Source organism: Chiloscyllium plagiosum, unplaced genomic scaffold, assembly GCF_037043375.1.
Source record: "Chiloscyllium plagiosum isolate Xiang-an unplaced genomic scaffold, Cpla_swu_hap1 HiC_scaffold_30, whole genome shotgun sequence".
In the NCBI taxonomy this organism is placed as follows: Eukaryota; Metazoa; Chordata; class Chondrichthyes; order Orectolobiformes; family Hemiscylliidae; genus Chiloscyllium; species Chiloscyllium plagiosum.
This window is the reverse complement of record NW_028270168.1, coordinates 19,013,015-19,085,103: the sequence shown is the minus strand read 5'-3', so window position 1 is coordinate 19,085,103 and position 72,089 is coordinate 19,013,015. Positions and strand designations below refer to the sequence as shown.

Here is a 72,089-nt window from a genome sequence, read left to right as displayed (position 1 = left end):
CCTATTTAACCACCCTGTCTACCTGTGATGCAAATTCCAAAGAAGTATGTACTGGAACCCCTAGGTCTCCCATTTCTACAACACTATCCAGGACCCAACCATTGACTTTTAAAGTCCTGTCCTCTTTTACATTACTGCAATGCAATACTTTGCATTTTTCCAAATTAAACTCCATTTGCTACTCCTCAGCCCATTCACCCAATTGATCAAGATCTCTGTAATCTTAGAAAACCTTCTTCACTCTCCATATGTGTTGAGTAAAATCCCTTTTCAGCAACAGTCCATTCAATACACTGTCACACGGATCACTGCTCTATCTTCTCTGTCAGTGAAAATGAGAAACTTTATTAAAGGGGCTAAAAATCCATTGACCTTTATAGCAGTTTATTATCTCATTAGATGCTGAGAGAGCATGGCTGGCAGGGGTGGAGGTCATTGTAACTTCATTGTGAATTGTTGCTGGGATTTCACTACTACCAACAATCTGTTAATTAGAATCAAAAAGCAGTGGTTTCCAGGAAAAAGAGAGGGAAATGGGTTTTAGTGGTGATTCAGGAATCAATCACAATCAGCAAATGATGAAGGACATTTAAATGAATATTCCCTCATAATGTGAACTAATGTTTTTGTTGGAGGATTGATTAAGTTTTGTGGCTGATATTTTGTGTGGTGTCAATCATTACAAAAGTCCAAACTAAGATTCTGAATCTCCTACAACAATGACTATTCTCCAAAAGGACTGTCAGATGTGCCATCTTTTTGGCTGAGAATTAAATAGAGTCTACCATCTGCTCTCTCAGGGAAAGATACATGGCACACTTTCAAAGAACAGAGTGAGTTCTCTCCAGTGTCCTGGACAATATTTATCTTCAGCAAACCTAAAGGAAAGCAGATAATCCGGTCATTATCAATTTGCTGTTTCTGTAGCTTATTGTGTGAAACTCGTTTGCTGAATTTTCTAAAGTTTTCTACTTTAGAAAAGTGACTACATTTTTAAAAAATCTTTCACCAGTTGCAAAGTGCTTTGTGAAGTCCTGAGGTGGTGAGTGGTACTATATAAATGCAAGTGTTTGATTCCCATACATCTCCATCACTGTGAAATTTCCCTCTCCCATTATCTGCTTCCATTCTTGACTAATTAATGAAGGTTGATTGATTGATATGATTACTGAATCATGCAACAGCCATGAAAACTGAAAGTGAACTGGACTGGTCTTGATGCTGGCTTGTCCAACAATTGGCATGTTTCTACACTTCATCACTAAATGTGATTTGTACATAAGGAAAAACAAATTAAGCAAAATTAAAAGACAGTACCAAGTGCTCCTATTTGAATTGAATTTAATTGAATTTATTGTCACATGTATCAAGGCACAGTGAAAAGCTTTGTCTTGTGAGCAATACAGGCAGATCACAGAGTTAAGTAAATAATAGGTAAACAGCGGCAAAAACAATAACACTGGTATGCTATTAAGTTTAAAGGATGTAAAACGATTGTAGGAAATAGGAAACTTAGGTCTGCATGCAGGAGCTCACAAGGAGTTTACCATTTCCAGCGCCATCTTGCAAAGAGACAGAGAATTTCTATGACTATTTTTACAAGGAACTTTTATCTGTTCTGTCCCCAACAAAAGCCCAAACCAAATCTGAAACACAAACGCCAACACTATTGTTGAAGCCAAATTGTTGGGAAAGTGTTGGAGTGTGTGAGGGGGGAGGAGGTGAGAGGGTCACTGTTAGAAATGACACATCAAAACTCGTGTCCAGAATAAACAATGAAAGATAGAAAGAGAGATGCAGAGGCAGACTGTCGGATAGAGTTACAGATAGCAACAAAGAGATAGTGAGAATAAGAGACAAAGATAGAGACATTGAAGAATATGTCAATTACTGAGAGACTGAGATGAGCAGCAGAATAAACAGAAATAGAAAAACACAGTAAACTGTGTAAATTCATTTCATTTGGAAGTTGCTCAGAAATTGATATATATAGTGGACAATAAATGTGCACTGTCCTTTCATTATCGGTCAGCTCAATATGCAATAACATTCAAAATTGATGTGATCACAGTGTGACCAACAGCAGTATTCTTGGTGACTCCTCAGTGAAGGATTCTGGGCTGGATTGTAGTTAAATTCTGGTTAGGTCTGTCCCTCTCTATTCTCAGTCACAAACCTTTTTTAGCTAATTCAATTCTCACATGAATCTGGTCTCATGGAGCTAATATCAGTGGGGCAAGCTGTGGAAAATCTCTGAACTGGAATATTTCAGCTGGAATCCTATAGGCAGTGGCATGACATATCAGAGAGGAATTATGTCTGTAGGATAATCATTTAAAAATTCCATTATTCATTTCTTCACAATGCTTCCACTGCACTACAATTGTTAACAGGGATAAATAAAGCTTCATTGTACCAGGTAGCTCAGGATATAGCACAATATCATCAGTATTCTGCCTGCATGCTAGTTTCTATGATCGCCTAATTGGGTCCCACTACTGAGTGTAACTGGGGTAAAGTTGACACTATCAAGATGCCCAGCAACCAACAATACAACAAGGTGACAGGGCAGGGAACATCAACCATCACGTTCATTTGGCAGTTATTAAACCTCACAAGGAAATTAGAATGAATCCATAGTGTAAATGTGAATTTAAACCACAAATGCAGCACAATTTTGAATGTGTGTGTGAATGTTTCTGTCCATGCACCACAAGTACTAAGTTGGTGCTATGCAAAGTTAGCAAAGTGACGTCTTGCAACAAATGTGGGCTAACCAACTGCTTCAACTGAAAACCCCATCTTGTTTCAGTAAAACATGCCCCAATAAGTGTCAAAAACATTTTGAAATTTCCTGAGAAACTCAGCAAGTATAGGAGCATCAGTGGAGAGAAAGCAGAGTTAATGTTGAATCCTTTTTCAGAACTGCTATGTTTCACTGTTGATGTGATTGTGTGTGTCCTTGTGTCAGTGTTGGTTTCTATGTGTGCATTCTTTCTTTCTGTGTTTCTTCATTTCTCTATTGTTTGTGAATGTGTTCTACAGCCCTGGGTGTGTGAGAGTTCACTTATTTCTGAACGTGAGTTCATGTATGTCCCTGACTATGACAAGAGTGTTTGTGTATCCCTGCCTGTGATAATGTTTATTTGTATACCTGCCCCTCATCAGGATGGGATCTGGCAAGGTGTTAAAGAGACTTGGTCTGAAATCTGGATGATGGCGAAGTGTGGAAAGAAGGTGTAAACCAATCAGTAGGTGACAGAAGCTTTCTTGCACCTCTTAATGCCCAGTTGCTGGATGGTATACTGAGAACTCATGTCTGCATTGTCAGCAAATCACAAAACCTTGACCCATAGTCTTAGATTGGAACTGCACAATCAATCTTGTCCACCTACCTCAGTCTCAACCCTGAGCAGCTTACTGCTAAAGAATAGTACTTGATAGCACTGTTGATAGAACCTTCTATCATTTTCTAATGATTGAGAGTAGACTGACAGGCTGGTTATTGGCTGGATTGAATTTTAACTACTTCTTGTGGACAGGACTTGTCTGAGCAATTGTTCACATTGCTAGGTAGATGCCAATCTTGTAGTTGTACTGGAACAGCTTAGTTAGGAGCATGGCAAGTTCTAAAGCTCAACTCTTCAGTACTATTGCCCAATGTGGTAAATTGCCCAGGAATGTCCTGTATATAAAAAGCAGGACAAATCCAACCCAGCCAAATACCATCCCATCAGTCTACTTTTGATCACCTGTAAAGTGATGGAAGATGTCATCGACAGTGCTATCAATAACTTGCTCAGTGACACCCAGTTTGGGTTCCACCAGGGGCACATGGACAAAACAGCTGAAGTCCAGAGGTGAGGTGAGAGTGATAGCCCTTGACATCAAGGCTATATTTAAACAGGTGTGGCATCAAGGGCCCTTAACAAAACTGAAATTAGTGGGTAATGGGGAAAACTCTCCAGTGTTTGGAGTCATACCTGACACATAGAAGATGGTTGTGGTTGTTGAAGGTCAGTCATCTCACCTCTAGGATATCTCTGCAGAAGCTCCTCAGGGTAGTGTCCTAGGCCGAACCATCTTCAGCTGCTTCATCAATTACCTTCCCTCCATTGTAAGGTCAAAAGTGGGAATGTTTGTCGATGATTGCACAATGTTCAGCACCATTTGCAACTCCTCAGATACTGAAGCAGTCCATGTTCAAATGGACTGGACAATATCCAGGCTTGGGCTGACAAGTGCCAAGTAATATTCACGCCATACAAATGCCATCACCAATAAGAGACAATCCAACCACCATCACTTGACATTCAATCATGTTACCAGATATTTAATGTTACCATCAATGAATCCACCATTGTCAATATCCTGGGGATTACCATTGACCAGAAACTCAACTGGTCTTGCCATATAAACACAGTGATTACAACAGCAGTTCAGAGGTCAGGAATACTGTGGCGAGTAACTCGCTTCCTGATTCCTCAAAACGTGTTTATCATCTACAAGACACAAGTCAGGAGTATGATGGAATACCTCCCACTTGCCTGGATGGGTGCAGCACCAACAACACTCAAAAAGCTTTACAGAGTCCAGGACAAATCAGCCCATTTGTTTGGCACGACATCCACAAGTATCCAGTCCCTTGACCACGGATGCTCAGTAGCAGGTGTGTACCATCTACAACATGCACTACAGAACTTCACCAAAGATCCTCAGACAGCACATTCTAAACCCATGACCACTTCCATCTAGAAGGACAAGGGCACTTGATACATAGGAATACCACTGCCTTCAAGTTCCCCTCCAAGTCACTCACCACCCTGACTTGGAAATATATTGCCGTTCCTTGACTGTTGCTGGGTCAATATCCTAGAATCCCACCCCTAATGGCATTGTGGGTCAATCCACAGCAGGTAGACTGCAGCCGTTCAAGAAAGCAGCTCACCGCTACCTTCTTAAGGGCAACTAGGGATGGGCAATAAATGTTGACCAGCCAGTAATGCCCACATCCCACAGAAATGAAGAGTAAATAGAGCATTGTCAGAATATGATGGGTGCTCTTCATCTTTGTGAAATCTCATGACATTAGCCATTCTTTGATATCGCGTAGAATGAATCCAATTGACAGAAGACTGGCGTTTGTGATATTGGGCACCTCCAGTGGCTGCTAAGATGGGTCATTCACTTGGCACTTCTGACTAAAGATTGTGGCAAATGCTGGTGTCGCTCCCGACATACTCTCTTGCATTCTTTGTTGAATCAGAGTTGATCTCCTGACTTGGTGGAAACAGATGAGTGGGGGATTTGTTGGGTCATGATGTTACAGACCGTGTTTCATTACAATTCTGTTGCTGCTGAATGGTCCACTGTATCTCAAAGACACCCAGTTCTGAGTTGTTAAATCTTCAAAGTCTGTCATATTTAGCCTGGTGTTAGTATCACGCAACATGATAGAACGTATCAATATGAAGTAAAGATTTTGTCTCCACAAGGACTGTGCTGTCATCATTCTTGCCAACACTGTTGTAGACCAGTGCATCTGTAATTGGTAGATTTGTGAGCATGAGATGATGTGGGTTTATCCCTCTTGCTGTTGCCCCATTACCTGCTGCAAGCTCATTCTCACAGTTGTGTCCCTTAGGACTCAGGCGGCTCGGTCCTAGTGATGGATTCACTCTCAGTGCTTCTTCTAAATGGTGATCTTCATAAAGGGGTACAGATTCATCAGCTGGGTTGGTGGTGTGGCAGGTGGCAATCAGCAGGAGGTTTCCATGCCCATGGTTGATCTGATGCCATAAGATTTCATAAGGTCCAGTATCAATGTTGAGGACTCTCAGGGCAACACCATTCCAACTGAACACCTCTGTGCCACTACTTCTAATGGGTCAGTCCTGCCAATGGGACAGGTTGTACCCAGAAATGGTGATGGTGGCATCCAGAACATTGTCTGTGAGGTACTATTCTGAGTGTATGACTATATCAAGCTAATCTGTGGGACAGCTTTCCTAATTTTAAGACAAGTCCCCAAATGTAAATAAGGAGGGTTTTGCAGGATTAAGATAGCCATGTATGCTGTTGTCAATGCTGGTGCCTAAGTCAGTGCTGGATGGTCTGTTGCTTTATTCCTGATTGACTTTTATGTAGAAATTTGATGCAATTGAATAGCTTGCTCACCTATTTCAGAAAGCATTTAAGAGTCAACCACATTACTGTCGGTCTGGAGTCACATGTAGGCCAGAGTTTACAGTAAGTGTTTTCTTATACGGGAAATGTTTAGGATCTAGAATGTACAACCTGAAAGTGTGGGGGAAGCAGATTAAATTGAAGTCTTCAGAAGAAAGTTGGATAATTATCTGGAGAACAAAATGTAACGGCCACAGGAAAAGGCAAGGGAATAGGGCAGCCTAAGTTATTCTTGCAGAGAACCAGCACAGACATGACAGGCTGAATAGCCTCCTTCTGAGCTGTAAGAGTCCACAATTCAATAGAAACAACTTGATTTAGCACTTAGCCTCTGATTTAGAAGATTGGGCTTTCAAACCTCACTCAAGAAACCTGAGAACATAATCACATCTGATATCTCAAAGTCATGCCAAGTACTGTGATATCCTTTCAACTAGTTATTAGCTAAACACTTATATCCTTCTCACTACGGCTTAAGTGAATGTTTAAGGGTCAATTTGAGCATCAGGCATTAGAAACAGGAGAAAGCAATTTAGCCCCTGAGCTTTTTTAACTGTTAAATTAGATTAAGTCTGATCCATTTTACAACTACATGTTATTAACTTTGTTCCAAATTAATTCATGTACTTAACCAACAAAAATTTATCCTTCACAGACTAAAAAACTTCAATTAACCCTTTTCATCCCCTTCCCCCATTGTCCACTGTCTTTGGGGCAACAGAGTTGCAGATTTCTGCCTGTCTTTCAGTGAAGATGTGTTCCTGATTTCACCTCAGAATGGCCTGGCTCTATTTTAGATTTTAGCCTAATGCTCTGGATTTTCCTTACAATACGACAATTCTCTCGATTCAATTTTACCTTTTTCTTGGCTAAGTGTCAGTTTCGTTGAGTTCATGCAGAGTTTCCTCGAGGCCTAACAAGTTGGCTTGATGCGTCTTGAAAAAACCTACCTCATTAAATATCTAACAGTCCCCTATGACACCCTCTAGCCCCATTCTACCCCTTGCTATGTCCACAATAACTTGCCACTGCTGGAATGCACCAGCAACCCTGGCCTGTTGCCATTGCTAAAAGCTTGTTGTACACCCAGATCCTAAGAGGTAAACCTGAAATGGCTCTACACGATTCCTGACATTTAGTCTGGCCGTGGCAGCGAAGGAAAAATTGGGTGCAGGGATTTGGAGGTCCTGATGGACTACGTGATGCAAAGCTGTAACACCCTCTTGTCCAAGCACCAGCACAGGAAGCCACACTATCAGACTGTGCCAGCCTCCTCTGAGATAACCAACCATGTCATTGCAGTCTCAACCATCCGGAAGAATGCCCAGCACTGTAGGAAGAAGGTCACCAGCCTTTTCCACTCCACCAATGTAACTGCCAACATCTTCTCTCCCATATTAGGAGAAAGTGAGGACCGCAGATGCTGGAGAGTCAGAGTTGAAAAGCATAGCACTGGAAAAGCACAGTAAGTCAGGCACAATCCGAGGAGCAGAACAGTCAATGTTTTGGGCATGAGCCCTTCATCAGGATGCTGCCTGACCTGCTGTGCTTTTCCAGTGTCACATTTTTCAACTCTGACTCTCCACCATCTGCAGTCCTCACTTTCTCCTAATATGGAAGAGAAGACCCTGATCATCTCAAGTTGCTGACTGACTGTGTCCAAGCCGTGGATTGGTACCAGAGGCTGCCCTGTGTTACAGAGCCAGGACCCCCTGAGCGAACGCTATCCCATTTGAATTAACTGAAGCCCGCTGACAACCGTGACAAGCTTCCTGGCTTTGTGTCTGCACTAAATATCACAGAAATACAACAGTACTGTGTGTTTGGTATCTCTGGCTGAGGGGCAAGGCAGCAAAAAGGCAAGGGAGGGATACTGTGAGTGTTCAGGTAAGCTCATAATGATTGTGTGGTCAGAGAGGAAGCAAACAGCCCAAATATTGGCCCAATTCAGTCCATGAGCATGGTGTGTGTCCCTGAGCACACAGTGTTCTTGCCGCAGCATTACAATGACAGTTGCTCATGTAGAAATGTTCTGTAAGTGCTATGAGAGTTCCTAGAGACTGACACATGTCAGATGCCAGTGGAGTAGCATGTGATCACTGCTAATGGAGCATGCCCTGAGATATTAATGTCACTGTCCAACATGGAGGTCCTTTGGAGCAAGCAGCAAGCTAAAGTTACCAGGTACCTGCTCTGACCTCCACGTTGAGAACTCTCAGCTAGTGGCAAAAGTTACAATAGAAAGTTGAATAAGGTGAGATCTGCAGGAAATAAGGTTGTTAACTAAATAGGCAGCTCTCCACTGCCTAGTGAGAATCTCACTTCAACACCAGCAGCTTATTTAAAAGACATGATGAGTTGTTCCTAACATTGAGATAGGCCTGGCTGCACTTCTCACACAACTCTACTGCATTTCTCATCATAGCCCACACTGTTCAAGCCCCTATATGGTTCCACTCTCTGTATGTACACTATCCAATTCCTTTACCATTGTAAGTACATCACTCTGAAGAAGAGCATGTAATTCTCCGAACTAAAAAAAAGAACAATTGGTCATTCATCTGTGTTGTGACTGTTTTTAGCAAAGCTCTCAGCTATTAAGTGTCAGTTGGTCACTCATACCTCTGAGTTTGAAGATAATGGATTCAATTGTCATCTGAAGACGTGAGTACTGAGAGAATATTGAACTATCAGAGGTACCGGGGTTAGTATGTATCTATCCACACAGTCCAATAAGTCTGAATTGATTGCTGGCCTCCACATTTTGTTGTAGTTTACTTAGAACTAATATAGCCAACATTAACTAGCAACTGGTATCTCTGATTTTATTCAAAATGTAATCCATCTTCTCAGTAACTGAAAACAAAAAGACAAATGGGTTCTAAACATGACAAACATATGAAAATAATAGTGTTTACTGAGTCTCTGGCTCTGAGTTTCCTGCTCAGTGCTGGAGCCAAATTGTTGGGTAGGTGTTGGAAGTATGCAAGAGGCAGGAAGTGGTGGATCATTGTTTAAAATAGCACATCAGAGTATGTGCCCAGAATAAACAATGAGACAGACAGAGGCAGAGGAAGACAGAACAAGAGATATTTAAAGAGATAGAAAGAAAACCACACAGATTTAAAAATAGAGGAAAAGAAAGAGGTGCAGAAGAAAAGAGAAGCAATGAGATTTTAAAAAGTCTCAGAGGCACAAGAGAAAGGCAGAGAGGTTATTAGAGAATAAAAGACTGAAAGACAATATGCAACTTGTATACATGCAATTTAACTTGAAAAATCAGTCAACATTCACAGAATCACAGACGTGTGAGTGTGCAGAAAGTGGCCATTTGACACATCATTACTGCACCAGCGTGATGACAATGCTAATCTCTTACCTTTTCCCTATATCCCTGCACTCCATTTCAATCCAAATCATCAACCAATGCTCTCTTGGTTGCCTCAGGATTGACACAGGAATTGACACAGGAAGCAAACATGGGATTTTCAAACCCCTCTACCAGTCAGCGTAATGTAGCATAACACTCAGAGCTGACATGATCACAATGTAAATAACATTAATTTGGCACGTGGTTCCTTAATCACCAACTCTGAAATGGATCATGGATAAATCCGAGATGGATCTGTTCTTCGAAATCACAATTTTCAGTCACAAATCCATTCCATTTAACTCAATCCTCTCATGAATACAATATCATGAAGACAACAGTGTGTGAATATGTGTATGTGGTTGTTTGTCAGTCCATGTGTGTGTGTGCATGGGTGTGTGTGTGCTTGTGTGTTGTAGGTCCCTCTGAGACCTCAGTAAAGCTGCCTACAGCAGGCTGTGGGCTGGCTGGGTGTGAAAAGGGCTCGGTCTAAGCTCTAGGTAATGGTGAAGTATGGGGAGAAGGTGTAAACCCATCAGTAGGTGACACCAGGCCTTTTGCCCCTCCCAGTCACTGGTTACTGTAGGAGCAGAGGTTACTGTGGGAGCAACAACCAGTCCTTTCCTTGTATTGAGAACGCAAGTTAGCACTTTTTATGATCGGAGAGGTCCTGCAGAGGCTGTGATCAAAACCATTCAATAAAATCAAAATTAATCTGCCTCAATACTTAAAGGTATCACAGGATATATTCAGGGAAATAAGGCAGCAAGGTTATCAAAGAACATTTGACGTTGAACCATGTGTTAAAAAAAGTTAGGACAGGTGGCCACATTCATGGTCAGAGAGACATATTTTACAGAGCTCCTTAGATAAAGAAGTAGAGATACTGAGGTTTAGAGAAAGGTTGGAGAAACTCAGCAAGTCCAACAGCATTTGTGGAAAGAGAAATAGAGTTAATGTTTCGAGTCAAATATTACTTGTAGAATTAACTCTGATTGTTAGTTTACTGGAGCCAACAGCACATCTAGAGACCATTGATCACTGGCTTCAGATAAATTTATACTGAATTAGACCTGATTAATCCTGATTCATATAAAGATTTCTCAGCACACAGCCAATTCCTAGACAATTCCGTTGTGTGTACATTCTGGTTTAAAGATAAGATTTCACTCCAAGAGGGAAATCTGATCTAATTAATAATGCAAGCTGGATCCAATATTTTGCTGTTCATCTCCAAACACTTCCTGTCCCTTACCCCTGTAGAAATATCAGAGTGATTTATAGACAATTGGTTGTTGGAAAGAGCAAAGAAAGATACACAACGAAAGATTTTATATTTCCATAGAGTGTTATCCTACCTTTGGACATTTCACATGCAGGTAAAAACAATGACTGCAGATGCTCGAAACCAGATTCTGGATTAGTGGTGCTGGAAGAGCACAGCAGTTCAGGCAGCATCAGAGAAGCAGTAAAATCAACGTTTCGGGCAAAAGCCCTTCATCAGGATGCTGCCTGAACTGCTGTGCTCTTCCATTTCACATGCAGTCAACCACTCCTGAGTAGCAATCACAACAATTGTCCACAACAAAGTTCCACAACGTAGCCAGATTACCTCTGCCAGGCTTTTCCTTTTCAAAGTCCTTGAGCGTGTTGTTACCTCAAAACTCAATGTCCAACCTTTCTGCAATTTCATTTTGAAACTCCTCTGATCAGTGTTTCACCCTCTTACTGAACCAATCCGTATCAAAGTCACAGCCTTTCCTCATGCAACTGTGCAAGATGTATTCCTCATTTTAAGGAATGTTGCCATCATTTGTTGCCCACTTGTTAATGCCCTTGAGGAGGTGATGGTGGTAAACTGCTCTTTGAACCCTGCAGCCCATGTGATGAAGGTGCCCCGACAGTACTGTACTGTTAAAGGGAGAGTTCCAGAGTCAAGACTGTGCATAGCTTAAAGATGTACTTCCATAAGTTACGCTTCTTTGTACATTTATGTGGTAGAGCTCATGGGTTTGGGAGATCCTGTCAAATGAGCCTTGGTCAGTTACTATAGATGGTGCACACTGCATTTGAGAAGAGGAGTACATTTTTAAGGAGGGTGTCAGTCCATTGGGTTGCTTTGTACTGGATGATATCAGCATTCTAGTTGCTGGAACTGCACTTAGGCAACTGAAGAAGATTCCATCACATTCCCAACTTATCCTTCATCATTCTTTTCAACCTGTTTGCAGCCATTAATATGGTTGACCACAAAACACTCTCCAAAGCTTCCCCTCCAAAGTTCAGTTAAGATGGGTTTGACCTTGACTAGTTCCATTTTCATCTATCCACTTGTAGCCAGAGAATCACCAGCCTTAGCTTCTTCTCTGTATTTGTTCCATTATCTTTGGATCTATCCACCAGCCCCATCTGGTGTTCCCCTACCAGTTGTCCATGGGCAATTTCACCTGAAATACTGCTAACACTGAGTTTTCTCTCATCATTACCTTTCCAGATCTTTTAACATGTTGCACTGCCTACTGCCAACCAGTGTTGGGTGATCAGAGATTTCTCCCAGAACCAAATCCGTTGCTTTCAGTCCCATCATAAACCCTGTCCCCCAACTATGAACTCCATACCTCTCCCTGGCAATTTTGAAAACCAGAACCTGAGGGTTGGCAATAATATGGTGTCATATCCGTCTCCATGGAAACCACTTAACCCCAGCGTGATTACCTGCTGCACATTTCCACTCAAATCTATTGTTCTCCCAATGTTCTCCCTCCCAGTTGCAACCCCCCACCCCCAACAGCTCTCACCCTCAATGGGCGGCACAGTGGCTCAGTGGCTAGCACTGCTGCCTCACAGCACCAGGGACCTGGGTTCGAGTCCCACCTCGGGTGACTGTGTGGAGTTTGCACATTCTCCCCTTGTCTGCCTGAGTTTCCTCCCACAGTCCAAAAATGTGTGGGTTAGGGTGGATTGGCCGTGCTAAATTACCCAAAGTGTTAGTCAGGGGTAAATATAGGGGAGGGGAATGGGTCTGGGTGGGTTACTCTTTGGAGGGTCGGTGTGGACTTGTTGGGCCGAAGGGCTTGTTTCCACACCTAATCTAATCTAACCCGTTTTTGGAAACATCAACTCATCCAAAACACTGCTTCTCTAACTGCACCGAGTGCAGGTCCTACAGCACATTGTTGCTTGGAGTATTGGGTGAGACAGGATAGAGAGCTTTGCTGTGTATTCGACCTATGCTGTACCTGGCTCGGGGAATGTTTGATGGGGATGTGGCTGCACAGGCTGGAAGGGTCACAGATTTTCAAAAGAACCCAATGATCAATCCCCCTGCAGTGGGATTGGAGGGGAGGGGGGGGGGCAAACGGTTTCCAAAAGTTTCCTCTCCCTCCTCCTGAGACTCCGGTTAATGCACAGGCTTCAATTCGCGTTTGTAAATAATGAGTGCAGACAAAACCAGTGAAAGCATTGGCTATTCGCCGGAAAAAAATATTTACGTAAATGGAACAACTATCCAACAGAATATTTGCGGAGGGTGGCTAAGCAGCTTAACGGACAGGGTGTATGTGTGTGTGTGTCTCTCTCTCTCTGAGGGTGAGGCTATCAAGGACTGGATTTTCTCTCGATTCTAACACTTGCTGTATGGTAATCACCCTATTCCTTGCAACAGTCCCGAGTAGTGACACGAGATATGGAGATAGCACACACACCTCCGACTGAAACAATATGGGTGATGTCTCCAGTTCCCTTCTCTAGAGTAGCCCAGGAGTCTGACCAGATCCAAGCATCGGGAATATCAGGGAAACCGTTCACTCTGTTCATAACTTTCTGTGTGTGTGTGTGTATGTGTGTCTGTGTAGGTGTAGAGAGGAGATTTGAAAACAAACACATTCCTAACTGGCTGAGATATATTAGCACATAAACACGTGTCTGTTGGCAGCCAAATTGTTGAGCAAGGTGTCAGAGAGTATGTGGGACTGACTGTCAAATATGACACTTCCCCAGCTTGTGTCCCTCCCCAAACGGGCTTGTCCTACCCAGTGTGTCAGTGAGAGAGATAGTTCTTCACTCACATTCCCCAATCTATCTCCCTCTAAAGGATTGATACCTATTCGAGTTTAGAAGACTGTGATTGAACTCCATGAGATGGTGGAGGAAGGAGGGAGTAGACTGGACAGAGTATGTACAGGAAGGATGTGGCCTTTTTTGGGGGGTGACTAGAACTGGGAAACACAGTTTATAATTAAGGGGTTTCTTTTTTAAACTGGCGAACAGGAGATTATTTTTCTCTGAGCGGGTGAGTGTGAATTCTGGGAGAGTGGTTGAAGCTGGGTCATCACAATTATTCAAGGCGGAGTTAGATAGCTTTTTACAGTCAAGGGAATACAGAGTAGGGGAGAGGGGTACATGTAGACAGGACAGTGGAGCTAAGACCCCAACCATAATCTTACTAAATGGTGCAGCATGCTTGAAGGGCTCCTCTTTAATCCTGTGATTTTATGTGTTGCTGTGAGCTGCCCGTCTGAGAATCTGACAGATTGCACCACACCTTTCTGCCCAGCATCATACAATAACACATGTTTATGTAACATTCCTGATGTCCTCAGGGCAATCAAACAAAATCTGACACTTAACCCCTTGCAGAAGTTTCAGGACTAATACCCAAAAGCATTATCCAAGACGTTAGTTTTAAAGGACAATTGATAAGAAGAGGGAAAGGTTGAGGAAGAGGATATTCCAGAGGATGGAAATTAAGCAGGGAAGGGCCTGGTCATAATGTTTGGCTGATTAAACCCAAGATGTGCAGAAGACCAGAACTGGAGAGGGAAAGGGTTGTAAGGCTGGAAGAGCTGGCAGAAGTCCTCAGGAATGGGTTGATGGAAGGGTTTGAAGACAAGGATAAGAGGTTTAAAATGGAGACGTCGCTGGACCAGAAGATCGCCTTTCTAACACCTCTTTCTTTGGTTAGGCCTAACACTTTGATTAAATACCTTATGATATTTCCCATGTTAATGACACTGTGTAAATGTAAAGTTAAAAATCACACAACACCAGGTTATAGTCCATCAGGTTTAATTGGGAGCACTAGCTTTTGGAGCGCTGCTCCTTCATCAGGTGGTTGTAATGAAGGAGCAGTGCTCCAAAAGCTAGTGCTTCCAAATAGGGTGGATGTTGGGACATTGTTTCCCCTTGTTGATCAGTCTAGGAGAAGAAGGTATAATCTTAGAAAAAGGAGTCACCCATTTAAGACCAAGATGAGAAGGAATCTTTTCTGTGATAGGATAATGAATCTGCAGAATTCTTTACCACAGGGGGCTATCAAGGCTGGGGCATTAAGAATATTCAGAAAGATAGATTTTTAATTTGTGCGGGATCAAGGGTTGTGGGGAAAAGCAGGAAAATGGAGTTGAGAATGATCAAATCAGCCACGATCTCATTCAATAGTGGAACAGACTAACGATGGTTTGAATAACCTACCTGTGTTCCTATGGCTCATGATCTTATGAATCTCAAGGTCATCGGGCAAAACCAGAAGGAAAGTTCTGAGGAAGCGCAGTATGTCCATCACCACCTGGATTCGCCTTCCTACACTTCTGCATCTTTCTATCTCCCTCCCCTCCCACTTAAGACATTCAATAAAACTGAATTTATTGACCAAGCTTTTTGTCATCAGACTTAACAATTCTGTTTATTTCCACACATGCCTTGGTGTCACACTTTGATTTGTAATTCCCCTGTGAAACAACTTGGAATGTTTCATTACATTGAAGGTTTTAATCAACTTCCAAATGTCTATATTACAGAGGAAGAAGTGCTAGATGACTTGAAACGCATAAAGGTGGATAAATCCCCAGGACATGATCAGGTGCACCCTATAACTCTGTGGGAACTAGAGAAGTGATTGTTGGGCCTCTTGCTGAGATATTTGTATCATCAATAGTCACAGGTGAGGTGCCAGAAGACTGGAGGTTGGCAAACGTGGTGCCACTGTTTAAGAAGGGTAGTAAGGACAAGCCAGGGAACTACAGACCAGTGAGCCTGACCTCAGTGGTGGGCAAGTTGTTGGAGTGAATCCTAAGGGATAGGATGTACATGTATTTGGAAAGGCAAGGACTGATTAGGGATAGTCAACATGGCTTTGTGCGTGGGAAATCATGTCTCACAGACTTGGTTGAGATTTTTGAAGAAGTAACAGAAGATTGATGAGGGCAGAGCGGTAAATGTGATCTATATGGACTTCAGTAAGGTGTTCAACAAGGTTTCCCATGGGAGACTGGTTAGCAAGGTTAGATCTCATGGAATACAGGGAGAACTAGCCATTTGGATACAGAACTGGCTCAAAGGTAGAAGACAGAGGTTGATGGAGGGTTGTTTTCCAGTCTGCAGGCCTGTGACCAGTGGGGTGCCGCAAGGATCAGTGCTGGGTCCTCTACTTTTTGTCATTTGTGTAAATGATTTGGATGCGAGCATCAGAGGTACAGTTAGTAAGTTTGCAAATGACACCAAAATTGGAGGTGTAGTGGACAGCAAAGAGGTTACCTCAGATTAGAACAGGATCTTGACCAGATGGGCCAATGGGCTGAGAAGTGGCAGATGGAGTTTAATTCAGATAAATGTGAGGTGCTGCATTTTGGAATAGCAAATCTTAGCAGACTTATACACTTAATGGTAAGGTCTAGGGTGTGTTGCTGAACAAAGAGACCTTGGAGTGCAGGTTCATAGCTCCTTGAAGGTGGAGTCGCAGGTAGATAGGATAGTGAAGAAGGCGTTTGGGATGCTTTCTTTCACTGGTCAGAGTATTGAGTACAGGAGTTGGGAGGTCATGTTGCGGCTGTACAGGACATTGGTTCGGCCACTGTTGGAATATTGTGTGCAATTCTGGTCTCCTTCCTATTAGAAGGATGTTGTGAAACTTGAAAGGATTCAAAAAAGATTTACAAGGATGTTGCCAGGGTTTGAGGATTTGAGCTATAGGGAGAGGCTAAACAGGCTGGAGCTGTTTTCCCTGGAGCGTCAGAGGCTGAGGGGTGACCATATAGAGGTTTACAAAATTATGTGAGGCGTGGATAGGATAAACAGACAAAGTCTTTTCCTTGGGGTCATGGAGTCCAGAACTAGAGGGCATAGGTTTAGGGTGAGAGGGGAAAGAAATAAAAGAGACCTAAGGGGCAATTTTCTCACACAGAGGGTTGCCAAAGAATAAAGGACAAGAATACAATCAATAACTCATTTACTGTTACATCAGAGATCTATTATAGTAACAGTGAACATATCCTGAACTGCCAATAGATGAAGTTAAACCATGGGAGTGACTTAATAGGCCTACATTTTATTTTATGTTTAAAGTGTTTTTAATACAATCAGAAAATATTGAAAATATATGAAGAGATCTAATCATTTTGAATTGTCTTTTTTATGGGATGTATGGTTAAATAATAAGATACAGGAAAAGGACAATTCAAAGTGATTTGAATGAGCTGTCAGAGGAAGTGGTGGAGGCTGGTACAATTGCAACATTTAAAAGGCCTTTGGATGGGTATATGCATAGGAAGGGTTTGGAGGGATATGGGCCAGATGCTGGCAGGTGGGTCTAGACTGGGTTGGGATATCTGGTCTGCATGGACGAGTTGGACTAAAGGGTCTGTTTCCATGCTGTACATCTCTATGACTCTAAATGTAAATTGTTGTTTGGTGAGAGCAGTTGATGTTTTGAGTATCAAACCCTTGCCCTTTCCTATTTCATGTGAATTACTTTCACATTTATTTGGGTTTTTGACAAGCCACAAAGTTGGCAGTCAGTATTTTTGGTGTAACAGATTAAGAGGATTTATTCATATTTAAAGAAATACTTAACAACCAGGCAATTGTTTTGTCCACATGCCATTATGCTCTGGAGCAGCTTGGACATAGGTCAATGTTCGTTAAGGAGTGGTCTGACTTCTTTCTTCCATCTTTGTTATTCTCTGAAACTGTACGACTAAGTATTGGACACTTCCAGAGAAAGCCATTCGTAATACAGTTAATGTGGTCAATACACCATTCACACTTAGATCAATACATTCTCTATACATCATTCACAGTTACATCAACAGACCATCAATACACAATCAATAGTTACATCCTGAATTATAATTAACAAAGTCTAAGGTATCCAGACCAATTGAAAGCCTAAATTATTCTTGGTCACACTTTTGGTAATTCAATTACCATCAACATTTATCAATACAATCAAAAATGTGAAATATCAAATCACTTTGAATTGTCCTTTTCCTGTATCTTATTATTTAACCATACATCCCACAGAAAAAAGACCATTCAAAATGATTAGATCTCTTCATATACTTTAAATATTTTTGATTGTATTAAAAATACCTTTAAACATAAAATAAAACATAGGCCTATTAAGTCACTCTCATGGCTTAACTTCATCTATTGCAGTTCAGGATATGTTCACCGTTACTATAATAGATCTCTGATGCAACAGTAAATGAGTTATTGATTGTATTCTTGTTCTTTATTCTTTGGCAACCCTGCAGAGTCGAAGATGACTTGCTTCAACTCCAGTTCAGTGATTTCCAAGTCCGGCATGTAATCTGCAGACTAGATTCTTCCACATGTGCTAAGTGGAGCTTGAAGGGGTTGGGAAGATTAGGATGTTCAATTCCCCTGCATCTCAATTGCACCTCTGTATGATCCTGATGAAGTCTCTCAGTGTGTTTCACTTCTTCTGAAATGAACATCCTCCATTTTGAGGAAGGTTCATCGGACCCAAAACGTTAACTATGATTTCTCTTCACAGATTCTGCTAAGCTTTTCCAGCAAATTCTGGTTTTGTTTCTGATTTAGAGCATCCACAGTTTTTTTGGTTTTTATCCTCCATTTTGATCAGTTACAGACCAGGCTCGCTCATGAATCGATGGTTATGTCTGACCTCTTTAGAGATACTATATGGGCATTTTTCTCTGCTTAACTCCTCAGAGTTTCCTGTTGTGACTGAGCTCTGAAAAACAAAAGAAAAATACTGCAGATGCTGGAAATCTGAAACAAGCACATAGAATGCTGGAGAAACTCAGCAGGTCTGGTCACATCTGGAGAAAGAAATTGAGTTAAAGTTTCAAGTCCAGTATGACTCTTCTTCAGGAATGTAGCTGAATTTCTCCAGCATTATCTGTGTATATTTCAGTTACTTCAGCAGGCTAGTGTCAGATATACCAATGACCCACCCACCCAGGGCTGGTTTTGAGTGATTAGTTTCTTGGCATTGGGCAAATTGGCTTGGTAGAGTACCCTGTGTGAGGCCTCTTTCTTGCCACTAGAACTGGAAAGTCTTGTAAAGGCACTGCAGGTGGTAATTCTCCAATGATTTTAGATGCTGCTGTAGGTTTCCCAAGTCTCCAAAGAAGGTAGAAACTCATTGCTTCCCAGTTAACCATGACCTTAGTCTTGGGTTTGGGGTGTTGCTCAAAGGTTGAGCTGGCACATTGGAGCCGATGATGAATTTTATCATCATGTCTACCTTTGTTGAGAGGCAAAAAATACAGAAATTGATCTGAGAGAGGAGGGATTTGGTTATGGATTGGAGGCAGGATTGGTTGAACAGTTTTCCATCTATTCTGTGGACTGGGATTTTGGATTAGTCTCTGTACCTATGCCTGAGTTTATAGTGATATGTGACACCTATGTCTCTCTGCTACTCTGGGTAATTTGCTGGAAGAGAGGTGCAGTTTTGCAGCAAGGAGAATGAAGAACTGTTAGTGCAATGACAAACATTGACCTCGGATGTTACTGAGCTCGGGTCTGTGTCAGTTCCATTAGGGACGATCACAATTTGCATGCCAATATGGAGTAGTCATAGAGTCATAGAGATGTACAGCACAGAAACAGACCCTTCGGTCCAACCCGTCCATCCCAACCCAATCTAGTCCCACCTGCCAGCACCCAGCCCATATCCCTCCAAACCCTTCCTATTCATATACCCATCCAAATGCCTCTTAAATGTTGCAATTGTACCAGCCTCGGTGGAGGATAGTGACAAATTTCTGCAGGCAGCCACATTTCAGGAGGATACTCCAGCAGCCTTCAAGGTGGTCAGAGTCAAAGGCTTTTGTAAGTTCAACAAAGGCCATGTACAGTTGTAGATGCTACTCCTTACAATTACCTTGATTTTGGTGTTCCTTTATTGTAATGTCCCTTTATTGTCATGTGATCCCAGAAGAGTTCCTCAGCCACTGCTGGGTGATGGTTGAGGGGATTCCTTGCAACAATTTTCTCATCAAGGTGATTCCTTTGCAGCTACCACAAATCAGACAGGTTTCTCTTGTTGAGTACATTGAATGTTATCATCATTGACTGTCCCTTGACTTAAGGAATGACCTCTACTCAGGATTGTGAGCTTCTGTCATCAATCTTTGTATTACTAAACAGGCTGATTCCTATCTGCAGATCTTGGGACAGGATATCCCGCCAGGTTGAACAATCTGGGGTGCTTGGTGTTTGGTGTTTGGACTCAGAACACGATTTTGCCATTTTGATCAATCAGTATCAAACTTCTTGAAGTCATTAATTTTAATGCTGCTGTGCTTCAAAGAGATTGTTCGAGTGTCCTCAAAATGTTTTCGTTGCTTCCCCACCCCCTCCCCCACCCTGAAACACTGGCCATGTGAGAATGAGAACACAAGACCTGGCAGGAAGATGCTTTATGTCACCTGGACACAGAACCCATTCCATTGTGGTTGGTTCTACAAGCATTAAATTTAACCTGATTGCTTGTAGACCTGACTTCATGAAGGATTCCAGCATTTGATTAATGCCCTTCCACTGAATCTGGAAGATGGGGTGGATGCATTGCTGATAGGATTTCTCGAGCGCTCTTATATAGCATGGTTTACACAATCCAGGTCCCACTGCAGTTATGGGAGTGTGGTGGGAACAGTTGTGTCGCTCAGTAGAATTTTTATTGACTTGTAGAGGTCTTTGTACTGATTGTAGGAATTATGGTGTAAACAGTGAGATTTAAAATGAATTACCTTTGCCAAATATGGTAGGAGAAATCGTGGATCTGGGAGCTAAACAGGGATTACAAAACAGTTCTCTGAAAAGTCCAGTTGACAGAGGCATCATTCAGACTCCTGGGCCTGTCTGGTTCAGACCGATTCCTCCCTTCATTCCTTACCATTTTTGTCTACTTTCTTTTCCTTCTTCTTCATTTCCCTGTCGGCAGCAGTGGACAAGGTGATATCACAAAGGACAGGGTCAGAAGTCACACGACACCAGGTGATAGTCCAACAGGTTTATTTGAAATCACAAGCTTTCCGAGTGCAGCCCCTTGCACCTGACGAAGGAGCAGCGCTCCAAAAGCTTGTGATTTCAAATAAACCTGTCGGACTATAACCTGGTGTTGTGTGACTTCTGACCCTGTCCATGCCAGTCCAACGGCAGCACCTCCACACCACCGTAAAGGAGAGCTGATGATGTGGGATTCTGGGTGAGGCAACAGCCTGGCAACAGAGCAGGGGACTCTTGGTAGTGGTAGGCCCAGAGCCAGGGTCTCCTGGTTATCGGTTGGTGCTGGCAGCAGCTGCTGGTTGCGGTAGGCCCAGAGCAGGGACTCCTGGTTACCGGTGTTGTGGTGGCAGCTCCTGGTTGGGGTAGGCCCAGAGCAAGGACTCCTGGTTATCAGTGTGGTGGTGACAGCACCTCCTGGTTGTGGTATGCCCAGAGCTGGGGGTCTCCTGGTTATCAGCAAAGCAGCAGAGCCTAGGCCTCCTGTTTGTAGGGCACATGTGGGTCTAGCACAGGACCCTGCACTGGTAGCCTGTTGGTGAGGTGAGCCCAGTGATGAAAAGATAGCGCCTAAAGAGTGGTGACTCCGACGTTGCTGGGTCTGGGCGTAGGGGACAGAGAGGAGACAGCACCGGTGTTGGCCGGCCCAGGGCTCAGTACTCATGGTGGGGATGGCAGAACAATAATGGACTCTTTCAGCTTTATATTTTCATTCCTTTTATTCTTAAAATATTCAAATGGCACCAGATTGTGATAACAGTTGAAGCATTTCACTTTAATTTACCAAGTTGTTCATTGTAGAGTACAAGTGACAATAAGGCATTCATTCATTCATTCATTAAGTTTTACAGAATACAAAAGAATCAGGACAGACCAGAATAGTGGCTCCAGGCAATAAAAGCTACACGTCCTTCATATCCTATCAGATGGTTACAAGCATAATTCTGTTACTGAAACCTTCCCTTAATTTGTTTTTAAATCATAGATTCCCTCCAGTGTGGAAACAGGCCATTCGGCCCAACAAGTCCACACCAACTCTCCAGAGAGTAACCCACCCAGATCCATTCCCCTACTACTCCACATTTACTCCTAACTAATGCACCTAACCCACACATCCCTGAACACTATGGAACAAGTTAGTGTGACCAATTCACCTAACCTGCATATCTTTGGATTGCGGCAGGAAAGTGGAGCATCCAGAGGAAACCCACACAGACATGCCAAGAATGTGCAAACTCCACACAGACAGTTGCTCGAGGTTGGAATCAAACCCAGGACCCTGGCGCTGTAAGGCAGCAGTGCTAACCACTGAGCCACCATGCCACACTGTGTTGCATAAATCTGTCAAGTCTGAGTTTTATCAAGAACCCGAATAAAGTAATTCAAGTAAATTGTCAGAATCTTATTGTTTCACTACCATCTATGACAAAAGAAGATGATTTGATCATTATTGCTTTCCTCTTTCTGTGCAGAAATCAATTGTCAGGTTTCCTACATTATAACAGGGACTCCACTTCAAAAAGTCCTTCAGTAACAATGGGCTGTATTGGACATCCCAGTAACTCATGTATAAATGCAAGGCTGTCCTTTTTTCACATCAGGAGCCTCAGTGACTTGTGATGCCAAATATGTAAAAGACACTTGCTAGACCTCAGCTGAAGTGTTGTGTACAGTTGTAGGCACCGCATTATAGGAGAGATGTGAATGGAGAGGGTGAATTACAGGAATGGTTCCAGGAATGAGAAGCTTCAATATGAGAATAGTGGGATTGTTCTCCGTGATCAGAAGAGAGGAGATCAGGCTGGACAGTGTAGATAGAGTAAAGCTGTTTCTGCTTGTATGAGGAACGAGAATGAGAGAACATAGAGTTGTTGCCCAGGTTAGAGGGTTTGAGCTATAGGGAGAGGCTGAATAGGCTAGACATACTTTCCCTGGAGCATCAGATGCTGAAGGGTGACATTATTCAGGTTTATAAAATCATGAGGGGCATGGATAGAGTGAATAGACAAGGTCATTTCCCCAGGATGGGGTAGTCCAAAATTAGAATATGTAGGTTTAAGATGAATGGGGTAAGATTTAAAGGGATCTAAGAGACAACTTCTTCACACAGAGGGTGGTACGTGTATGGAATGAGCTGCCAGAGAAAGTGGTGGAGGCTGGTACAATTGCAGCATTTAAAAGGCATTTGGATGGGTATATGAATAGGAAGAGTTTAGAGGGATATGGGCCAAATGCTGGCAAATGGGACTAGATTTACTTAGGATATCTGGTCAGCATGGACGAGTTGGACCAAAGGGTCTGTTTCTGTGCTGTACATCTCTGTGAGTCTGGAACACAATAAAGCAGCAATGTATCAGACAATCCCACTGTTCATTGAAAACTTCATCTTCAACACACTGAGCTTTTCCAGCAATTTCTGTTTTTGTTTCTGATTTACAGCATCCATAGTACTTTTCATGAAGATTTCATGTTTGTGACTTTGGGAGCTTTGGATAGAGCCCAGCTTTGATTCCCCATACCCCCCACCCTTCCCCAAGCCCCAAAAAAGCCTGACAGAGGCCAGCTCCTGCTAACCCTCAGACTGCTCAGTGCCCAGCCTAGTCTCCCTGAGCCTGGGAGGGGGCAGGCAGCAGCCCCGCTGGTTGTGAGGTGTTGGGAGATTAACAGCTTCTCATTGCTGCCTGTTAATGATGGACGGGGTGGGAAAGTATGCCAGGAGGGTGACAGACTGGAGCCAGCCCCCTCTCTCTCTGCTGACTGCACTCTGTTTTGCCTGACACTGTCCCTGCTGCTTCCTGCAGGGGTGGGGGGGGGGGGGGCCTGGAGCTGCGACCCAAGGCCAGCATTTGGCCCCCTCCCCACAATGTTGACACAACCACTGACTTTATCGCAGGGGCAAGACCCCCAGCTGGCAGCCTATCCCTTTCCACAGTGAGTCTGCGGGGAGGCCAGGCTCTGGATAAAAAGGACAGGGAAGCAGACAGGGTCATTCCGATTCCCACCTGATCCCAGGAAAGGAGCAGCAGCAGCGGTAGCGGCTGGGGAAATCAGCACCACATCCAGCATTGATCCCAGGCATCAATCCCAGATGGAGGGGAATACAGTGTCAGGAGCCCGGAGCCGGCTGTGCTGCTGCCTGCACGATCCCAGTGCTCAGCAGCCAGGAGGGCTGAGGTAGGATTCCCAGCGCCACCGACAGGGAAACCGGGAGCGTTTTAGTTTCGGGGTGCTAGCATCGAGCGAACTGCAGATGAAATGGGGGCTCAGCGCTGAGTTTAACACTCTAACCCAAAGTTACCCACTGCAAGCTTCCTGTTTCTCTCTCTGAGCTGTGGGTGGTGTCTGGGAGCAGTGCTATATATACATTGTATATATACACATATAGACACAGTCTGTTCAGTGAGATGTAATAATTACTCGGGATCCCCACGTCTTCCCGGAGTCCTCACTCAAGAGAGTTTCGTGTCCAAGTTTCTGATGACACCAAGTTGACAGGGCGCCCTGAGAGAGACAGTGAGCAGAATTTAAAAAAAATGGCAGGCGGCGTTCAGTGTATGGAAGCATAAAATAACAACAAATCAGGTATTTTCTTTAATGGCTAGAGACCATTGGAGGAGCAGAGAGGGTTGGGCGTGTTACACATTACTGTAAACTCGAGCACTGGTACAGAAAGTAATCAAAAGTAATAAAGATGATCCTTATCTCAAGAGGATGATGTACAAAAGGGGGCAAGTGATGCTGCAGGGACCCATTCCGAGTCGTGGGGGTAGCAGCTCAGTTGCCCTTGAAAGAGTTTATCCAAATTCACCAGAATTACGCCAGGCTTTCCTGGGTTACGTTGAGAGGTCAGGTTTCATAGCCTTGCGTCGTATTTTCCTTAGCTTAATGCGGTTGAAGGGTGACCCGATCAAAGGATTTTACAAAATGTGAACCACTATGGGAGTCCAGAACAATCTTAAAACCAGAGTTGTTATTCAGGAGGGAAATCAAAAAGGACTGTCTGGAATCCTCACTCTCAAAAAGTTGGGGGGAGAGGTCCACTGGAGTTTCTGTGGGGATGGTATCAAAGGATATGGAGCAAGACCAGGTAAATGGAGCTGAGGTGCAGAATAGTGACAAACTATCTGAGTGAGAGAATAGTCTCTATGGGCTCAGTGGCCTACTAATGTTTATCTCTCCTGTAAGTGTCATTACCCAAGGTACATGCAGAGACATATCCAGCGGGAATCAATTAAGAATAACAAACAGGAAAGCTGGCTGATTTCCCTCTTGAGTACTAAATCCAGTGCTAGCACTTCCAAATGGAAAACATTCCAACTCCAGACAGAGATTTAAGCCATGAAACCCCTATTAACTACTCTGGTTACCTCAGCTCTTACCAACTGAACCATCAGTGAACTGAAGTTACAAAGCAGTTTGACTCTGGTGATATGATAGAGAATAGTCTGTCATGGGACAAATGCTGTTTGCTATACCAGTGACGTGTTACAGCCCCAATAGACAGAGTTATGCTCATTGGGGATCAGCAACAAACCATTGTTTACATGAGGAGCCAATCTCCAGCTGGTGTCTGTGTACAGCAACAGCTTCCTGGGAGGAAGCATTGCGCCTGCCCTGTTGATGTGTGCAACTTATGGATATGAAGGGAATAGTCAATGTAGTCTATAGCCTTCTCAAACCTGAGGATGACTTAAAGCAATTTACATCCAAAGAAGTAGTGTTGGCATGCAATCATTTCATTTCTGTAACGTAGGAGATTAATTTGTGTTGCAGACGTTTCGTCCCCTGTCTAGGTGACATCCTCAGTGCTTGGGAACGCTTCTGTGATGTTTCCTCCGGCATTTATAGTGGTTTGTCTCTGCCGCTTCCGGTTGTCAGTTCCAGCTGTCCGTTGCAGTGGTCGGTATATTGGGTTCAGGTCGATGTGCTTATTGATTGAATCTGCAGATGAGTGCCATGCCTCTAGGAATTCCCTGGCTGTTCTCTGTTTGGCTTGTCCTATAATAGTAGTGTTGTCCCAGTCGAATTCATGTTGCTTGTCATCTGCGTGTGTGGCTACTAAGGATAGCTGGTCGTGTCATCTCGTGGCTAGTTGGTGTTCATGGATGCGGATCATTAGCTGTCTTCCTGTTTGTCCTGTTTGTACAAATTCCCATGCAAGGACTGCACAAAACACTACATAGGACAAACAGGAAGACAGCTAACGATCCGCATCCATGAACACCAACTAGCCATGAAACGACACGACCAGCTACCCTGAGTAGCCACACACGCAGATGACAAGCAACATGAGTTCAACTGGGACAACACTACTATTATAGGACAAGCCAAACAGAGAACAGCCAGGGAATTCCTAGAGGCATGGCACTCATCCACAGATTCAATCAATAAGCACATCGATCTGGACCCAATATACCGACTACTGCAACGGACAGCTGGAACTGACAACCGGAAGCGGCAGAGACAAACCACTATAAATGCAGGAGGAAACATCACAGAAGCGCTTCACAGGAGGCTTCCAAACACTGAGGATTTCACCTAGACAGGGGACGAAACGTCTGCAACACAAATTCCCAACTCGGCGAACAGAACCACAACAACGAGCACCCGAGCTACAAATCTTCTCACAAACTTTGTAGGAGATTAAATTAAGCATGGCGTGCTCCAGACACAGGAATGTGAGAATGAAGAGATATTCAGTCTCTGTGTTGTTGGTTAATATTCAGGACACCAGGAAGAACTCTCCAGCTTCTTTGCAAAATGATAACATCTCACCTAAACAACAGCACCTCTGCATAGACTTCCCTTAATCTTCCCACTTGGTGAGCCAGACTGGGTTATAGACTTGAACCTATGAGTTCAAGTCAAAGGCTAGAGTGCAACCCACTGAGCGACAGACAAAGGTTAGGGGTAGCTCAGACTCAGAACGTGTTGATAATTTAGGAGCCCAGCCACGCAAGCTTTCTCTAACAGATAGTTGAAGGGGAAGATGGTGGTGCTAGGTTCAATTCCCAACACGGCAGATGGTGGAATTTCATTTCAGTTAATAAATTTGCAATTATAAAGTTTGTCTCATGATATTGATAAGGACAGATTTAATTGATTGTTGTTTAAAACCCACCCATTTCACTAATGTCCATTAGGCAGTCTGCCATCCTCCCTCTTATATATGACTCTGGACCTACCAAAATGTGGTTGACTCTTAACTGCCCTTTGAAATACCTGAGCAAGCCCTTTAGTTCAAGAACAAATTGGGACAGGAAACAAATGCCAGTATTGCCAATGAAGCCCCACATCCCGCGAGAGCATAAAGAGGTAATAAGGAAGACAACACTGAAGTAGAGTTTACAAGCTTCTGATTGTCCTGATTTCTCCAAACTTGCTGTCCCTGCTTCCTTAACCCAGTTGGTTGTGTTTCTATTAACAGTGCCGGCAGTGTTTGGAGACCATGGTTAGTCACACCCAAAGATATTGCAAGGGAACAACAAAGACAGATGATAACAGTAAGTTTGGTTCAACAATTCTCTCTCTCTCTCCATTAACCAGTGTGTTGCTGTCACAACTCTGGGTTTAACACTGGCCTCTTCCAATGTTTTGTCTTTTTGTTTGTTGAGAAAGTGAGGTCTGCAGATGCTGGAGATCAGAGCTGAAAATGTGTTGCTGGAACAGAGCAGCAGGTCAGGCAGCATCCAGGGAACAGGAGAATCGACGTTTCAGGCATAAGCCCTTCTTCAGGAATGGGTTTCCTGAAGAAGGGCTTATGCCCGAAACGTCGATTCTCCTGTTCCCTGGATGCTGCCTGACCTGCTATGCTGTTCCAGCAACACATTTTCCTTTCTGTTTGTTGTTCAATTATAACTTCCAACCCTCAAATGCCTCACCCTCCAGTGATAATTCTTCATAATGAATAGTGAACATTGGTGGATTCTTGGCCAGAAAGGGTCTCACGGCTGAGTCAGACTCTGCTGTCAGCTGATGGGCCTGGTGATGAAGAGTGGGAGTCCTCATGTTGTTCACACTGCAGTTCACAGTGACCAGCACTAACTAGAAGCCCTGGCTATGCTGCTACGCAGTAGGTAGTGGCTGTGAGAAAGGTACTCTTTCCTCCTTCAATACCCATTGCTAGCTCTACTCAAATCCCAAACACACATGAGTTTTTAGATTAGATTACTTACAGTGTGGAAACAGGCCCTTCGGCCCAACAAGTCCACACCGACCCGCCGAAGCGCAACCCACCCATTCCCCTACATTTACCCCTTTTACCTAACACTACGGGCAATTTAGCATGGCCAATTCACCTGACCTGCACATCTTTGGACTGTGGGAGGAAACCGGAGCACCTGGAGGAAACCCACGCAGACACGGGGAGAATGTGCAAACTCCACACAGTCAGTCGCCTGAGTCGGGAATTGAACCCGGGTCTCTGGCGCTGTGAGGCAGCAGTGCTAACCACTGTGCCACCGTGCCGCCCAACAGGAACTCTCATGTGGGCATCTCCTTATAACACAGCTCATAAACTCAGGGAGAATGGCTGTGTGCTGCTCAGTATGGGTATGTGATGCCCTGTGTGAGTGTGCAATAACTTGTATCTTGCCCCAGATTGATATCTTCACTGTATTAGAACCTTAGGTGTCTCTAAGACTATGAAGTGAAGACGAAGAATGTGGTTCTGAAAAAGAATCATATTCGCCTTAAAGAGTCACTGTTTCTGTCCTCACAGATGCCGCCAGATTTGCTGAGTGTTTCCAGCACTTATTGTTTTTAGTGTAAAGAATGTGGTATTTATTCCAGCCCCAAAATCCTCACCTTTCTGTTGCAGCTGAATGTCTCCGAGAGCGAGCGAACTCAGCATACACTTAGCGGAGATAAAGTCCCAGCATTTCGACATCCGGTCAAGTAAGTACACCATGGGAATTTAATTGTGTTGCTGATTTTCAGGAGGAGGGAACTGTGAGCAATAAATATCTGATGAGCATGTATTTGGTGTCCAGTTTAAACATGATGGGCTTCGGTGACCAGGGGACCTTGTTATTCCAAACCCTTACATTCTCTCTTTCCGCACCAGAATAACACTCTCACTGGGACATGAGGCCTACACACGCTGATCCTCTGTACCTCATCCAATCAGTCGCCCTTCCTGCCTGACCTAAGACACTGAGGCTTTGAGTATCAACTTGGTGAGGCCCATCCTAGTAGAACTGCAATGTTAGATCTAGCTGTGACCTCAATGATTGACTACAGCAAGGTTTCAGTATTGGTCAGGGGCAAACCCACCGATCCTATGGCTTTGGTGGGAGAGGGATGGGGGCATGTTTAAACTGCCCCATCCCAAGTGAACTGACTTGCAATGTCAATTGAAACATGTGGTGAAGGATCAAGATTTTGTCAAGACGCATATTTTGGAAATATCATTCCAACAATCCTCAAGTCAGTTTGTAATGGGCAATTTCTGCAGTAGGACTGTTATTTCTGAGTTTGGGAGTGTGGGGAGAGGGAAGCTTTTTTCTGTATTTATAATTACATTGTTGTTTGTGAAATCTTGCAATGCATAAACAGGTTGCCATGTTTCTGCCAATGCAACAATGGCTACACACTCTAAAAATGTAAATAAACACTTTGAGACATCTCAAAGTTGTGAAAAGTGCTATTTAAATGCAAATATTTTTAAAGTTTGTTGTACTCAAAGTGCGCAGTTTGACAATAAGAGCCTGAAGTGGAAAATGAACATTTCCCTGCCACTTCATCTTCTTCAGGACAAAACAAATGCATACAAGGGTGACAGTCATCTGCATCTGCAGCCCTTCACTTTTCAAAAGTAACCTGCATTTCAGAAGCACTTTTAACATGAACAATGACTTTAATGAGAGACAAAAGAGACAGCAGCAAACCTGATCTTTGGTCAGGTGATCAAATGTTTGATCTGAGAGCTGGTTTTAAGGAGAATTACAATGTAAGAGGAACAGACAGAAGGATCTGGTGAGGAAATTCCTGAGCACGTGATCATAGCCACTAAAGGTGGTTGAAGGGATGGAGGAAGATGGGGAAGAGAGTGAGAAAGAGAGAAGGTTAGACAAGAAGAAGTGAAGATAGGAAGGTGGGAAGTAAGGAAGGATTCTGGGAAGGCAGGAGGGACAGATAGAGAATGTTATATGTTCTGTCACACTCTGGGCTCAAAATGCCAAAGCATCATTGAGTATATTTCTTTCAACTCTCCAAGCAGCTGAGAGGCTAATCAGTTGTTAATCAGCACGTGATCGCAGTTCAACAGTAAATGTGCCACCCTCTATGCCCATTTTCATAGCAATTTGTTCCTATTTCTTTATGAATAGTGTAACAATATAACAGAGGGAGAAATAATGAGGGAAAAAGGGAGAGGGAAGGAAGGACGCAGGGAGAAGGGAAAGCTGAGATGGAGGGAAGGACAAAGGAGCAACATGAGAGTGAAGGTTGGGGTGGGACAAAGAAGGAGATAGCAGGTGGGGAGGGGGAAGAGATGGAGAAATGTGCAAGGGACCAGTATCAGAGAAGCTCAGGATTTCAGTGCAGCTGGGAAGCAGTAAAGAGAGAGTGTGTATGAGGATGAGAGTTTTAACTTGAAAGTGTCTGAGGGTATGGAACAGAGAACAACTAATGAGGAACCTCTCCTGGTTTACCAGCTCCTATCATCAGAAATGAAAATGTGGCCAGATCAGAGAGTGTGGAACACTGAAACACTATTCTCCCTTCTTTTTCACAGACTTCTGTGGCCAAAATCTAAACAGTTTGATTATTTATACGAAGATGCAGCTCATCTCTTGGCGAATTTCCCGGTGCAGGCAACAATCTCATTTTATCAGGAGAGTGATAGCGAATCAGAGAATGAAGATGAGAGTTAATCTGAGACAGGATCCATTGTGCAAGCACACTAATGTTTACTGCAATTGTGGATATGTAGTTGATGCAATACATATAGGGTCTTATCAGCTGAGAGTTATTGATCTCTATTCTGTATATTTACATATTAATTTATAATTAAACTTTAAATGTATTAGTTTTTTTATTTATTAAGATTGAACTAATTTTGAAAATTAAAGTTTTTATCACATATGTGTCTTTAGGATTTGTTAAACTGTTTAAATGTAAACTGGAAGTAAGGGTAATACTTAGCCTGAACTGGAACAATAGAAAATTAGCCACAGTTCCCAACCTTTAGATGTTGCCCATGATTCCTGTTGCAGAATGAATGAAGTAGAGGTCAGTAGAACTGCAAATGAAGAGTGATCTGAAACTGGTTACCGATTCACTAGAACCCATTTTATACAATCACGGAATTAAATGGCAAGCTGCGTGCATTGGAAGTGCAAACAGCAATCAGCTATGATGCTGTTTACAGCCATAAAGCAAGTACCTAGGACTGACGGGTGAAGATAATCCATTGGGTTGGGAGAGGTACAGGAGAGTCACCAGAGAATTACATCCCAACCGGTCAGAGAATCAGTTACAAAAGAAAACCGAAATCAGCTCCATAAAACCTAAAATTGAAATGTGGCTGTCCAGCACCACCTTGTGGCAGGATAGTATATCACATCCAAACGCGGTTGAGTAAAACACATTTTGCCACTTCTCCACCGTTAGGTTTAGTATTAAGTCTTGTAGAAGGTGCCTCCAGAACCATAACGAGTTGCTATAGTTGCAGCCTTAAGGCTTTCTGTAACATGTACCCGTTCAAAAGCTGCAGGGTATCCTGTTTGTGCAGGGCTGCTTCTCAGCCAGCACTGACTGAAGACACTTTGATTTAAGACTAAAGCATTCAGATTAAACTACAAACCAAAAGGTGGAAGTGCAGAAGTTCAACCAAAGCCTGAATGTTAATTAAATGAGAAACTCAATCTGACAATTAATGATCGGACTATACAACACAAGTAAAACGTTTGTTAAATTTCTAAAAAACAAAATGACATGAAGGACTATAAAGTATGTTTTAACATTCAAAAGCTAGTGTTTGACTAAAGCCCCAAAGATGGCTCTTGATCTTTTTAAGCCCATCAATATATATGTTCTGCTAAACTGATTCCAGAGTCTCCCAGTCTGCTACTGAATCATTTTCTAATGATGCCATCAGTTCTGTTCCCAAATAGCTTATTCAGTTGGCACTGACAGTTTCAGATCGGCGAAGTAATTGAGGTAGACAGAGACTGAAGGGCCTAGGGAGACACTGTAATCGCTTCCTGTAACATCCCCAGTAGTAACTGAAAGTGCTTAGTGGAGAAAAGGGGAAATTATTCACATGCTTTGTGCTCACTGGAAATAGAGAAGGAGAACATTACAGGGAAAGACAGTGACTGAGGGAATGAAAGAATTTAAAGGAATAATGAGAAAAAGAGAAAGTGAGAGCTGAGAGAGAGAAAATAATGGCCAGGAAGAGAGACTGAAGAAACTGGAATCTAGTCAGAGCCAAGGTATTTAGAATTGTATCTTTAGGAGCAGTGGGAAAAGTACTGGAGAGTTAAGAAAATAATCGTCTGAATATTAATTCAAATTAAAAGCCACTATCCCACACCCCAACCTCAATCAGATCACCACTCACCATCTATAACCATGATACTATTTAATTATTGGTGTTATGGACAGGCCAGACACCCTCAAATTATTTTAAGAAGGTAGCCTTGACCCTATCTTGTTCTTGTTATAAAGGCAAATATGAAGTGCTATGTTCCAGACACAATTCGACTTGTCAAACTACTCCAGGTTAAGCAAAACACAATTTATTCAAACACTATGGTTAAAATACAATCAAAGAAAGAAGAGTTTAGATTACCATCTTTATTGGAAAACTTAACAGAATGATAGATACAATATCCATTTCCATAATAGTGACATCCCATAAATACACCCTGTGGCAAAAAGGCAAATTCACATGCAATCCAGCAGCCTAGGAAGGGAACCCTCAGCTTTTGGCCCTTTATCAAGCGGGAGAAAAATAGCTTCCACTTCTTCAAGCATACAACAACAACTGCTGAAAGCTTACTAAAACTTCTTGATCTGTGAGAGCTTGACCACACCCACTCAGGCTGCTTCAATTGTTCCAACTTAAAAAAAACCACCCAAGACACACCCGTTTTCCAATCTCTTTCAAAAAGAACAGAACACACCTCTTAAAGCCACAGCATTGTCTTGTTAAGCCGCTCTGTTTTTGGTGTAATCCTGGATACAACTTTGGAAGAATACAGTTGTGTTGCACTGAGGTTTGAACAGAATAATGTAACACTTAGGGAGGAAATAAGCAACCAGGATTCCAAACAAGCTGAGCAGAGCAGCCAGAGCCTGGGCCAAGGGGAGATACTGCCTGAAGCCAGAGGCGATGACGAGAATGCAGCAAGACCAGGAGGCAATGTACAGTACCATGCTGAAGGAAATACACTTTGCTTCATTGTAATTCTTTGGCAAATCTTTTCCCAAGAAAGCAAAGACAAAACAGAGGCAACCCAGCAGCCCATTGTACAGAAAGCCCGACAGGAAAATTGAGAGATCGTTGTCAGTAGTGCAGAGTAGGAATATTTCCTTTTGAGAAAGGTTATAATTAGACACTGTCACTATTGGTTCTTGGACCATCCATACAGAACAGTTGATAGCTGAAATGGATGTACTTGCAAACACAAACACATACAGTCCATTATATTTAACCCAGTAATCATAGGCTTTAGGCAACTTGGTGGCCATTTTAAATATACAGACTATTTGGAAGGATCTGACAAAAATACATGCCAGACAGACTGTGAAGCTCACAGTAAAGAGGGGCCACCTTACTCTGCAAATGAAATTGTTTGGCTTTCCAATGAAGAGGAACACACTGCAGCAACCAGAAGCCAAGGTGAAAAGCATTAGGAAACATAGCCTCCCTCCTGCTGCCTTGACAACCGGAGTGTTGAGGTGAATGACAAAGACAAGAGTAATGCCGACCATTGTTAAAAATCCAGCACTGGCCATCACTGACAATGCAATGGAAATATTGCTACCCCACTGCAGATAAACCACAGCCCGATCGTAGCAAGTCAAACTCTTCTCTGGTGACCACTGCTGCAAGGAACAGTTAACACATTCTGTAAAACAACAACAACTGGTTAGAGTGTCCACTAGTGGCTGCCCCCTCCCTGTGAAATAAACCACATTTAATAAAAGCTTGCTTTATGAAAGAAGAATTAATGCCATCATTGCACCAGCAGCTAGTTACTTTCCAGATCTGTCTCTTTAATTTCTTCATATAGCTATTAGTCATTATTTCAAATGATATAATTTCATTTCAAACACACTTTGCAGAACATCACATGTGCCTGAGTAGTTTCTGAACTGTAAGCTGTTCACTGACTGCCCCAGGTGCTGTTTTCAGATACCACCTCTGTCAGCATGGGGTATGTTGTGCTCATGTCGCTGGAATCATCTGGGAATGCCTTGAATGGATTCACTGCCACCAAACCTTCTTATTGGCATTTGGCTGAATTACTAATGCCAAGCAGTTCAAGAGGACAGCCCACCACCACCTTTTCAAGGGCACCTAGAATAAGGTAATAAATGCTGGTCTGGCCAACAATACCCATGTCCTGTGGATGAATTAAAAAAAAACTGAGGAAGGATGCCCAAACACAATCTTCAGCAGGAGGCAGGCTCTATCTTGATAAACAGAACAGGTTTATTATATAGTATTTAGTAGTGAGGACATTACATCTGAGAAAATAACAGTCCTTTCTAAGACCCCAGGCTATACCTAAGAATATTAGATTAGATTAGATTAGATTAGATTAGATTAGATTAGATTAGATTACAGTGTGGAAACAGGCCCTTCGGCCCAACAAGTCCACACCGACCCGCCGAAGCGAAACCCACCCATACCCCTACATTTACCCATTACCTAACACTACGGGCAATTTAGTATGGCCAATTCACCTGACCCTGCACATCTTTGGACTGTGGGAGGAAACCGGAGCACCCGGAGGAAACCCACGCAGACACGGGGAGAACGTGCAAACTCCACACAGTCAGTCGCCTGAGTCGGGAATATGTACCCTACTACTACTGAAATATTCTACTACATAACTGAACAATGTGAACACTGGTTAGTTACTGCCAGAAACACTCCTTTATTTGCTAATGGGTGGAGCTTAATATCATATCAGTTAACTCTTTTGGATCTTAACTTCCTTATGCAACACCAGGGAGTATTAATCTGGGTAAATGTCTGAATTCCCAAGCACCTTTGATTTCATTCACATGGGAGAAGTTGTAATTGGTTGATCCCATTTCTTCAGCTGTTGCAAGGGCACTCAAATTTCCTAGGCTATCCATGGCATACACACCAACATCTTTGACATAAATCATACCAGATGACATACAACTGTGCTTGCCAAATCTTTTCTGACTGAGACTCCATTTTAAGGCATGTAAGTTGTAGCCATCCCTCAATGACCGTGAGGAGGCAGCTGTGAAAATGGAGGTCTATTAGAGCAGGGGCACAACTGTATCAAAACTCCATGGCAGCAATTGCTACCTCAGACTCATGACCCCAGCATTTTACCTTGTGACCTGAACCCCACTTGGGGAAGCCTTGGGTTTCAATGATAGCACAAACACAAGTATCAACCAGGAGAGGGAGTTATGCAGAGCAGGCAGGTGTCTCATAAAACAAACAGCAGCATAGAAAGAAGGAGAAGTAGGCCATTCGGCCCATCAAGCCTGCACTACCATTCAACAAGATCATGGCTGATCCTCTATCGCAACGCCATACTCCCACATTCTCCCATACCCCTTGATACATGTACTTACTGGAAGTCTATCCATTTCTTTCTGAAACATATTCAGTGACTTTGCCTTCACAGCCTTCTGTGGTAGAGAATTCCATAGGTACCCCACCCTTTGATAAGACCACACGCTTTAGGAGGCATAGAAGCAGAAGTAGGTCATTCAGCTAACTAAGACTGCTCCACCATTCAATCATGACTGATCTTATCATTCTCAACTCTACCTTTCTGCCTTTACTCCATAACCTTCAAGTCCTTTAGCGACTAAAAATCTGTCTTAGCCAATGTAACACAATTATTTAAAAAGGGAAAGGGACAAAAAAACAGGGCAGTTAGCTTAACATCTGTTACCGGGAAAATGTTAGAGTCTATTATAAACGATGTAAGAGCAAAGCATTTAAAAATACATAACATAATCAGGCAGGGCCAGCATGGCTTCAGGAAGGGGAAATTGTCCCTGACAAGTTTACCAAAATTCTTTGAGGAGCTAATAAACAGGATAGACAAAAGGGCACCAGCAGAACATAATAGACTCAAATGTTTTCCCAATGACAGACGTTAAGCTAACCAGTTGCCCCTTTTTGTGTCACTCTCACATTTTGAGCAAGGGTATTAGATTGGTAGTTTTTTTAATCTTCTGGGACTTTTCCAAAATCTAAAGATTCTTCAAAAACTATTACACAGACTGCAAATATGGGATTGATTGATGGCGTGTTTTCATTATTTCTGCTGTTTTTCTGTTTTTCCACAGCCTGTCCACATTGTCCATCCTGGACACATGTTGGGATACAGCCCTAAAGTATGAGGACTTTGTGGATGCAGCCCTAATACACAGATACGTTTTTGATGGAGCCTTACCGTAGCGACCCCTGTTGGAGTGTAGCCCTACAACAAAGGCAAGTTCAGGTAGAACCCTAGAGTACGACTTGTGTTGGGATGCAGTCTCCAGTAACAAATTTGGATGGCGATTCTTTGACATGAACATAATGTTGAGACTGGGTAAAGGAAGTCAACTCTTACCAGCCTCCATAAGGTTATATTCCCATTGAGGGTTAGTGGGCGGCAACCAGGAGTCAGGACACATACTCCCCCAAACAGCATTACACCATCAACAGTGCTGCCAAATATCTGAAATCAGCCACTCAGCAAAGCTTGGGAATAAATCTTGGGATCTTCCTGGTATGTTGTCATAATATGGGGAATTCTGTTTTTCTTTAAAAAATGCCTTTGGATCTTTAACAGTCACCCAAATGTTAGGATTAATTGGATGGTTTAACATCTCACTAGGAAGAGGTATCTCTGACAGCACAGCTATTCATCTTTTCTGTGTTACGATTTTCTGACTAAAGTGAGAGTATCTCAGCAGAGCCAAACTGATTCAGCCAACTTTGTAGAGTCACCACAAGTGACTGCTGTGGTTCTTCCTTTTAGCTCTGCACCTCTAATACATTTTACCATTGCACTGTTACTTCATGAAGGCATGCCCTTTTCTAAAGCTTCTGCAGGTCTCAGTAGAATTGTGGAGTTGGACTCACCATCATTGATTTCAAAGGTTCCTGCAGGACAATCTATGCAGACAAAGCAGCAACTGTGAAAGGTGTCCCGTTTTTTCCACTGGCCTGGATCACATTCCCTGGAGCAATTTGACATCGGGACCTGTGTAAACAAATTAACAGATATACATAGCTTGGCAATCTGTCTTATTTCACCATCACCTCACAAGAAGTTAGGATTCAGTTCAATGCTTATTCCTTCATTCACTGCCAATTTGTTTTTAACACCAATTGAGGAGGAAGGATACAGTATGCACTCTGCCAGCTGACGATTTGCTGTCTGGCCTACTCTGGCTGGTCGTTTTCCTGGAGGCTTTATCAGATGATCTCCTTGCTGTCAAAAGCCCTGGCCCAGGACTCACAGTACTGGCCATCCCACATGTTCATCCTCACAACAAGAAGTAAAATCGTACATCCTATAGAGCACAATGGTTCAAGAAGGTGGGTTACCACCACCTCTTCATGGACATTTAGAGATGGGCAATTAATTCTGACCTTGGAGTGATGCCCACAACCAATGAACAAAGTAAACAAAAAAAAACACACATCACTACTAATGATAGCAAAATGTAGGGTATGTAGGTTAGTTTGATCTTAGAGTAGGATAAAAGGTCAGCACAACATCAATGGCCAAAGGGCCTGTACTGGTTTGTTCTGTTCATTACCCATTTGAAAGATTCTTGATTGTCAGACATTTTACCCAGCCACATGTTTTTGTAATGAATAAGCAAAAATGGCCAAATAAAAAGAAAACAAATTACACGTAAAGTTTTTTTGTTACCATGGATTTCCTTCAGGGATGATTGCAGAAAAGCCTTGAAGATTAATCTTCAAACCATAATGCTCACTAATCCCCTCAACAGTCCCCTTCAGTCCTCTCATTCCCTGCAACCCCCAGTTTCTCTTCTGGCTTGTGTTTATGATGTTCTCTCCATCCTCTTCAGCATTTACTGTGACAGCTTTCTGCCCACAACAGTTTGTTCAACATTATCTGGCCTTGAGGAGCAGTTCTCCCATTTCCTGATTGATGTTTATTACCCGCTCTGAATGTTGCTACGAAGTTTTTATTACATTAATGAGCCTGGATAGATAGATACTGCGATATCGGAGTTGGAGGAGAAGCATCGTTACCCATTACTGTACGGGAAGAGAAGCAAATAGAGACTGGACTGATAATTGGCAATAAGAAAAAAAATGTAAACTGAAGTTAATATTTGTGAACTGCAGAATCCATGCTTATGTTTTGGGGTTAGAGATGAAAGACTATGCTCTCTAAATTTTAAGAACTCCATAACTAAAGGGATACTTTACCAAACCTGTTGGAGAATTCCATTTGATTAGAGATTCATTGATGATCAGTCGACCTGGGTTGGGTCTGTAGGATCCAATCACTTTCATGGGGCTGCTTTCATTTTGTGTGTCCCACGCAATGATTTCATAGCCCATTGGAGGGTTTCCGTTTTCATCAAAATATATCAGGTTATTGTGCAGAGTGAAATTTACTTTTTTCAATCCCTCCAGCAACTGAAAGAAAAGTGGAATTGTTAGTGAGGCAAACCTCATCCTCTCCACCAGCCAGGCACCAACTAATGAGTAGAGGATTATCTCCAGGACTCTGCTGAATCCATGTGTGTGTGTGTGTGTGAATGGATGGCAGCTTATGTATATCCACCTGTACTGATGTGTCTGTGTACACGTTATGTGTCTACATGAGTACTTACATGCAAAAGTACAAAATTAATAGGCAGGAAACAAGCAGTTATTCCATCAAGCCCTATCCCACACTTATTATATCATCAGAGCTAAATACTTTTTCATTCCACTTTCACCCTTACCATGCATTCCTCCCCAGTCATTTTAAACTCTTTGGAGAAGCAAAGAAAAAGAGGGGCAAGAAAGAGATAATAAGAATATTATCACAGCATATGCGATTGGTTGCCGGCCTGTGCATGTTTGTACACATATATCTGTCTATGTATGTGAAAATGTCTTTATGTCCATGTGCAAACATCCATGTGTCTAACTGTGTGCTCAAACACATATATATGTCTGTATGTGTCATGCCTAGACAGAAATGTGCTGATGTATATCTGTGTCTTCAGTCATACACACGTTTGTGTGTCTAGAGCCCAAATCTCTTTCACAATTGGTGATTTAATTTTGAAAATAGTGACTTGCATGACAAAATTTTAATGTTAGTAACTGATTTGTGTTCACCAATCCAAACAGAGTTGAGCAAGTGATTACTGACCAGTGATTCCAGTTGGAGTGAGTATGATTTCATAACTGGCTCCATTAGAAGACATCCTGTTGACACACACTTTTCAGACTCACAGTCTGACACTTGAGAGTGTAGTGGCTATGCCCCTGAACTAATAATCTAGAGCACATGAGTTCAAATCCCATATCTCAGGTATTCTGAAGAAGAGTCAAATTGGACATGAAATGTTAATTCTTTTTCGCTGTCTGTAAGTGCTGCCAGACCTGTTAAGTTTCCTCAGCATTTTTATTTTAGATTTCCTGCATCTGCAATATTTTGCTTTTATTTGATAGTTTAAATCCAACCTTCAATATATGAATTGCAATTCAACTTTAAAATCAGAAAGTAAAGCTTTGGTATCAGTGAAAGTGACTGTGCTACTATCAGACTGATCAAAATAATAAACAGCTCAACGAATACACTTTTAAGAAGGAAATCTTCCTTTCTTATCTGATCTCAGTTTATATGTAATCTAGTCCCAAAAACTTATGATCGATTCTTAATCACATTATCAAATAGTGGAGAAAGGTTCGCTCTTGATTCATTTTCCTTCCTAATAGTACTATGGGAATACCTTCACCATAAGCATTGTAGTGATTCAAGATTTGGCGCATCGTGAACTTCTCAAGGACAATCAGAGATGGACAATAAAATGCCAGTCTTGCAAGTGATGCCCAGATAAAGATAATGATTTTTTTAAAAGAAGCCACAGCGGTTGACAATTCCTCAGAATGAAAATCCGAGCCAGGATGTGAGCTTTCTATGAGTGAACGGAGAAAGACAGAGAGAGCTGGGATTTTTTTTCAACAGTAATTTAACTTAGTTAACATAAAATACTAACCTGAGATTGTAAGAATGCTCTAGGCTTGTCACAGGATCCTGAGTGGCAATTCAGGACTTGATGCAGAGCATGAGCCACAGCATACATGGCAGCATAGACATTAAACGAGATGCTCCATACTGAAGATCCTAGCAAGGCCTGAACAGTGGCAGAAGTGAAATATTGACACTCACTGCATAGCTGGGCACAGTTCTCTTGCCTGTTCACTTTACTGTTTTCTGTTTCCTTCACTGAGATTAAATGTTTCTGATTGATTGCTGGACTTTGGGTAGCCATTGATTTAATTAGAAATTCTCCAAAACCTGGCATTTGACCCGGCTTGACACCAATGCTCAGGAATGTGCCAGTTGTTTTAGCTTTCAGTATATCTGATGCTGTTATATTTCCAAAAGATGACTCGCTTAAAATCCAGATTTTCCCTGTGACATTTACCTCAACTGCTGCTTGAAAGAATGCTCTGGCATAAAGTTGACTAGCAAACAGGATGATCACGTTGGCTTCACTGAGACTCATGTACGTGATCATGTTGATGATTTCTTGCTTTAATCCTGGATCGTGGATTAAGCCCTGGAAAGCCACACAGATCTGTCTCTCAGAAGCTAACTCTACCACCCTCCGTTTTCCATTCTGTCCATATTGATTGTCACTTGCAATAACTGAGATCCAGTTCCAGCCAAACCTCTGGATCAATAGAACCATTGCTTCTGCTTGTTTCAAATCACTTGGAATAGTCCGGAAAAATGATGGATATTGCACTTTGTCACTCAGCTCATCACTTGAGGCACCAAAGCTGACCTGCAATGGAAAATCAGAGCAACTTAAACTTTTGAAGTCTGGGAATAAGGCTAGAGTCAATGATGTACTCAGTCTCTATAACCAATATTTTCGATGGTCAATGACAGTAACACATTTCTTAGATCTCAGCTGGAGTATTGTGTATTGCTGAGGGTTCCACAATACAGAAACAATGTGAATATATTGGAGAGAGTGTGGGAGCAATTTACAAGAATGGTTCCAGGAATGAGAAACCTCAGCTTTGAGGATAGATTGAAGAAGTTGGTGTTGTTCACCTTGAAGAGAAGAAGGCTGAGAGGAGATTTGATGGACATTTTCAAAATCATAATCCAGCTGGAAAGAATAGATAGGAAGAAGCTGTTCCTGCTTGCAAAAGAAACAAGAAGAAGAGGGCAAAGATTTTAAGTGATGTACAAAAGGAGCAAGGGTGATATGGGAACAAACATTTTCATACAGCAAGTAGTTAGGATATGGAATGCATTGCTTGAAAGTGTGGTGGGGGCAGGTTCAGTTGAGAACTTTGGATGATTGTTTGGATAGATTTGGTGTACAAGGGTATAGGAAGAAAGCAGGAAACTGGCAATAGGCATTGAAGCTCACTTGAAGAGTTAGTGCAAGCAGATTGGCCAAATGGCCTCCTTCTGCTTAATTCTGTGATCATTAGCTTATTGTAGATCTTATCATAAGTCAGCAGTAAGTTGGCTCCATAGGCCCATGGTAGATTTATGAGTATAGACTTATAAGTGTACACAAATCAAAAACTTGCATAATTTAGGATGAGATATTACCTAACCAAGAACACTAGTGCAGTATGGAAGGAGGTGCTGCATTGCTGTAAATGATGCTCCAGGAGTGCCTGGCATTCAATAGGTCAGAAGTTCATGTCCAAATATTTCATGCCACTCTGGGAAAAGCAGGAAAATCTCCCAATGTCCTGGTCAACATTTCTCCTCAACCAACACCACCAAACCACCAGGTTAACTGTTCGTTCCTCTCATGGCTGCTCTGGTCACCTGTTAGCCAGGTTTAAAGGCACTGAAACGGACTCATATAAATAACCACACTACAAAATAATCATCAAACACGAGATGCTTGGGTGATGTGCCTCAGACTTAAAGGCATAAGGTTAGTGATTTTCACTGGCATTAAAGATTTTGCAAGGAGGCACGAGCAGAAGTACCAACGTAATGTAAATCTCCATGTTGATAAAGGAGTTAGAATATTGCAAAGGATACCTGGAGGCTCAGTAAAAAACAGATTGACAATTAAAATACCTCTTAGTGCTTTTTGAGGACGCTGCACAATACCTTATTGAGCAGCTGCTGCAGAGTCACAGTGAATGAAAATGTTGTTGAGATGCCAGGCAAGTTAAATATTGATCACGGTGAGATATGTGAAGGCTGATTATAGTTGCAGCCTCCAAGTCAGAAAGTAAGGGGTCGGGAGAGAGGTGGTGGTGGAAATTTGTGGCACAGTGGTAGTGTCCTTACCCGTGAACCAGAAGATCTAGGTCCAAGTTCTACCTGCTCCAGGGATATGTCATGACATTTTTTGAAGAGGTTAATTAAAATATCTATAAGTTCAAAGGAGCAGATTGAATGAGGGAACTAAGGTGGCAATTGTGGAGGAAGGGCCATAATCTTCCATTTCTTTTTAGATACAGTAGGTGGTGTCAGAGGACTGGAGTACTGCAAATCTTGCATACTTGTTATACAAAAAAGGTGTCAGGATAGCTCCAGAATCTGAAGGTCAGGGCCCAGGGCTGGAAGTCCAGGCCAGGAGCAGGACTAGGTCCTGTGATTCCTGTCCCTCCCCCTGCTACAGGCTACTCATTTGAATATTGGTGGTGCAAAAACCTTTAGAAATGATAACCTTGGGCCAAATAAACATTGTGGGTTTATTCAGCCAGAACAGATATTTGGTTAGTTTCTTAATTTATTTTAATTGAACTTATTTTTCTAATCAGCAATGCCATCACACACCTCTGGAGCAGGTGCGATTTGGACTCCAGCTTCCTGGTCCGGGGATAGGGGCACTACCAGTGCACCACAAGACCTTTGTGAATCATTTCTTTTTTTTGGAGCAGGTGGAACTTGAATCCAGGTCTCCTAGTCCAGGAGTGGGGACACTACCCCAAGGGCCCTGCTTTAGTTTCTTTCTCCCTTTTTAAGTCACAATAGTGCCCTTTGTTTTCTTTCTTTTCCCACAAATCATCCATGGTTTCATGTACATATGTATATAATATATATCATATTTGTTTTAATATATAGCAAGAAGAAAAAATATACTTGTGTGTCGAGACTATATATATATATATATATATGTTTGCCACCACCTGGAAAACACCGATATGGCCAAGCGTATTAACAAGCAAATCCTGTTAAGGCAGTGTGGACATTAAAAAAAATATGAGTGGAGTTCAAGGGGGAAACAGTACAGATTTGTTAAATACACATCATGTTCGATTAATTTGAGTGAGTTTTTGATGAGCTATCTGAGATGTTAATGATGGTGATGTGGCTGATATCATGTACATTGACTTCCAAAAGACATTTTAATAAAGTTCCACGTAAAGGACTTGTCAGCAATGTCAAAATGAATTGAGTAAAAGGAACAGTGACAGCATGGATATAAAGTTATCTGAAAGATGGGAACCAGAGGATAACGCTGAACAAATATTTTTTCAGGCTGGAGGAAGCTGTACGATGAGACCCCTGACGGCTTTGTGTTGAACTCACTGATTTTGTTGACAAATGTAAATGGCAAAGGCTTGTGTGTATTGTATTGCCACAATTTACAGATGACTCAAAACTTGCACGTATTGTGATCTGTGAGGAGGAGACTGATGGACTTCAAGGAGATGTTGATGTGAGCGGACAAGTGGCTAATGAGAATGCAGTGAAGTGCAAAGTGATATGTTTTGATATGCAGCATGAGGAGAGATAATATAAATTAAAGGATGCAATTCCAAAAAGGGTGCAGGAACAGAGAGATCAAGAGGGGCGTATGTGCACAAATTGTTGAAAGGCACAGCAGGTGGAAAAGGCAGTTAAAAAGTTAACACATCGAGTACAACAGAAGGAAGTTGCAATGAGGTTTTCTAATTCAGTGGTTAAGCCTCAGCTGGAGCATTTTGTCCAATTCTGAGTGTTGCATTTTAGGAAGGATGAGAAGGTAATAGAGGGTACACAAAAGGTTTATGAGAGTGGTTTCAGTGATGAGGGTACTTTTTATGTGGATGGTTTAGAGAACTTGAAATGCTGTCTTTAGTGAAGAGATAATTGAATTGAGTTTTGATGTTTTGTTCAAAATCATGAAAGAATGAAGCAGATTAGATTAATCATCTGTGGTTAACAAGAAAACACAAAGATAAAATCAAACTTAAAAGACATGTATTTGTGCTAAGACAAGTGGCAGGTCAGAAAATTGATCAGAGAACAAAAAACAGCAAGCAGTGATAAAAAAAATTCATAAGAAGGGAAATATTAGAATATGAGATAAAGCTTGTCAGTAATATAAAATCAGACAGTAAGAGCTTCTTAAATATTATAGAAATATAAGACTTTTTAAAAAGTGAGCTCTGATCCTATAGGAAATGAGACTGGAGAATTAATAATGGAAAGAAAGTAAATGACAAATGAATTGAGCAGGTATTTTGCATTTGTCTTCACTACAGATGATCAATTAACATCCCAGAAGCAGCAACAAACCTGGAAATTGAAGGGAGCCAGGAGCTCAAGAAAATCTCAACTACTAGAGAAGTGGAGTTGAGTAAATTGTTGGAGCTATGGGCCGACAAGTACCCAGGTCCAGATGGACATCATCTCAGAGTCTTTAAAGAAGTGGCTAGTGTAATAGTTGGTGCATTGTTTTAATTTTCCAAAACATTGATTCAAGGATGGTCCCATTAGAGTGGGAGAAAGTAAATTCAGAGGAAACTCACTTATCCGAATACCAATTATCTGAAAATTGGTTATCCAAAGGAGATCTTGAGGTCCCGATGGAAACATTACATCAAAGACGTGTTTCCAACAATGATCGCATCTTTTGTTTACAATAATTAAATAGGCACCGTCTCCAAATGACTGACCTCCTGGCCTCTCTCTCCCCCCACACTTTCCCTGGAGTTCTACCCCACCTCCCTTCCCAGATAATCTCTCCAACATTGTCCTTTACAGGGCAGAGGTGGAACCAGTCAAAACGTTGCAGTAAAATGTTGTGTGTGTGTGCTATTTGGAGACTTACCCCACAAAGGCTACTGCAGCAGTCCTGTTGTTGGTGTCCAGTCCAGTTTCCCCGGAGATGGGACAAGTGCCTATGGGGTTGGGGGGGGTGGTGTTGGATGGGATTGGGGGCAGGGGGTGGCGTTGCACGGGGTTGGGAGCAGGTTGGGCGGTGTTGGAGGCGGGGGGCAGTGTTGGACGGGGTTGGGGCGGGGTGGTGTTGCACAGGGTTGAGGGATGGTGTTAGGGGTGGGGCAGTGTTGGACGGGGTTGGGGCAGGGGCAGTGTTGCACAGGGTTGAGGGATGGTGTTAGGGGTGGGGCAGTGTTGGACGGGGTTGGGGCAGGGGCAGTGTTGCACAGGGTTGAGAGATGGTGTTGGGGGCGGGAACAGTGTTGGACGGTGTTGGGGTGGGGGCAGTGTTGCACAGGGTTGAGGGACGGTGTTGGGGGCGGGGACAGTGTTGGCTGGGTTTGGGGCGGGGGCAGTGTTGCACAGGGTTGAGGGATGGTGTTGGGGCGGGAACAGTGTTGGATGGTGTTGGGGTGGGAGCAGTGTTGCACAGGGTTGAGAGACGGTGTTGGGGGCGGGGACAGTGTTGGATGGGTTTGGGGCGGGGGCAGTGTTGCACAGGGTTGAGAGACAGTGTTGGGGGCGGGGACAGTGTTGGATGGGGTTGTGGCAGGGACAGTGTTGCACGGGGTTGAGGGATGATGTTGGGGGTGGGGGCAGTGTTGGACAGGGTTGGGGCGGGGTGGTGTTGCACAGGGTTGAGGGATGGTGTTAGGGGTGGGGCAGTGTTGGACGGGGTTGGGGCAGGGGCAGTGTTGCACAGGGTTGAGGGATGGTGTTGGGGGCGGGAACAGTGTTGGACGGTGTTGGGGCGGGGGCAGTGTTGGCTGGGTTTGGGGCGGGGGCAGTGTTGGCTGGGTTTGGGGCAGGGGTAGTGTTGCACAGGGTTGAGAGACGGTGTTGGGGCGGGAACAGTGTTGGATGGGTTTGGGGCGGGGGCAGTGTTGCACAGGGTTGAGAGACGGTGTTGGGGGCGGGGACAGTGTTGGATGGTGTTGGGGTGGGGGCAGTGTTGCACAGGGTTGAGAGACGGTGTTGGGGGCGGGGACAGTGTTGGCTGGGTTTGGGGCGGGGACAGTGTTGCACAGGGTTGAGAGACGGTGTTGGGGGCGGGGACAGTGTTGGATGGGTTTGGGGCGGGGGCAGTGTTGCACGGGGTTAAGGGATGGTGTTGGGGGCAGGGACAGTGTTGGATGGGTTTGGGGCGGGGGCAGTGTTGCACGGGGTTGAGGGATGGTGTTGGGGGCGGGGACAGTGTTGGACGGGGTTGGGGTGGGGGTGGTGTTGCACAGGGTTGGGGGACAGTGTTGGATGGGGTTGGGGCGGGGTGGTGTTGCACAAGGTTGAGGGATGGTGTTGGGGGCGGGATACAGTGTTGGTCAGGGTTGGGGCGGGGACAGTGTTGCACGGGTTTGGGGGACGGTGTTGGGGGCGGGGACAGTGTTGGATGGGTATGTGGTTGCGGGATGTGTTGGGGGCGAGGGAGCGTGTTGCACGGGAGGGGGAGTCTGTGTTGGGGGGTGGGGCAGTGTTGGGGGTGGGGCAGTGTTGAACGGGGTTGAGGCGGGTGGTGTTGGGGCGAGTGGCTATTGCATGGGAGGGGTGGTGGGGTTGGGGCAGGGGCAGGGCTCGTGCGCTCTCTGCTGCTGCAGTCTCCTGAACGGGGAGCTGACTTTAAAAACTCCAAGCCCCAGAGGAAAGGCATTTGATCAATTAACTGAATAATCGATTATCCGAACGAAATAGTGCCCACCCATCAAGTTCAGATAATCGAGGTTCCCCTGTATAGTGTCTTTATTCAAAAATGAAGGGAGAAAGAAAAAAGCAAAAACTTACAGGCCACTTAGCTTAACATCTTTTATTGGGAAATGATTAGAAGCTATGATTAAAGAAATTTTAGCAGGTCACTCAGGCAAATTCAATGTAAGCAGAAGGAGTCAACACAGATCTGTGAAAGAGATATCATGTTTGACCAATCTAGTGGAGTTCCTTGAGGATGTAATATATGCTGTGGATAAAGGAGAACTGGTGAATATACGGACTCAGATTTCCAGAAGGCATTTGATAATGTGCCAAACCAAAGGTTATTGTGGAAAATAAATGCTCACAGTGTGGGGGTAAAATACCAGCATGGATTAAAGATTGACTAGCTAGCAGAAAGCAAAGAATAGGCCATAAATGGGTCATTTCAAGGTTGGCAAGATATAACAAATGGTGTGCCACAAGGTCTGGTGCCGGGACCTCAACTAGTTGCATATATAGGACTATGACTTCTTGGACAACTCTAGACTTCTGCTCTTGCACTTAAGTCATCATTTTTCATAGAATCAAAAAATGGTGACATTACAAAAGGAGGCCACTCAGCCTGACATGTCTGCTCCAGCTGTTTGCAAGAGCATTCATCTAATCCCACTCCCCATAACCTAGACAGTAAGAGTTGCAGAGTTATTTATTACTCAAGGACATATCAATAATTCACAAAAAGGTTTCTATGGGATCAGTGAATAGTGACCAGGAACAAGGGTCCTGGCTGATATATTCTTCCATTTTGCCACTATAACTGGAGTCAACAAATACTGGAGATGGGGGGGCGGGGGGGGAGGAGGCGGAGCAGAGAAGGCACATGAGCAGGTGGCCAGGCAGAGAGTGAAGGGGTTGTGGTTTGTACAGCGTGATTCTGAATTACACATACCTGACATACAGCCTTCAATGGATAACTTTATTAATGTCCTTGGGCCAATGATGTTTTAATCATCACAGGACCACAACCTTCCATTGCTGCCAAAGCGCTTCAATAAAGCTCATGGTCAAACACTTTGGTTTCACCTTCAAGAAATACTGAATGGAACATGCATCTGCAACACCAGCGAATTCGGGAAACCAGTGTGATAAAACGGAATTGCCGCAGACAGCCACACCCTGATATAGACTCTTGAATAATGAACAAACACATTGGTTGAAGACCTACCTGAGGAATATGAAACAATTGAAGAATGCTTGCAACGGCAATAGCACCATCAGATGACCATGGACCAAGCACAGCTAAGAGCTCTGGGCGACAGCCTTTGAAATCATGGCATGACTCGGCTCCCTGAGTTGAATTCCCCAAAATAAATTCGAGTGCTGCCTTAACGTTGATCGAAGTGGCACAGCTGTCAAAGATCTGATACCCTAGAGTGACACTTGGCAGGAGTTCAGTCGAGTTGTTGATCTCCTCCACAGCAAACTTCATCGCTTGCAAATGACGGTAGCCATTCACGGAAAAGCTGATGGAGAAAAGAATTTTTACAGAGCTTATGACTTCTTTGAGTTATCCCGAAGTGTTTCACAGCAAATACTTTGCTTTTGAAGGGAGGTTGTTCTTGTGTTTAAATGAAGATGGTTACCAAATTGCACACAGCAAAGAGATTGAGTTTACTCATTATTACAGAATCACAGAGGTATGACAGTGTAACAGCCCATTATGTCTGCACCAACTCTTCAAATGAGCATCATCACCTAATTCCAGTAAATTGTTTTTTTTAACCCCTTGCTAACTATTTTCATCCAAATAATCATCCAATGCGTATTTGAAGATCTTGAATTTCAGGTTGTCTTGGATTATTGGTACCAATGCCATCTTTAAAAAGCTGTTGTGCGTCTGGTCAAGCATTGTCAGTTCAGAGTCACCCTATATGGTTCCTGACATTTCCCAGATATGACAAAGTGAAATTGGCACCTCATTTTCAGACTAGCCTTGAGGTCCTTCTGGATGGGCTGGTGCAGAGGAAGAATGTCCTCTTCCCCCAGGACCACTAGTGAAGGCCATGTTACCAAAGTGTGCCAGCCTGGTCGAGGTCAGTGCAGTCTCAGTTGTCTGGAGGAATACACAGGCGTAAAAGAGTATGGTCATTGTCCTCCTCTGTTCTGCCAGGATAGGTACCACACACTCCCTTCATCTCAGCTACTGCACACACTTCCCACCAAGTCTCATACTTTACCACTCTCACTGCTACATGCAACCTCTTCTCTCACACACTCTCACTCACAAGTTTCCCCACACTACTAATCTGTTGGATGCCTGCTCACTTGCTTGGGTCACATCAACACTCTTCCCCCACCTGCAATAGCACCAGCACCCATGTCACCCACTTTCATCTCACAGAGTCATACAGTCATAGAAGCTGTACAGCACGGAAACAGACCATTCCCTCCAATTCGTCATAAAAACCAGATATCCCAACCCAATCTAGTCCCACCTGCCAGCACCTGGCCTATATCCCTCCAAACCCTTCCTATTCATATACCATCCAGATTCATTTTAAATGTTGCAATTGTGCCAGCCCCCTTCACTTCCTCTGACAACTCATTCCATACATGCACCATCCTCTGCGTGAAAACGTTGCCCCTTGTGTCCCTTTTATATCTTTCCCCTCTCACCCTAAACCTATGCCCTCTAGTTCTGGATTCCCCACCCCAGGGAAGAAACTTTGTCAAATTGCCCTATTCATGCCCCTCATGATTTTCTAAACCTCTATAAGGTCACCACTCAAGCTCTGACGCTCCAGGGAAAACAGCCTCAGCCTATTCAGCCTCTCCCTATAGCTCAAATCCTCCAACCCTGGTAACATCCTTGTAAATCTTTTCTGAACCTTTTCCAATTTCACAACATCCTTCCGATAGGAAAGAGACCAGAATTGCACGCAATATTCCAACAGTGGCCTAACCAATGTCCTGTTCAGCTGAAACATGACTTCCCAACTCCTGTACACAATACTCTGACGAATAAAGGAAAGCATACCAAACACCTTCTTCATTATCCTATCTACTTGCGACTCAACTTTCAAGGAGCTGTGAACCTGCACTCCAAGGTTTCTTTCTTCAGCAACACTCTCGAGGACCTTACCATCAAGTGTATAGACCCTGTTCTGATTTGCATTTCCAAAATGAAGCACCTTGCATTTATCTAAATTAAACTTCATCTGCCATTCCTCAGCCTATTGGCCTACCTGAAAAAGATCCCGTTGTAATCTGAGGTAACCTTCTTCGTTGTCCACTACACCTCCAGTTCTGTATCCAAATGGCTAGTTCTCCCTGTATTCCATGAGATCTAACCTTGCTAACCAGTCTCCCATGGGAAGCCTTCTCAATCACCTTACTGAAGTCCATATAGATCACATCTATTGCTCTGCCCTCATCAATCCTCCTCGTTACTTCTTCAAAACCTCAATCAAGTGAGACATGATTTCCCATGCACAAAACCATGTTGACTATCCTTAATCAGTCTTTGCTTTTCCAAATGCATTTAAATTGTGCCTCTCAGGATTCTCTCCAACAACTTGCTCACCACCAATGTCAGGTTCACTGGTCTATAGTTCCCTGGCTTGTCCTTACCACGTTTCTTAAATAATGATACCACGTTAGCCAACCTTCAGTCTTCCAGCACCTCACCTGTGACTGCCAATGATACAAATATCTCAGCAAAGGACCAGCAATCACTTCCCTAGCTTCCCACAGAGTTCTAGGGTACACCTGATCAGGTCCTGGGGATTTATCCACTTTTATGCATTTCAAGACATCCAGCACTTCCTCCACTGTAATATGGACATTTTGCAAGATGTCACCAACTATATCCCTACATTCTATATCTTCCATGTCCTTTTCTACAGTAAATACTGATGCAAAACACTTGTTTAGTACCACCCCTATCTCCTGCGGCTCCACAGAAAGACTGCATTGCTGATGTTTGAGGGACCCTATTCTCTCCCTAGTTACCCTTTTGTCCTTAATGGATTTGTAAAAACCCTTTAGATTCTCCTTAAACCTATTTGTCAAAGTTATCTCATGTCCCCTTTTTATCCTCATGATTTCCCTCTTAAGTATACTCTTACTGCCTTTATATTCTTCTAAGGGTTCACTCGATCTCTCCTGTCTATATCTGACATATGCTTCCTAGTGACTCAGTGGTTAGCACTGCCTCACAGTACCAAGGTCCCAGGTTCAATTCCAGCCTTGGGCGACTGTCTGTGTGGAGTTTGCACATTCTCCCCGTGTCTGTGTGGGTTTCCTTCGGGTGCTCTGGTTTCCTCCCACAGTCCAAAGATGTGCAGGTCAGGTGAATTGGCTATGGTAAATTGCCCATAGCATTAGGTGCATTAGTCAGAGGGAAATGGGTCTGGGTGGGTTACTCTTCGGAGGGTCAGTGTGGACTTGTTGGGCCGAAGGGCCTGTTTCCACACTGTAGGGAATTGAATCGAATCTTCTTTTTCTTAACCAAAACCTCAATTTTCCTGTCATCCAGCATTCCCTACACCTACCAGCCTTTCCTTTCACCCGAACTGGAACATTCTGTGTCTGGGCTCTCGCTATCTCATTTCTGAAGGCTTCTCATTTTCCAGCCGTCCCTTTACCTGTGAACATCTACCCCCAATCAACTTGACCCATTCATCACACCTTGAAGCATCTATCCATCCATTATTTATATTCTGAGTCTGCTACTCAGCTCTTCTCTTAATCAGGTCCTTAATTCTATACGCTAACAGTCTCATATGGATGTTACGGTCATTGTTAAAATGGGACAATTCTCAACTTCCATCATCAGATTCTAGTACCTGATAGCTTCATGGACTAAAGTGACTTTTTAAAGAGAACAAATTCTGACTTAAATAGCTTTTGTTATCAGGTTGAGCTAAGACTATGACCATCGGGAAACAAGAATCATTCTGAGCTGAATTTATAAAAGGCACTGAAACTTACATCTGTACCTCATAGTTTATTCACTCTTCCGGAAGTTATACATTGGGATGAAAGTCACTTGCAGATCATCCAGCTTGAAAAAAAAATGGAACCAGTCTCTAGATTACACATTGACCTATATTTCAAAACATCGCTGCCACCAAAGCTCAGTTGTAGCAGTGTACATTATCAACAAGATGCACTGCAGAAATTCCCCAAAAATCCTCAGCTAAAGACTGATACAATTTCAACATTTAAAAGGATGAGTATATAAATAGTAAGAGTTTAGAGGGATATGGGCCAATGCTAGCAAATGGGACTGTATTAATTTGGAATATCTGGTCGGCAAGGTCAAATTGGACCAAAGGGTCTATTTCTGTGCTGTACAACTCAATGACTCTAAAGAGCAATATTACATTGGCCTTTTAATGTTTACTTCATTCACTGATTACTTCTGTCTTTGGAGCCCTAAATAAGACACACACAGCTACCAGCTTCTCACAATTTCGAAAATTCTTGCATTTATGACAATTTATTTGTAATGTTCAATCAGAACAAAGTTTACAAACTGAATTCTAGTCTGAATCATACAGGATTTATTAAAGCAAACAGGTTTTCTCAAAAATTCTGATAATGTTGTAGATATATTATTGGATTACTAAGCCAGAGAACATGTGTACTATGGCAGACATTTTCAATAATAATTCATGGGATGTGGACGTTACTGGCTAGGCCAGCATTTATTACCTCTTCTCAATTGCTCAGAGGGCAGCTAAAAGTCAGCCATATTGCTATGGGTCTAGAGTCACATTAAAACAAAGCTGGGATAGTAAAAGAGACTGAAATTATTCTTAAAACCAAACTGGGATATCTGGTCGGCATGGACAGGTTGGACTGAAGGGCCTGTTTCCATGCTGTACAACTCTATGACTCTATGGTTCACTCATGTTTATGAAAAAAATACCCTACTGACAGTGCGCAGGCTCCTAGTCTAGCATCTAGCAATCTATTGATTGTGTTACTGGACTAAATCTAGTGGATGTGAGTTCAAGTCTTATCACTGCAATTTGAGAATTTCAATTTCATACTACAAGTCTGGCACCATTAAGAGTGGCCACGAAACATTTAGATTGTTCCAAGAAAATGAACTGGTCCATTAATGTCCATTAATGTCCTTTAAAAAATGAAATCTGCTGTCTTTTCCTAGTCTGGCTGATATGTAACTCTAGTCCCATAACAACAAGAACGACTCTGAACTGAGCAAGCAAGCCATTCAGTTATCCTAAACTATCAGACCCATCACCTTCACCACCACAGAGCAGTTAACAATAGGCTATCAATGGCAGCTTTTCAAGTGACATCCATATCCTGAGAATCAATTCAAAAGAATATAACTCTTACTTCAGGCATCTTGGAGTTTCAGGCAAGTCTGAATGGTAGTGTGCATCACTGTGAATTTGAAGCAAGCCACCTATAATGTAATCTCCAGGTAACTCAAATTCTGGCCAAATTGTGTCCGTGTCTCCTTCTTTGGTTTCAGAATGTTCCAATGTATATGTAGGCACAACAATTAACACAAAGATTAGCATTGTTAAGCAGTAGAAACCATCCACTCATGTCCTGCTATTGACAGATACTCAATGATAGGCACCAAGAGAGTCTACTGTTGTTTAATAATGGAATACTTGCAAATTTTCTCGGAAGTACAAACAGATAGATAAATATGCAAACAGGACATAGTCATTTGCTGCAACCTGAAGCCAACTGTGAGTCACCACGACCAACTTCATATTATCCGTGTGCTCATGTTATGATCATCGTTATGCTAATCTTTTCCTACCATTCCCAAGACGATAAGTAATTGGCTGAGCCTATTCACATCACCCCAGTGATCTTCGCCTTTCTCAATCCTGCAAGATTTTGAGTGTTACGTTTGACCTCTTTATCATGGGAAGGTTAAGAACATGAGTCATTAATAGCAGAAATTCCAGACCTAACAACTTGGCTCAGTAGCTACCCATTTAGAGGGGCATTGATATGTTCCAAAAACAGTAGCTTTGTAATTAAAGTTTCAGCCACAGTCAATCACAAGGAAGGAACATGGGAACAGGAGGAGGCCATGAAGCAGATTGTGTCTGTAAACCATGAAGTTCAGAAGATTGAAAGGTGACCTAACTGAAATGGAGAGGATCTGACAGAGATGACATTGAGAGTTTTCCCATAACCACAGGGGTCATTTTCAGCAGCCGCCAATTTAAGACTGAGATAAGGGGAACTTTCTTTTTCTCAGAGAGTCATGCTATGGTCTGGTCCCAGGCAAGGTCCCCAATTTGTTTCAATTCCAGTCTGGATACCTCCAAGTGATGATGAGGGAGGATGAACAAGCACCCTTTCTTAATACAACCCCTTTCTCGACTGGCCACAACAACATGATCTTGCAAAGTACCTTTCACCTGTGCATACATTTTCCCAGTGCAAGTATATTTATGCTTTACAAAGAATCAAATTAACCAAACTTTCTTGAGATAGAGAAGGGTAAGAAAAGATAATCAAATAGGACACACATAGGCACAGATTAGGGATATAGATTGGTTAAACAGATAACAATGAGAAAGATTGACAAACCAACCTCTAGTTTAAATGAAGAATAAGTGGTGGGATACTGAGATTGTAGTGTTAGATGATATCGGCAGGACATGGCTTTCTGCTGGCATGGGTAGTCAACCCCTCAATATCTCTGTAACTGGAGGAGGTGACAGTCTGCTTTGTTTTGAATTAAGTGTCTCTTTTTGAAGGGTTCCTGGTTGAAGTTTTCTTAGCATTATTTCAGGTGTAACATTTCATATCTCCTCTCAGGTCTTTGCCAGACAATCACCGAATTAAATCACAAACAAAAACACAAATTGCTGGAGAAATTCAGCAGGTCTGTTGGCTTCTGTGTGGTGAAAGTAGAGTTCATGTTTTGAATCTGGTGACTCTTCTCCTGATGAACAGCACCATCTTTTCTCCTGGTAGCTGCCATTCCATGGTGTTGTTTCTGCACTCACGTGGTCACTGGGCTACTGACTGGTGGTGTTTATAGTAAACACAGCTGGTCGTGAAGCTTCCATTGTCTAGGCCTCAAATGGTAACATTCTCTGCCTAAACCTCTCCAGCTGTCTCTCTCTCTCTCTCTGTCTGTCTGTCTCCACCATTAGGACACTTTCTAAAAACTTAAATCTATTTGATCATGATTTTGGTCACAATTTTCCTTGTGTAGATCAGCATGAATTTATTTTTGCTTGCACTCCTGTAAACACTTGAGGACATTTATCTATGTAAAAGGTGCATTAGAAATACAAGTTATTGTTGTTTAATCACTACCTGCCCTCTTTACTGCACTGGATGAAGTCTCCAACCTGGGGCCTGCACGGCTGAGTTGGGCCGACAGTGTGGTTGCACTGATGGAGGAAAAAATGGAAAGGGTTGTAGGAGGGGTGGTGACTGTGTAACTGTGATCACAGGCAGTAGCAGGGCCAGGAGTTAGTCATGTCTTGGTCAGGGAGTAAGGTTGGATTCTATATTGCACTATTTAACTCAATGGGTCTGTTGACAGTTACTGTTAGCAATTTATTCAGAATTTATATAGAGTCAAGGAGTCATAAAGATGTACAGCATGGAAGCAGACTCTTCGGTCCAACCCGTCCATGCCAACCAGATATCCCAACCCAATCTAGTCCCACCTGCCAGTACCCGGCCCATATCCCTCCAAACCCTTCCTATTCATATACCCATCCAGATGCCTTCTAAATGTTGCAATTGTACTAGCCTCTACTTCTTCCTCTGGCAGCTTATTCAATACATGTACTCTGCGTGAGAACGTTGTCCCTTAGGTCCCTTTTATATCTTTCCCCTCTCATCCTATACCTATGCCCTCTTGTTTTGGACTCCCTCACCCCAGGAAAAAGACTTTGTCTATTTATCCTATCCATGCCCCTCATGATTTTATAAACCTCTATGAGGTCACCTCTCAGCCTCCGACGTTCCAGGAAAAACAGCTCCAGCCTGTTCAACGTCTCCCTACGGCTCAAATCCTCAAACCCTGGCAACATCTTTGTAAATCTTTTCTGGACCCTTTCAAGTTTCACAACATCCTTTCGATAGGAAGGAGACCAGAATTGCATGTAATATTCCAACAGTGGCCTAACCAATGTCCTGTACAGCCGCAACTCCTGTACTCAATACTCTGACCAAGAAAGGAAAGCCTACCAAACTCCTTCTTCACTATTCTATCTACCTACAACTCCATTTTCAAGGAGCTATGAACCTGCAATCCAAGCTCTCCTTGTTCAGCAACACTCCTGAGGACCTTACCATTAAGTGTATAAATCCTACTAAAAGTTGCTTTCCCAAAATGCAGCACCTCGTATTTATTTGAATTTATCAGACAAATAAGTTTGTGCCCTTTATGCAAAGAAGGGAATATTTATTTGATGAAGATGAACACAGCTGTGTGACTTTAACCAGTGAATGGAACATTTGATGTCCACACAGGGCTCTAGTTATTTACTTTGTAATTGATTCTGCAGCCCTTTAGAAATTGATATTTGCATGGGTCTCTGTAGAACTCAGATTGCACCCATTTGATTCCCTAACAAATATTCTGGTGAAGACCATCTACTGTTGTATCATAGGAAACTAGAATAGATGATTTGTGGACAGAAAACTCCCACAAACAGCAGCTGCAATGTTGCGTTTAGTACAGGCTGTTGGGTGGGGGGCAGACAGGAAAAGAGAAAGAACAGTGATGAAGTATGATATCTAACTGCGAATTTCAGGTCAGTACAGCAAGTGTGTGTTGCTATACTTTGTAAACTAAGTACCTAAAATGTTGCCACTCCTTGTTCAAAGTGAAGGTTTACAACACAGTCCCCACTAATTGACTGATGGTGAACTGGCTGCATTAACCTCACATCAAAACTAGTAGAGAGAAAATTTGTTAGGGAGAGAGTTCTAGAACTTTGATCCATTAGCAATGAGGAAATATGTTTCCAAATCAGGATGATATGTGACTTGGAGAGGAACTTGCAGGCGATGGTATTCCCAGGGATCTGCTTCCTGTGTTCTTCTAGGTGGAGAGGTCATTGCTGTGAAAGATTTTGTAGAAAAGACAGATGTGCATTTTAAGACATCTGGCACCTCCTTCTCTGTAATATGGACATTTTTCCAGGTGTCCCTAATTTCCCCATGTTTTCTATCTTCTATATCCTTCTCCACAATAAATGCTGATGCAAAATGCTGATTCTATATATACATTAGCAACAAAAGAGCAACTAGGGAGAGAATATGGCCTCTTAAATATCAACAAGGCAGCCTATGTGTGGAATCATAGGAGATGGAGGAGATACTAAATGAGTATTTTGCATTAGTATTTATTGTGGAGAAGGATATGGAAGATAGAAAACATGGGGAAATAATTAGTGACACCTTGAAAACTGTCCATATTACAGAGAAGGAGGTGCTGGATGTCTTAAAACTCGTGAAGGTAGATAAATCCCTGGGACGTGATGAAGTGTACCCTGGAACACTGCGGGAATCTAGGGAAGTGATTGTTAACCCCTTGCTGAGATATTTGTATCATCAATAGTCACAGTGAAATGCTGGAAGACTGGAGGTTGGCTAATGTGGTGCCACTATTTAAGAAAGGTGGTAAGGAAAAGCCAGGGAACTATAGACCAGTGAACCTGACACCGGTGGTGGGCAAGTTGTTGGGGGGCATCCTGAGGGACACGATTTACATGTATTTGGAAAGGCAAGGACTGATAAGGGATAATCAACATGGCTTTGTGCGTGGGAAATCATGTCTTACAAACTTGATCGAGTTTTTTTGAAGAAGTGACAAAGAGGATGTGATCTATATGGACTTCAGTAAGGCTTTCGACAAGGTTCCCCCTGGGAGACTGGTTAGCAAGGTTGGATCTCATGGAATATAGGCAGAATCAACCATTTGGACACAGAACTGGCTCAAAGGTAGAAGACAGAGGGTGGTGGTGGAGGCTTGCTTTTCAGACTGGAGGTTTGTGGCCAGTGGAGTGCCACAAGGATCGACATTGGATGTATGATTAGTAAGTTTGCAGATGATACCAAAATTGGTGGTGTAGTGGGCAGTGAAGAAGGTTCCCTCAGAGTACAACGGAACCTTGAGCAGATGGGCCAATGGGCTGAGGACTGGCAGATGAAGTTTAATTTAGATAAATGTGAGATGTTGCATTTTGGAAAGACAAATCCTGGTAAGTCTTATACACTTAATGGTAAGGTCCTAGGGAGAGTTGCTGAACAAAGAAACCTTGGAGGGCAGGTTCATATTGAAAGTAGAGTTGCAGGTATATAGGATAGTGAAGACAGTGTTTGGTATGCTTACCTTTATTGGTGAGTGCCTTGAGTATAGGAGTTGGGATGTCATGTTGTGGCTGTACAGGACATTGGCTAGGCCACTTTTGGAATACTGTGTGCAATTCTGGTCTCCCTGCTATAGGAAAGATGTTGTGAAGCTGAAAAGGGTTAAACATCCTTGTACATTAAAGATGTACAAGGATGTTGCCAGGGTTGGAGGATTTGAGTTATAGGGAGAGGTTGAATAGGCTGAAGTTGTTTTCCCTGGAGCATTGGAGGCTGAGGGGTGACCTTATAGAGGTTTATAAAATCATGAGGGACATAGATAGGATAAATAGACAAGGTCTTTTCCCTGGGGTGGGGGAGTCTAAAACTAGGGGGCATAGGTTTAAGGTGAGAGGAGAAAGATTTAAAAGGGACCTAAGGGGAAATCTTTTCATGCAGAAGGTGGTGTGTGTGTGGAATGAGCTGCCAGAGGAAGTGGTGGAGGCTGATACAATTATAATATTTAAAAGGCATCTGGATGGGTATATAAATAGCAAAGGTTTAGAGGGATATATGCCAAATGCTGGTAAATGGGACTAGGTATATTTAGGATTCCTGGTCAGCATGGACGAGTTGGACCAAGGGGTTTGGTTACATGTTGTATGTCTCTATGACTCTAATTCTCACAGATGTTGGATTCTAAACATTAACTCAGGTTCCCTTTCCACAGATGCTGCTGTGCTTCTCCTACATTCCCCGTGTTTGTTACAAGTCTGCCTCGTTCCACCTCGATAACACTGGACAGCTCAGCCATCGCCATCTCTCAACTGCTGCTGAAACAGTCCTCTGTGACTTTGGTATCTGTAAACTTTGATATGCCAATGTTCTTCAGTCTGACCTCCCATCCTCCATCCTCTTCAGCTCACTCAAAAAGCTGCGACGTGTTTCTAAACTCACACCGAAACATGTTCACCAGATGCCCCTGTGTTCCCTGATTTACACTGACAGTAAGCTTCAAGTTGATTTTACAGCTCTAATTTTTATTTTTCTAATCCCTCTGTTATGTATGGGTTCCTTCGGTTCTGTGTGGCACAGCGTGGATGAGGATAGTCACCTTTCTAGTCTAACTAGAAGAGCCTTGTTGCATACAAAATAGAAAATTGGTGCATTGTGTAACTATTGAAAGATTACATGACTAAGACCTACATGACAACAGAGATTGTTAGGAGCACACTCACCTCTGATCGGTTTTTTGAAAGCTCCTTCTTTACTCATACCAAGCCTTTGTGACATCTTCATAGTTCTTACTGCATTCATTCTAGATATAACTTTTCAGACCCATATACAACTCTCTCCTGTCTATCTCTATAAAGTCTTCCAAACTTATCTAATTCTGACATCCTCAGCACTTACGAATTGGTCACATGGCCTAATAAACAAGATGTCTGACTTTGGTATTAGTTGTGGAACTATCAGAAGATTGCAGTTTCAAGTCCTGCTGTGATCTCTCTTTTGCAATAAATCTGCTTAAGAGTGACTCAGTGGTTAGCACTGCTGCCTCACAGCACAAGGGCCCCGGGTTTGATTCCAGCCTTAGGTAACTGTCTGCATGGAGTTTCTACATTCTCCCTGTGTCTGTGTGGGTTTCTGCCATAGATTGTGCTCCGGTTTCCTCCTACAATCTAAGGATGTGCAGATTAGGTGGATTGACCACGCTAAATTCTGCTGTTAAAAAAAAATGCAAGAACTGTAAATCAGAAACAAAATCAGAAGTTGCTGGAAAAGCTCAGCAGGTCTGGCAGCATCTGTGAAGAGAAATCAGAGTTAACCTTTTGGGTCCGGTTCTGAGCAAGGGCCACTGGACATGAAACATTAATTCTGATTTCTCTTCACAGATGCTGCCAGACCCGCTGAGCTTTTCTGGCAACTTCCATTTTTGTTTCTAAATTCCCTTATAGAGTCCGGTGATCTATATACTAGGTAGATTAGCCATGGGATATGTAGGATTTGGGCCTGAGTAGGATGCTTTTGAAAGGGTCAGTGCAGATTCAATGGGCCAAATGGCCTCTTTCTGCACTGTAGGGATTCTATGATTCACTCCTGGTTTCATTCCCTTTTACATTGGTAGCTGTACACTCAGTTGTCAGGATGTGAAATTCTAAAATTACTTCCCGAAATGTCTTCAACCTTCTTTTCCTCTTTAATCTTTAAAATGCTGCTTACAGCCTACCTTTTAGATCAAGCTTTTGGTCATCTGCCCTGATATCTTTTCAATTTTCCCTTCCTGTACTTGCTCACTTATAAGAACTACCAGACTCATTCATTTACTTTTTAATGATTTCAGACCGTCACAAACTCTCCCTTTTGTTTTCAATTTTCCATGAGGGAACGTGGTGATGAGCAGAACTCACCAAGGCTCCTTCAGTATTACCTTCCAATATTGCGACCTTTACCATTTAGATGGACAAAGGCAGCAGATGTATGGGGACATCCCTGGCTGCGGGTAGAGCCTGGAGCAGGGTATACATTTGGGTCTAATAATCGGGGCAGTGTCTCTGAGCCCAGATTGGGGAAGGGGTTGGAGACCAGTGTCAGCAACAGCACTGGGATCCATGGCTGAAAGTTCCTCTCTAAATGATGCCATCCTGACCAGGGACGATGACAACATTCCTTCACTGTTGCTGGATCAAAATCTGCATTTCCTCTCCCAGATGCAGGCTGTGTTAATGCTCCCACAAACTGCTAAAGTTTAAGGAAACTGATCAAAACTACCATTCTGAGGGCAATTAGGAGTGAACAATAAATTCTGGTCTAACCAATGATGTCCACATCCCATAAACAAATGAAAACAATCTCACTTCTGAAGAAGACTTACATTGAAATCGAAGCATTAACTCTGTTTCTATCTCAACAGATGCTGCCAGATTTGCTGCGTTATAGAGTCATAGAGCTATACAGCAAGGAAACAGACCCATTGGCCCAACTCATCCATGCTGACCAGAGATCCCAATCTGACCTAGTCCCATTTGCCAGCATTTGGTCCACTCCCCTCTAAACCCTTCCTATTCATGTACCCATGCAGATGTTTTTTAAATGTTATAATTGTACTCCAATTCCACCGCTGTACCCAACTCCACCACTTCCTCTGGCAGCTCATTCCATGCACACACCACCTTTTGCGTGAAGAAGTTACCCTTCAGATCCATTTTAAATCTTTCCCCGCTCACCCTAAACCTATGCCTTCAACTTTTGGATTTCCTCACAGCCTCTTCCTTACAGCCTTCCTTAAATAATGGCATCACATCAACCAACACTCCAATCTTCCGGCACCTCACCCATTTCTGTCAATGATGCAAGGAGCCCAGCAACCTTTTCCTTAGCTTCCCACAAAGTTCTGGGAAACACCTGATTAGGTCCTGCAATTTATCTACCTTTATATGTTTTAAGACCTCCAGCATTTCCTCTTCTGTAATATGAACTCTTTTCAAGCCATCACCATTTATTTCACTAAGTACTCTAGCTTCCACATCCTTCTTCACAGTAAATACTGGTGTGAAATATTCATTTAGAATCTCATGTGTAGCATCTATGGTGCTACACATGACCATGTTGATCTTTAAGGGGCCCTATTCTCTCCCTAGTTACTTGTTGTCTTTTAAATGTACTTACAGAATCTCTTTGGATCCTCCTTAACTCTATTTACATCCAGCATTTCTGTTTGGGAAAAAAAATTCTTGACCACCCCTCCTTTTCTTTTCCAGACAGTGAGAGCTAGTAATGATTCTGCAGTTATTCTGGGGCCATAAGTGCCAACCATATTCTGTCAATGAATAAAAGAAAACCACATGTAGCTCAGGGTCAAATATTCTTTGTTTATGCTCCTGTGAGGATCCTTGAAATGTTTTACTACATGAAAGATGCAATTAAAACCCAACTTGTTGCTGTTGAATCAAATCAATTTAATTTGATCTCTGCAGAGACCTATGCAAATAGCAACTTCGATAGACCTGAAGAAGCAATTACATTGTAAACAACAAAATAAATTGTTAAAGCCTGGCACCAGCAAGAACGTTCCATTTAAATGTGTAGCCATGGAGCTGTGTTCACCTTTGATACAGAAAAACTGCCTCCTCTTGTTACATAAATGATACAAACAAAGCTGCTGCCTGTACATTGGCTGAGTTTTGAGCTTATGGATGAGCAAAATCAAACTTTATTCAAATTTGTCTCCGCAAATACCAATATAAGAACGATAAACACAAAGCAAAACAGAGGTTCTGTAATTACATTAAAGGCAATTCCTTTAATCATTTCCAAACTCTCAGTGTCTCAGATTCAGTTTGCTCCAACATTTGATCCCATCATTCCCCATTGTAACTCCTCAAACCTAGATCCCACACAAATCAAACATCTGGATTGACTCCTTTGTGCAGTACGAGGCTAGATTTTGCCCAACAACAACTTGCATTTCTGTAGCAGCTTTATTGTAATTAAATGGCCTATGGTGCTTCACAGGTATGTTATCAAACAAAATTTCCCACCAGAGCACAAAAGGAGAAATGAAGCCATGTGATTAACAACATGGCCAAACAGATAGATTTTAACAAGTGACTTATTTGAGGAGCGAGATGGAGAGGACAAGATGTTTCAGGGGAGCATTGAGTATCATAAAACCACAGAATCACATTGTTTATACAGTATGGAAAGATTCCCTTTAGCCCAGTATTTTCATAAAATACAGCAGCAGCTCCCATTCCTGAGACTTGAGGAGGTAGTCCAGACTGACATTCTCAGGACAGTACTGAGGGAATACTGCATTCACAGTGATGTGCCTTTCAGATGTATCATTGAACCAAGACTCTTTCAGATGTCCACAAAAGATCCCATGCACTACTCCAAAGAAGCTATGGAATTATCTCATACCCATCGTAAAACTGCCATCTTGCAGCAATGGGTTTAATATAGCTGAATCAACATCCACAGTGTTTTTAACCGGTTCAGTAGCACACCTTCCTCTGTTAAATGGCTCCGGGAATCTAGGTGAAAGTTTTAGTGGCATCAGGGTTCTGGTCCGCTAACGTCAGGCTCTAGGTAGCTGGTTTAATACATATATTTGAAATTCCTTGCTCTAGTATTTTAGCGAAATTAACATTTTCAGTGAACTGCCCAACATTCTGAGGCTGCAGGTATAATGAGATTATAATATGGTTATTGTATGACGACTGACTTGTTTAAATGCTGCAGTATTTTGCTTTGTACTAAAGACCCAAACATCTTCACCTTCCATAAAATAATCCAAAGTCTGCTCCCTTTTCCTAAATTTCCACCGTCATCCTCTTGAACATCGATTTACACTCCGAGCCAGTCCAACAATGTTTAAATTTTAAAATCCTCATTGCTACTTTTGAATGCTTACATTACCATCACCCTTCACAATCAGTGCAACCTTTCCAGCCCCCACAGCCCTCCCAAATCTCTACATTTCTGTAATTCTGATCGCTTGCTGATCCACAGTTTTCATCATTGGACTGTGGGCAACCATACCTTCATCTGCCTTTTTAAAAATTCATTCCCAGCATGTGGGAGTCACTGGCAGACCAGCATTTATTGACCATTCCTAATTACCCAGAGGGCAGTTTGGTGTCAACCATATTGCTGTGCGTCTGGAGTCACATGTGGGCCAAACCAAATAAACAAAACAGTCTCCTTCCCTAAAGTGAACCAATTATTTTTCCCTGACTATCAACAATGGTCATCAGTAAAGCCTTAATTCCAGATATTTATTGAACTCAAATTCCACCATATGCTGTGGAAGGATTCGAACCTAGGTCCCCAAAATATTATTAGGGTCTCTGGATTAATAGTTTAGTGATAATCCCATTAGGCATCACCTCCACAACCCTAAGCTCCACAATTTGCTCCCTCAGATTCTCTACCCTTTTACTTTGCCTCTTTTAATCTCATCCTTTCTGCTGAGGCTCTAATCAGCAATGCTAATTTCTCCTCATTGCTTTGGTGTCCGGGGCTGAATCTTAAATATCTTTTTGGGTAAGTTGCATCATCGGAGGGATTCCTGACACTACGTATAGTGAGATTTCTCACCACCAAACTCATCTCATTATCCACCAACCCTGTCCTCATGGGGTCTCTCACATCCAATTCCAGCCCCATCTTATCACACACTGTTCCCGGAACAACTTGTCACTCAGTGAATATCTCAGACTTCATTGGTATCCCTTGTGTGCATGTCACCTTTAAAAGCCCGTGTACACTCAGACAAGCTCTGTCATTCCAGACCTGCCCTGCACAGTTCATGGCACTTACCCTGGTCATAGCAGACAGGGGGAAATCGCTGCCTTGCTGTGTGGGCAGGGTCCTGCTGAACAGGGTAGTGCAGTGGTGGGACTTCCTCAAGCCCCAAACCAGCAGAGGAGGTCATGGCACCAAATCATGTCAGCCTGGTCTGAGGCTGCCCTGGGCCAGCACAGTATCAGTTACCAGGAGGAATTCCCAGTCTAAGTGCCACCGTCTTCTCGCCATTGCCTCACACTCACAGTATCTCTGCAACCGCACCCAGCTTCCAATGGGGCTCACGCTGTACCACTCTCACTATTGCCTGCATCATCTTCCATCACTCACTGTCACCCAATCACAAACCCCAGTACCACTAACCCTGCCTGACATCTCTGCTGCCTGTTTACTCCCTCAGACACCTCTCACAAACACCAACAGTAACAACCGTGCTGCACATTTTCATCTCTCTTAATATCCACACCTCTCTCATTTGAGGAGGAAACCAGCCCCCAAATGAGACAGAAAGATTACATGAGCTGGTTCTTCTGCAGTGCAGGTACTAAAGAATAAATGTCATCAGCAAAAAACTGCACAGTGCTGTATAGAAAATAGAACACAATACAGGTCCTTTGGCCCTCAATGTTGTGCCTGCCTTTTATCTTACTCTAAGACCAGACTAGTCTACATGCCCTTCATTGTACTATCTTCCATGTGCCTGTTCAAGGGTCGCTTTACAATTGCTAATGTCTCTGACTCTACTACCACTGCTGGCAATGCATTCCACGCACCCACCACTCTCTGTATAAAGAACCTACCTCTGTCTGACATCTCCCCTAAACCTTCCTCCAATCACCTTAAAATTATACCCCCCTGTGCTAGACATTTCTGCATGGGAAAAAGTCTCTGCCTATCCACTCTATCTATGCCTGTCATCATCTTGTACACCTCTATCAAGTCACCTTTCATCTTTCTTTGCTGCAATGAGAAAAGCCCTAGCTCCTTCAACCTTTCTTCAGAAGACATGCAACAGGCAACATCCTGGTAAATCTCCTCTGCACCCTCTTTAAAGCTTCCAGATCCTTCCTATAATGGGGCTACCAGAACTGAACACAATATTCCAAGTGTGGTCTAACCAGGGCTCTACAGAGCTGCAGCATAACCTCACCACTCTTAAACTTAATCCACCTGCTAATGAAAGCCAACACACAATATGCCTTCTTAACAACCCTATTAACTTGGGTCACAATTTGAGGGATCTATGGACATGGATCCCAAGATCCCTCTGTTCCTCCACACTGCCAAGAATCCTGCCTATAACCTTGAATTCTGCATTCAAATTTGACCTTGCAATGTGAACCACTTCACACTTTTCCAGATTGAACTCCATCTGCCACTCATCAGCCCAGTTCTGCATCCTGTCAATGTCCCATTGCAACCTACAACAGCACTCCACACTATCCACAACTCCACCAACCTTCATGTCATTGGCAAACTTACTAACCCCCCCTTCCATTTCATTTATAAAGTCATTTATAAAAATCACAAAGATCAGAACTGATCCCTGTGGAACACCACCGGTCACCAAGCTCCAGGCTTTCCATTTACCACCACCCTCTGTCTTCTATGGGCCACCTAATTCTGTATCCAAACAGCTAGATTTCCCTGTATCTCATGCCTCCTTACTTTCTGAAAAAAGCCTCCCATGGGAACCTTATCAAAGGCCTTGCTAAAATCCATGTACACCACATCCATTCATCAATCATTGCACACATGCTTAAAGAGTTCAGTCAGGCTTGGGAGGCATGACCTGCCCCTCACAGAGCTATTCTGACAATTCTAATCAAACTATGGTTTTCCAAGTAATCATAAATCCTATCCCTCCTATCCCTCTCCATGATTACAGTAAAGGTCAGGGAGTTGTGATCACTATCACCAAAATGCTCTCCCACTGTGTGATCTGATACCTGGCAGGGTCCATTGCCAAACATTAAATCCAATATGGTCTCTCCTCTTGACGGCCTAGCTACATACTGAGTCTTGATCCCTTCCTGGACACACCTGACAAAAATTGTTCCATCCAAACTATTTGAACTAAGGTGGTCCCAATCAATATTAGGGAAGTTAAAGTCACCCATGACAACAACCCTATGACTTCTGCATCTTTCCAAAACCTGCCTCCCAATCTGCGCGTCCAGTCTCTGTTGCTATTGGGGGAGCGACTGTAGAAAACTCCTAATAAAGTGGCTGGAATATTGTGTGCAATTCTGGTCTCCTTACTATCAGAAAGATGTTGTGAAACTTGAAAGGGTTCAGAAAAGATTTACAAAGATGTTGCCAGGGTTGGAGGATCTGAGCTACAGGGAGAGGTTGAACAGGCTGGAGCTGTCTTCCCTGGAGCGTCAGAGGCTGAGGGGTGACCTTATAGAGGTTTACAAAATTATGAGGGGCATGGACAGGATAAATAGGCAAAGTCTTTTCCCTGGGGCCGGGGAGTACAGAATCAGAGGGCATAGGTTTAGGGTGAGAGGGGAAAGATATAAAAGAGACGTAAGGGGCAACTTTTTCACGCAGAGGATGGCACGTGTATGGAATGAGCTGCCAGAGGATGTGGTGGAGGCTGGTACAATTGCAACATTTAAGAGGCATTTGGATGGATATATGAATAGGAAGGGTTTGGAGGGATATGGGCTGTGTGCTGGCAGGTGGGACTAGATTGGGTTGGGATATCTGGTCGGCGTGGACGGGTTGGACCGAAGAGTCTGTTTCCATGCTGTACATCTCTATGACTCTATGACTCTATGACTACTCCTTTCCTGTTTGTGACTTACATCCATATTGACGCTGTAGACAAATCCTCTTTGACGACCTCTCTTTCTGCAACTGTGATACTATCCCTGATCAGCAATTCCACTCCTCCACCTCTTTTACCTCCCCTCTTTGACCATTCCTTTTGAAATATCTAAACCCTGTAACATCCAACAACCATTGAACTTCAGGAAGATACACCTGGGAACGTTGTGCATAGGACATTGCGACTCTGAAAATGTGAAAACTTGAATTTGAATTTGAAGACTCTTTGAGTTGCTTTTTCTGTTGTATACGTATCACATAAAGTTTTCTGCAGCAGAATATAAAGAAGCTGTTTTGTTAATGAAATGCTTCTGTTGCACACAGGTGAGGAACCATTTTAAGTCAATGGGAGAGCAGGCAAGGCAGAACAATTAAAAACTCCCTTCTTCCTGAGATGCTTGGCAATTCTTTTTCAACATGAGCCTGAAATACCAGCGAGTGGTGGCAATGAGCCTGCAGCTACAAAGAGATTAAGAAAAACCATTTGTCTTGTCATGAAACTGGATGTCGGGGTCAAGAGTGTTTTGCTGGAAAAGCACAGCAGGTCAGGCAGCATCCGAGAAGCAGGAAAATCGACGCTTCGGGCCTTCATCAGCCCTTCATCAGGAATGAGGCTTGGGAGCTGAGGGGGTGGGGAGATAAATGGAAGGGGGGGGGTGGGGCTGAGGGTAAGGTAGCTGAGAGTGCAATAGGTGGATGGAGGTGGGGGTAAAGGTGATATGTCAGGAGGAGGGTAGAGCGGTTAGGTGGGAAGGAAGATGGACAGATAGGAGGGCGGTGCCTAGTTGGAACTGGGGTAAGGTGGGGGAGGGGGAATGAGGAAACTGGTGAAGTCCACATTGATGCCATGTGGTTGGAGGGTTCCAGTACGGAAGATGAGGTATTCTTCCTCCAGTCGTCAGGTCGTTAGGGTGAGGCGATGGAACAATGAAACTGGATGTTATGAGGCGTCTTGAAGCAGAAGAATGGGCAGTCTATATTGCTGTGGCCCATTTGAAAGAGAAAACAATCCATGGTAATACTGACAAAATCAAGCAAAGTCCGCCAGGTTTTCCATCTTTCAATACTGACAAGCTGGGTCTGCCTTTTTATACTGCACTCGGGGGATGTGACTGTCACTGGCTGAGTCAGCACTTATTGCCCATCCTTAGTTGCCCGTGAGAAGGTGATGGTGGGTTGTCTTCTTGAATCTTGCAGTCCATATACTGTAGGTTGACCCACATTGTCCTTAGGGAAGGAATTCCAGTATTTTGATCCAGTGACAGTAAAGAAATGGCAATCTTTTTTGAAATCAAGATGGTGAGTGGCTTGGAGGGGAACTTGCAGATGGTAGTGTTCCCATATATTTGCTGCCCTTGTTCTTCCAGATGGAAATGGTTGTAGGTTTTAAAGACACTGTCTGAAAATCTTTTGGTGAATTTTGTAGTGCCTGTTGTAGATAGTCTTGTTGCTACTGAGCATTAGTGCCGGAGGGACTGGATGCTTTCGGATGTGTTGCTTTGTTATGGATGGTGTCAAGTTTCTTGAGTGTTGTTGGAGCTGCACCCATCCAGGCAAGTGGGGAGTATTCCATCACACTCCTAACTAGTGCCACTGTAGATGCTGGACAGACTTTGGGGAATCAGGAGATGAGTTAATTGCTGCAGTAATTCTGGCTCCTGACCTGCTTTGGTAGCCACTTTGTTTATGTGATGAGTCCAGCTCAGTTTTCAGTCAATGGTAACCCCCATCATGTTGATATTGGGGGGTTCAGTGATGGTAATATCATTGAATTTCAAGGAGTGGTGGTTAGATTGTTTCTTACTGGAAGTGGCCAGTGCCTGGCATTTATGTGGTGCAAATGTTACGAGTCATTTGTCAGCTCAAGCCTGGAAATTGTCCAGATCTTTTCGTATTTGAACATGGACTGCTTCAGTATGTGAAGAGTCACAAATAGTGCTGACCAGTGTGCAATCATCAGTAAACAATCCACTTCTAACCTTATGTTGGAGGGAAGGTCATTGATGAATCAGCTGAGAATGGCTGGGCCCAAGACACTACCCTGAGAAACTCCTGCAGAGATGTCCTGGAGCTAAGATGTCTGAACTCCTACAACCACAACCATCTTCCTCTGTGCCAGGTATGACTCCAACCAGCAGAGTGTTTACCTCTAGATAGCCATTAATTCTAGGGCTGCTTGATGCCACACTAGGTCAAATGCAGCCTTGATGTCAAGAACCGTCTTTCTTACCACCTCATCTCTGGAATTCAGCTGTTTTGTCCATGTTTGAACCATGGCTGTAATGAGGTCAGGAGCTGAGTGGCCCTGGCAGAACCCAAACTAGGCATCACTGAGCAGGTTATTGCTGTGCAGGTGCTGCCCAGTAGCAGTGCTGATGACACCTTCCATCACTTTAGTGATGTTTGAGAGTAGACTGATGGGGTGGTAATTGGCTGGGTTGGATTTGTCCTGCTTTTTGTGCACAGGACCTACCTGGACAATTCTACATATCGTTGAATAGATGCCAGTGTTGTAACTGTACTGGAACAGCTTGGCTAGGGGAGCTGCAAGTTCTGGAGCATAAGTCTTCAGTACCATTGCCAGATTATTGTCAGGTATATAACCTTTGCAGTATCCAGTGCCTCCAACCATCTATTGATATCAGATGGAATGAATCAAATTGGCTGAGGACTGATATCTATGATGCTGGGTGCCACTGGAGGAGGTCAAGATCAATCATCCACTAGGCACTTCTTACCGAAGATTGCTGCAAATGCTTCAGCTTTATCTTTTGGACTGAGGTGGTGGGCTCTTTCATCATTGAAGACGGGGATATTTTTGAAGCCTCCTCCTCCAGTGAGTTGTTTAGTTGTCCGCCACCATTCACAAACTGGGTATGATAGGACTGCAGGACTTAGAGCTGATCCATTGGTTGTGAGATTAATTTGCCTTGTCTATCACTTGCTGCTTATGCTGAAGAAGGGCTTATGCCCGAAACATCGATTCTCCTGCTCCTTGGATGCTGCCTGACCTGCTGCGCTTTTCCAGCAACACATTTTTCAGCTCTGATCTCCAGCTTCTGCAGTCCTCACTTTCTCAGGGTTGACCTTCTGGCTTGATGACAATGGTTAAGTGGGAGATGTGTCTAGAAGCAGTACCATGGAGAAAACAGAACGATTAGAATAAAAGCAAAATCCTGTGGATACTGGAATTCTGAAGCAAATACAGAGAATGCTGGAGAAACTGTTCTTCAGAACAGAAGATTTCATACCGTACTCAAAATGTTAACTCTGTTTTTTTTCTCACTTCACAAATGCTGACAGACCCGCTGACTTTCTCCAGCACTGTCTGTGTTTGTTGAACATGGAAAGATTCTTGGCTTTCGAGATCGAACGCCAAAGCTGGCAGCATGTGCCTCTTAGTTTGACAGTGGTCCAAGAAGAGGTCAGAAGCCTGTTTGGGACCTTACAGGATGAGCTGTAAATGATCGGACACAACCCACCCTTCCCCATCCTATCCCCACATGGTGAAAGGGAGAAGTGATCGACTTAAGTCACAAATAACTTGAGACAAAGAAACAAAAATAAGCTATGTGGGAGGGGAGTTTGCTGGTGGAACATGTTGAATCTGTAATGTGGAGTTCAAACAAACCTATTAACATTTAAGGATCGGAATGAGGTTAGTTTGAAGTAATTGAATTTTAAGTGATCTTTAATTCCTATCTTGATTCCAAATCTGTAATCTGATTGATGTGGTATAATTGTACTATTGTTAAAGGAACTGAATGGACGAAAAGCGAGGCTGGTATTGATAGAGGTGCAGCTGACAAATTCCCTGTCCAGTTGAAGAGATTCATTAAAGAAGATGACTAGTCATAAAAATAAGTTTTCAATGTTGGTGAAACAGCTTTTTTCAAAACATATGCCCCAGAGGAATATTACATTTAAAATATTGCTCCTGTTGGATAATTTCTCAGGGCATCCCATCAACAGTCATGAAGCCATTGATAATGTGGAAATGCTATCCCTGCTGACACAACTTCATTGATGTAACCCATAGATCAGGGAGCAATTGCAACTATCTCCACCAGATATTCTCTCATCTCATCAAAGTAACAGATAGTGAGAATGGGCCATCAGTCTGGGAATATTGTTGTGGCCACAACAACCTCAAGGCCATTGTCAATGTGTCTGACACATGAGTTGAAATCACGTTGATAAGCCTGAATGTTGTTTGGTGGAGATTGTGACCTGAGTGCATCAAAGGCCAAGAAGAATCTCTTGATATTGTCCCTGAGATACAGTGTGAAATCTTGACTTTGGCAAGGCGGGGTGGCTCTGATAATGTGGATGATGCTGACATGATAAAATTGCTTGAATCCCATGGAGATGAATTGCATAACAAAGATTTGATAAACAATGAGGTGAAAAAGAAATCAGTGCTAAGACATCACCATCCGTTTGGGTTTTGACAAAGAAACAACGGATCAGAGTTTTCTGTCCCATGGATGGCACTGAAAATTTTCACAGAGAATGACATGAACACA

General features: G+C 43.1%; 2 protein-coding genes across 2 annotated transcripts; one reads left to right on the top strand and one right to left on the bottom strand.

Moving 5' to 3' along the window:
* Positions 1 to 23,818: 23,818 nt before the first annotated feature.
* LOC122563421 (protein ripply1-like) lies at positions 23,819 to 30,822 on the top strand. The gene is made up of 4 exons (XM_043717164.2): positions 23,819 to 24,007; positions 27,261 to 27,336; positions 28,653 to 28,729; positions 30,570 to 30,822. The coding sequence occupies exons 1-4, from the start codon at positions 23,922 to 23,924 to the stop codon at positions 30,706 to 30,708; spliced, it is 378 nt and encodes a 125-aa protein (XP_043573099.1). The 5' UTR covers positions 23,819 to 23,921; the 3' UTR covers positions 30,709 to 30,822.
* A 1,804-nt stretch (positions 30,823 to 32,626) lies between these two features.
* On the bottom strand, positions 32,627 to 53,627 carry LOC122563378 (taste receptor type 1 member 1-like). The gene is made up of 6 exons (XM_043717119.2): positions 53,464 to 53,627; positions 48,317 to 48,614; positions 40,259 to 41,053; positions 38,469 to 38,681; positions 37,140 to 37,260; positions 32,627 to 33,912 (listed from the first exon to the last, which is right to left on the bottom strand). Exons 2-6 carry the CDS (start codon positions 48,578 to 48,580, stop codon positions 32,990 to 32,992), a joined length of 2,316 nt encoding a protein of 771 aa, XP_043573054.2. The 5' UTR covers positions 48,581 to 48,614; positions 53,464 to 53,627; the 3' UTR covers positions 32,627 to 32,989.
* Positions 53,628 to 72,089: the final 18,462 nt, after the last annotated feature.

What these genes read in the sequence shown, in the direction of transcription:
- LOC122563421 (XM_043717164.2), top strand. Translation starts at nt 23,922, where the DNA reads ATGGAGGGGAATACAGTGTCAGGAGCCCGGAGCCGGCTGTGCTGCTGC. An exon ending in CAGCAGCCAGGAGGGCTGAG is followed by an intron (nt 24,008 to 27,260) that starts GTAGGATTCCCA and finishes TTCTATTAACAG; the next exon opens with TGCCGGCAGTGTTTGGAGAC. An exon ending in GCATTTCGACATCCGGTCAA is followed by an intron (nt 28,730 to 30,569) that starts GTAAGTACACCA and finishes TCTTTTTCACAG; the next exon opens with ACTTCTGTGGCCAAAATCTA.
- LOC122563378 (XM_043717119.2), bottom strand. Translation starts at nt 48,580, where the DNA reads ATGAAGTTTGCTGTGGAGGAGATCAACAACTCGACTGAACTCCTGCCA. An exon ending in GAGCATTCTTACAATCTCAG is followed by an intron (nt 38,682 to 40,258) that starts GTTAGTATTTTA and finishes CTTTTCTTTCAG; the next exon opens with TTGCTGGAGGGATTGAAAAA. An exon ending in GGAATTCTCCAACAGGTTTG is followed by an intron (nt 37,261 to 38,468) that starts GTAAAGTATCCC and finishes TTGTTTACACAG; the next exon opens with GTCCCGATGTCAAATTGCTC.